General features: G+C 43.1%; 1 protein-coding gene across 1 annotated transcript; it reads right to left on the bottom strand.

Moving 5' to 3' along the window:
* Positions 1-14,140: 14,140 nt before the first annotated feature.
* Positions 14,141-36,116, bottom strand: SPACA1 (sperm acrosome associated 1). Its single transcript, XM_072333857.1, has 7 exons — positions 35,996-36,116; positions 32,152-32,208; positions 28,735-28,836; positions 28,247-28,353; positions 27,331-27,466; positions 14,448-14,595; positions 14,141-14,234 (listed from the first exon to the last, which is right to left on the bottom strand). The coding sequence occupies exons 1-7, from the start codon at positions 36,114-36,116 to the stop codon at positions 14,141-14,143; spliced, it is 765 nt and encodes a 254-aa protein (XP_072189958.1).
* Positions 36,117-72,089: the final 35,973 nt, after the last annotated feature.

Here is a 72,089-nt window from a genome sequence, read left to right as displayed (position 1 = left end):
TGAGCATAACATCACAAGAGGTCTGCAGAAAATTCTGCTTCCCAGGCAGCAAGCTGCTGGCTCACTTGGGTTGAAGGCTGAGGCAGGGGGAAGTGAAGCCCCACTCGTCTCAGAACACTCATGTTTTGAAGGAGATTTTTTTCAAGTCATTTTTACACCATTCTTGGCTGCAGTTGATTGAATTTGACCATGACAGTCAGTAGGAGGATGACCATGAGAGGGTTATGCTCTTTGGTCATGAGCAGGAAGTCACTGACACAGCTGATGTACTCACCCTGTTTTGGGTTTTTCTCCACCACCAGCACCCTGCTCTCTGCCTGCTGCTGAAGGGGCTGTGTGGGTGTCCACACCATGAGTAGTTCAAACAGCAACACTGATCTTCATCACGTTGCCACTCCTCAGCAGCCCCAGCCCCTGCAACCCGGGCTGGCAAGTCTATTTTTATGGGATGCGTTGTGATATGGACTCGTAGCCACTTCCCACAGGAGCATGCCTGGGAGTAGGAAATGTTCCAAATAACACATGAGCTGCTACATACATCCACCGCAGAGCAGAGAGGGTGGAGAGACAGAGCATAGCACTTGGTACCTGGCGCTCACAGCACTTAGCCCTGGTTCCAGTGGCAATGTGCTGCAGGAGCAGGGATGTTATTTAGCTCAAGTCCCCCATCTCTGCCTCCAGGGCTTATTATCAGGATGAATTATTTAATGTGTGTGCACAGCTTTGATGTTGTATGCACCATTTCATATGTACATAAGTGCTAAAGATTATTAGGCGGTTCTGTTGTCGCTAGAGCACCAAACACACATTTCTGGGCTTAATTAGGTGTGTTAAAACAGCTCTACAAGGCCACGCCAGAAAATGTGAGTACTGATGCATTAGTAATTGTGGGGCTATGGTAAAATGGATCTCAGCAAAAGGATTCCTTGCATTAGGGCTTAACCTCTGCCAAAGCCTGCTAAGGTGTTTCTAATGGCCTCCAGGTTCCTAACCCATCCAGAGATGTTCCCATCTAAGTTCTTCTTTGGTTTGCCCAGTGTTTGAGCAGAACAGTGCAATCCTTTCATTAAAAAAAAAATCAGCAGAAACCTGGACAGAAGTCAAAAAGCTCTGCTACAAGACCAGTTCTTGGGCAGGGACTCCTGGGCGCTCTGGGAAGGAAGCTGATGGGACATTTGGAAGCAACGGTAATGGGAGGACGGTTGGACTGGATGATCTTGTAGGTCCTTTCCAACCTTGTGATTCTGTGATTCTATGATTCTATGAGCCACCTGGCCTAAGCATGCATTAAGCCAACCCAAAGCATGTTTTGTGACATCCATACACCTGCTAGCCGCTAGCCTTAGGCTGCCTTGGAGAAATGCTCCGCTTGCAGGACCAACATACTGATGCCAGAGAAACCCTTCCTGCAGGTCAGCAAGCTGTGATTTGCATTTGTGCAATTTACTGCTGCTCTCCACCAGCACAAACAGAAGCTTTGCTGCTACGTGCTTGGGGACAATGCAGACAAAGCCCCATCAGCGGCTGTCACCAGTGGATATAATATGATCAAATCCCCAAACCAAACAAGACCTTAATTTCTCATTGAGTTTTGGGTTTCCTGAAATCTAAACTTGAAAGAGGTTTCATCCCTTGCTCAAGGGGAAAAATCCTCTGGTGAGGAAAGGCAAATAAAGGTTCACAATGTGCAGGCTTTCTGCAAATAAATGGCTAAATATCTCGCCAGCAGAGTCGCCATGATGTAACAGCAACAGCACCTCACCCTCATCTGTGCTGCAGGAGCTTGGGAAATGAGAGTTCAGCTTCTTCTGGTGATCCTGTGTGATTGCAGGAATGTTTTCAGAGTACATTCTTCATATGTTAATAGTTTCGTATGTTATTAAACCGAATCTAATTATATTGGATTTGCTGTGAGCAGCAAATCATATTCACAATTGTGTTTTCATTAAAGAATATATTCTATATAAAGATTTCATTAAGATGTTAATTGCTACCAGAATAATGCGCACATAAATAATAAACAAGACTATCTACACATTATTGGAAAAATAATTTCAGTATATACCCAACTAGTTACTGAAAATTTCTTTAGGTTTTAATGAGAAGTAGTGTGCCTGGCTGGAATTAACAAAAGACCCTCTGTTATAAAATGTGCCTTTATTTTTTCTATGCAGAGCTCCAGTGCCAGGCCGCACTAAAAGGATAGAACAGAAGATGTCCCATCAGTAAAAATACTGGTGATCAGAAATACAGGGCAGGTTTAAGTCCCTGAACAAGCTGACGCAAAGGCCTAACGAGCCTAGGCTATGAGATGAAAGTGAGAGGACAGCAGGAACTGCTCTGCCTGTAAGACACCGTATTTCAAACAATCAAGGTCAAACTATCAGCCTTCACAAAGCCCCAGATGAGGTGGCCACATTCTACACCGGAATCCCATTGAATTTACTAGTCTTCATAGAATCACAGAATGGTTTGGGTTGGGATGGACCTTTAAGACATGTAGTTCCAGCACCCCGCTATAGGCAGGGACATCTCCCTCTAGACCAGGTTGCTCAAAGCCCCATCCAGCCTGTCCTTGAATGCTTCCAAGGAGGGGACATCCACAACCTTGCTAGGCAACCTGTTTCAGTGTCTCATCACCCTCACAGTAAAGAATTCCTTCCTGATATCTAGTCTAAATCTACCCTCTTCCAGCTTAAAGCCATTTCCCCTTGTCCTGTCGCTACATGCCCTTGCAAAAGGTGTCACCCCAGCTTTCCTGTAGGCCCCCTTCAGGTACTATAAGGTTTCTATAAAATCCCTCCAGAGCCTTCTCTTCTCCAAGATGAAGAGCCCCAGCTCTCTCAGACTGTTTTCATAGGGGAGGTGCTCTGTACCCACTCCAACAGCAAAATGTCCTTCTTGTGTTGGGGGTCCCCAGAAGTGGATGTAGTACTCCAGGTGGGGTCTCGCAAGACAGAATGAAGGAGCAGAATCACCTCCCCTGACCTGCTGGTCACGCTCCTTTTGATGCAACCCAAGATACAGTTGGCCTTCTGGGCTGCAAGTGCATGTTGCCAGCTCATGTTGAATCTTTCATTGCCTGACACCCCAAAATCCTTCTCCTCAGAGCTGCTCTCAAGCCATTCTCCAACCAGCCTGTATTTGTGCTTGGAAAAGTGGGGAGACATTGCTGTGAGATGGAGAGTGAACTCCCAGGCCCAAGTGCAACCACCAGCCTACATAGCAAGGACAACAGCAGTGCAGGAAATTTTGGTGGTTTTCCTCCCTTTGCTGGGGTGTCAGAAACTGGAAACAACACTGGTGAACTTGGTCACATCACAGGGAAATACCTCTGCTTCTGGTGATTTGTGCTCTGGTTTGATGACAGGATGGTGTCTATTTCTGGTCTCCAGAAAGAGTATTTTTCGTTCTCACAAAGCATACTGGACATTTAGATCAAATAAGCTCTGTAAGCTCTACTGACATGCTCTGTTGGGCAACAGTCATCTTCAGTGACATGGAGAGAAAAGAGTGAAATGGAAAATGTGAAAGGTCTGGCAGTACCAACAAATTCTGCTTCCTATGCCTTCTCTCCAGCACTGCAGGCTGACTGTGTGGGGGAACAGATAGCTTTCGCTCAGGAAGAAGGTGGAAAGGAGCAGGAGAAATGTAAATGTAGTGTGAATCAGAAGGCACACGCAGAATGACAGAATGACAAGAAGTCTCTGCTTCAAGAGGAGCCACACTAGCAGCCTGAAAGCCTGAGCAATAGGAACTAGGAAATAGAAAAAGGAAATTAAATTTTTAAGACCCTGTATGTTTAGATGGTGTTATCTTCAAGACAACAAACAGCAAGGGCCCAGGAAATTCAAAATTAAATCCAACACTCTCCTTATTTCCTGATTTTCTCTTATTAAGCATAAAAGCATGGCCAGGATCAAGTTAACATTATATTTCCTGCCGCGTGATTCTATTGGCATTGGTTTTGTTGCTATGTATACGTATACTGATCCGCACTGAAATAAAAAAAAATAAAATACATTAATTGCATTGACTTACAGAGAGAAGTAAGCCAGGTATTCCAGTGCTTCATTTCCTGAGAGATGTATCAAGGTGGTCCCACAGCATTTTTTTGTACATGCAAAGTGGATGCCTCATGAACAGAGTTCATATCTGATGGCAGAATTCATTGGTATGACATTTACTAATGAGTGTAAGCTATCTAGCAAGTGTTTACAGCACCAGAAATTAAGTCAAGGAGCTCTCTGGTGCTGCTCCAGTATGGCTGCCTTGTTCCACAGCATGTTTCCTGCTGCCGTGAAACGCAGAACTTCATCAGATTGTGTAGGAAATCCTGGGGCAAAGAAGCAATACTTGTGACTCCAGATAGTAATGCAAAGAAACCTGTGCTACACCTCAGCCTTTCAATAGTTTCACCATTGTCAGGAAACAATTTGGACTCAAATCTTTGTAAGAATGAGGTTTTGACCCCATGAGCTCAGATCTTGTTTTCTTTGGTGATTCACACTGCTTTAGTGGTAACTCTACGACAAGCCCCTTTTTTTGCTGTCTTAAGTGAAATCCAAGAAGGAAGGAAGGAAGGAATCATAGAATCACAAGGCTAGAAAGGACCTATAAGATCATCTAGTCCAACCATCCTCCCATAAGCCACTGAACCATATCTTACAGCTCCTCATCCAGACGCCTCTTGAACACTGCCAGGGACGGCGACTCCACCACCTCCACGGGCAGCCATTCCAGCGAAGGAAGGAAGGAAGGAAGGAAGGAAGGAAGGAAGGAAGGAAGGAAGGAAGGAAGGAAGGAAGGAAGGAAGGAAGGAAGGAAGGAAGGAAGGAAGGAAGGAAGGAAGGAAGGAAGGAAGGAAGGAAGGAAGGAAGGAAGGAAGGAAGGAAGGAAGGAAGGAAGGCTAGGTCAGTTATACCAACATTTACAAGCAACACTTGGAAAGAATGATTCTGCACTGTATTCTGATCCCATTTTGCTTCCTATTTAATGCATTTTCATTCACGTTTGAAAAGTCTAACATTACAGTTTATTTTTCAAGCACCACTGTGAATCAGTCAGTCAGAGACAGACATCTCTTATGAGTGGCAGTGATAGATAATATTCTTTCTCTGCTAAGGTTTGACACGTAACTGGCTGATGAAACAATCTTATCCAACACCAGCTTTTTTTTTAAGACAGCTCTGGAGGATTTGGTAGGTCCTTTCCAGAACTTCTAAGGAAGTTTTACTGCAAAAATTAAAAGTCAGGCAAAAAACACATCAAAGTCAAATGGTGTGGAAATGCTGTGAAAATCTGCAAAAACGTAACACTAAATTTGTCATTTTAACTTTCAAAACTTTAAGGGTTTCCGGGCTTTCCTTTGCCACTCTGAGCTTCAGCAAAAAGATAAGGAAAAGCAAATATGAGAATATCACTGTCATGCACCATTATCCATTTTATTGGTCCTGAAGGAAAAAAGATAGTGAGATGGAGCTATAACTTTTTGCAAAAATCTGGATTTTTCATTACTAAAAATGCTGAAATTTGTATTTCACACTCTTTAGAATGAAAATCAACATGAAGAATCCATCCAGTCTGGACTGGTGCTAGCCCCAGGCAGGGGCAAGGATATGGCCCCAGGTGCATGCTTCTCATGCCATCAGGAAACACCAGAATAACAGAGGTCTCCTACAAAGAGAATGGGCAATGTCTATCTAACAAAACACCCAAAAGCACTTCTAATTGAGTGCAGTTTAATGGACCGTGCTTCTTCTGTTATTTTACTGTATAACCCCCTAACATAAAATGCAGACATAGGCATAGTCTTCAAACTGAAAGAGATTCAAAGTTGTGTTTCTATCAACCTTTTCACATCCAGGTCAAGAAAAACTGAATTCTTCTCCAACAGCTGCTACTGCTGAAATGGGTGTGGTACATGAACATGGATGTAAATGAAGGTGGGACAGACATATGGAACATTCAGGATCATACAGGAACAACTTTTATCTCTGTGTGATTTACCAGGGCCAATTGAGAAGAGCGGTGATGCAGTGGCACAGGCTGCCCAGGAAGGTGGTGGAGTCACCATCCCTAGAGGTATTCAAGAACCATGTGGAGGTGGCACTGAGGGATGTGGTTAGTAGGCATGGTGGGGTGGGCTGAGAGTTGGACTGTATGATCTTAGAGGTCTTTCCCAACATTAATGATCCTGTGTTTCTATGATTCTATGACTCTGTAACACTGAATGAGGAATAGCATTTTATAAATATATGGCTCTGGAAACAATTTAAGATGGAGGGATAGCAAACAGCTGAACATGGATGGACATCAGTGTCACAGGGCATATATGGCTCTTGGATAAACAGAGAATGCTGAAAAAGCAGAAATTGCCTAAAAAGGAGTAAGAAAAAGTACCCAAATACTAGAGGAAAATACTTTTGAGAAGACTTTTAAGAAGTTTAATCATAAAAGAAGACTGATAAGTGATTGGAGTGTTAGTGAAGAAAAATGTTCCATCAAGAAAAAAAAAAAAAGTACTAAAAGACTTGAATTTAGCAGAATCAAAAGTCACCAGCTGAAAGATGGAGGCAGATGTGTTCATATTTTGAAAGAAGAGCATTTGTTATTTAGGAGAGAAAGCAATAAACCTCTAAAACAAATTGCCAAGGGAAGTGTTGGATTTCCAGACTTCCTGTGTCCCCCAGCAATGCTGGGTGCTTTTCCAACAGGTATCACTTAAACACAAACTGTAGTTGAGTTCCTGGGCTCAACATGAGAGCAACAGGGAGATGGAGAAAGCCTCCTGCAGATGCAAAATCAGACCAAGTGATCCAGTGGGTTCTTTTGGATATATGCTCTGAGAACACACATATTCAAGGCCTGTAAAGAAGATCACAAACATCTTTCCCTGAGATTAGCAAGTGCAGCATGTGAGCAGCCTGGATGAAATCAGTTCTGTGACAATAAGAGATTCAATTATGCATTATTTGCTTCCTTGATCTTCAAAGGGAGCTGGCATTTTGACTTCCACTGGCTGAGAACCTGCTGTGAACATCACTTAGACCAAGAAGACTGATGACATTTTGAAAGAACTACATCATTCACTTGATGAACATTTTATGAGACAAGGAATTTACCTTTATTTGTTTATCTATAAAGACTAAAGTCTGCATGCTTTAAAAGTGAAAAACAGGTTAAAAAAAACCTGACTTTCTTTTTGGGACCACTTACAGTGAGATAAACACACACATCTACCACCTTTATTAAGCTTGTCTCTCAGTGTCTTACCACATTAAATTCCCCAGTGGCCCTCTCCTGTTTGGATGAAGCCTGGCCAAACTTCAGGGAATGAAGTGGTGGGAGTCTTTCAAGCTCTGTTTTGCCTTTGAGATGCCTTCCAGCCAATCTGTTTGGGTATATTTACCATCCCTTGGTTTGTTTAGCCAGCCCTGCCAAAGCAAATCTCCTTCCTCATATTCCTCTCAGTTTCCATTTGGCTTTCTATTTCCCCCTCTGTGAAGACTCTGCCCACAGGCATCTCTCTTTTCACAGTATCTGCCCTTTCTCCCCGCTTTCATAAGAATTCTGGGCACAGCCTCATTGTCCCACTAGCCTCCTCAAGACACTGCTGCTCCCTACTTTATTTATGGTCAGGATGGGATTAGAAACTTATTTTTCCACAGAGTAGGTACCTAGAAAAGTAAAACACCAGGCTATATTTCCTGCTTCCTCAGAAAGAAAAGTCGGAGCCTGAGGATCACGTATTCAGCATGGAAAATTTCTGCCTAAAGACTACATTCTGGCGGTTATAAGCAACAGAAAATTAGATCATTGCAAGTATCAAGGGATCTTAATTAACAATTTGCCATTATTCTAGGTGTAATACAACATAATGTGAGATCAAAATAGTAACTGATTCATCTGCATGGCAACTTCATGCCACTGCTTAATTCTTGTGTATTTATAATGTGGTACCCTCAGAGAGGATCATCAAATGTGCTATAAGACTTTGTAGGCACATGTAAAACAAATTCATCTCTCTGGGAAAGGGTTTACCAGACAAAGTGAAAATTTAAAGGCTAAAGCCTTCCTGTTTTGCCCAGTATCTAATTGTAAGAACATGAGGATAGGGAGCAAAACACATGTAGGTTAAGTAATTTTAATCAACCAATTATCCATATCCAGCCATGCTGGATTTGGGGTTTAATTGCTTCAGGCATGCAAGCTTTTTCTCCAGTTATCTTTTCACAGCCCACAAACGCAATTTCCTCCTAAAGTAGCATTGCCCTGAAATTTTGCTATAATGAATTTTCCAATCTGAGCACTCTGACCCAGTTCTAAGCAAAAAGTTTTTCTATAGAGCTAAGAAAAAAATCTTATGAAACCAAATGTGAGCGATATTGGCCTAATATAACAAGTTTCTCATAATGAAGCAGAAGACGAATGCTCAGCTCTCCTGAAAAATCCATCTCTACCCTTCACAGAAACAATTGGAAACTACAGACCTCCATTTCCAAAACTCGTATCAAACACTGTACATCTGGCTTAATGGTTAGCTGTAGCTTTCTGATTCACACATCAATTTATTTGCTCATTTACCCCGGTAATATCTGCACAGTGCCAAAATTTTGCCACCAATCACGGAGCACCAAATCCATTTTGAACCGTCATTTATTTTGCTTTATAGAGCATCAGATAAAAATGACCCATATTCCGGAGGCAATTTCTCTCCTGTATGCATCGCAGCAAAGAAAGAAAAAAAAACCAAACATGAGTACTTACTATTTTGTTAAGTGTGTTCTGCTAAATGAAGTTATAAAGAAATAATGAAAACCTTTGCAACTCACCATAAAAATCTCATTTCCAAACAGAGACAGTAAAGCTGTCAAAGAAAAAAAAAATTCATGTCTATGGCATATACCATTAGACCATACATAAAAGAAACTGCACATACATCAAGACCTAAATAACTATACAAACGCATCCTAAATTTCCTGAGACAGATGGCGGATCCTATGTAGACAAGCTATGCATTCCAACAAGATTTTTCTTTAAGAAGAAAAAGAAAAGGGAGATGAACAGTTGGGAAATGTCTAAAATTCTGTTAAATTAAAACTAATTCCACAAGCTTATGTGGCCGTATTAACTTATGCAAAGCAAGTGAACTGGAGAATCATTAAGTCCACTAAGATCACGTAGTCCAACTGCCAACCCACTGCCACCGTACCCACTAATCATGTCCGTCTAAAAAGCAAGAGCTGGCATCTCATCTTGACCCCGATTCAGGAAATCACACGTGCAATAAATTCTTAATTCAGGGAAGGAAAAAAAGTATCAGCTTACATTTACGTACGATGAGATTTTCACCTTGGCTCTGGGCTGTGTGTGTCGGTAGGAGAGTGTACCAATGAGGGCAAAGCTGTGAGTCCGCGGAGTGCTGGGGTCTCTGTGTAGATCACACTTCATGGAACTAAGCAGGGAGGCTGCCTCAGCTGCATTGGCCAAAGACTCTTTCAGGCAGCGTAAACTCCTGAGATCACACCGATATTTTTATGTGACCTCTGCCCCTTCCCCTACTCTCTGCTCTGTGTTTTCCCTTAGAAGTGCCGCAGATCTTGCTTCAGCACTCCAGTGGCACTGGCTTTAGCAGGAGCTGGGCACACACCTAAGGTCTGAGAATAACACTTTATACCCTGGGGTAAGAAGTAAAGGTAAGGTTTCTACTGTAGCTGGTAAGCTAAAGAAGATAGAAATATTGTGCTTGAATCTGAAGAAAAGGAGAAACTCTCGTACGTTGTTTTAATTAATCCACTGCCAGAAAGTAACAAGGACAATATTCCTTATATTTCTCAAGCACAAGCACTGCAGATAAAAGCATTTGTATAGAGGACTGTTATGTATCCAAGATGGTGAATGCTTTTGTCCGTAGGTATTTCAGCAGATGCTCTTCATCTCTTAAAAAATGCATAAGTTAAAATTTTTATGAGGGCTGCTCTGAAAGTAATGCCTCCTATTTGATTCTTTTGGCCCACTGTGTCAGAGGTGGATGTTAGTGGGATGGCAGCAGAGAACTTTCCCATCGATATTCTGTTAGGTGTTGTTGCTTGTGACAGATGGAAGCAGAGGGGCAGTCTGACACAATGGTGTCTTACATGGAAGTGTGAGTGAAACAAAGGTGTGTCACTGAGTTCCTCTACTTGGAATAAATAACACCCATTGACAATCACTGATGGTTCTATAGAGACCAAACAGTGGATGTGAGCATACTGATGTAGTGGGTGATGTGTTTCAGCAGTGATGACAGCAACATGAATGACAAGCCATGTTCTGGGTGGTCAGGCAGGCTTTTTATGAGCACAGTATGCAAACTTGTTCACTGCTGGCAAAAATGCAAGGTTAATGGCAGTGACTATACTGAAAAATATTGTTTTGTAACTGATAATTTGCTCTATTTAATAATCATAGAACAATAGAATCACAAGGTTGGAAAGGACCTACAAGACCATGTAGTCCAACCATCCTCCCTTTACCATACCTACAGCAAACCACTAACCCATATCTCCTAGTTCCCAGTCCAGACACCTCTTAAACACTGCCAGGGTTGGCGACTCCACCACCTCCCTGGGCAGCCATTCCAGTGCCTGACCACTCACTGAGAGAAAAAGTTCCTTCTTATGTCCAGCCTAAGCCCCATCTGATACAATGTTACTGTACTCTCTATATCTGTTGTATTTTCCACAGAACTGAATAGGAAGGTTAAGTTAAGGTAATTATTTTGCACTTCCCATGAGTTTTATACTGCATCGAGTACAAAGAATAATTTATTTGGGCTTACATTTAGGGCAAGAGAATGATAATATGGTCTGTGTGATGATTTCTTGGCCGGAGTAATCTTAACTTCAGGAATTTCCTCACGTCCTGGAGTTTCTGATTTCAGCTTTGACGACAGAATAGCCTCTTATCTGATGAGCAGCAGGGTGCTCTTCCACATTTTTATAGTTTGGCATCTAATTTATAAGAGGTTTTATTTTTGCATTTCAGGAAGCTTTCAGGAGTTACAAAAGAGTGAAAAGATACAGGCCAATAAACAGCAGAAACTCCTTAATGCTGTAAGGCTTCCCACGTTCACCAGTATGGATTAGCTCAGCCTTTTCTGAATTTCATTTTCTGAATACTCCGACTATGCGTCTGTTACTTGTTGGTGGATTTGCCAGCAAACCACCTTCAAAATATCAACCCAAATAAGACTGGAGATTCTTTGCTAATGCTATTAAAATACGTAGGTTGCTCTGAAAGAGCACAGTAACACTATTGGATAGAGCAAATTCTCAGCCACAAAATAATAATTTTCAACATAGTCACCACCATTAGCCAGTTTTCATGGATGAGTTGATCAAGATGCTCTTCATTTCATGGAGTGACAGCACTGCATGTCCATCCAGAACATGGCTGTCACATTCATGTCACTGTCACCACGGCTGAAACACATCACCCACTGCCTCACTGTGCTCACATCAACTGCTTGGTCTCCATAAACATTCAGCAAGCATCAGTGAGTGTCAATGGGTGTTATTTTTTTCCACATAGAGCAATTCAGTGCCACACCTTTGCTTCACTCACACGTCCATGTCAGATGCCGTTGTGTCAGACTGTCCCTCTGCTGCCATTTATCATAAGGCAACAACACGTAACAGAATACTGATGGGAAGGTTCAACCTCTACTGCCATCCCACTGACATCCACCTCTGACATGGTGGGCCAAAAGAACAAAATAGGAGGCATTACTTTCAGAACAGTCCTCATACAAAATGGTTAGAACAGTACACTTTTGCATCCTTATGCAAAATAGTACCTTAGTTCTCTCTTTTTTCTTTCAGTTGTGGCACACCTAAATTACAGCATGGCAGCAATGAATTCAGAAGTCAATCCCAGAGCTTGTGGTAGGGATTCATATTTATCAAACCATCCATGGGAACACTTCCATGAGTAATAACCACTGGTTAATGCCTATTTTTGAGACTTGCATTTAAGGTCTAATCCCAGCCTCACCATGACAGGCTGTCTTTGATTGCATGGAATCATAAATCCACATGGACTGTGTAATCTAGTTTTGCAAGCTGCAAAATCGTTATTGTCTGTTCTTTCCTTCTCAATGTACTTTCTTCTTAATGTCGCAGAATGTTTACGTTTGTCCACCACATGATGTAAAATGACATGGCTAATGAGAGTGCTACCAAAAATATCATTTCCTTTTTTAAATAAGTTATTTTTGCAGAATTAAGTGCGCATCATTTTTTTTGTATATGATGTTTTATTTGCAAAAATGTAAATGATCTTTTCACTAAACAGCAAACAAAACGATGTATCTCTGACACAATATGATAATGCTTTCTTAAGGATGTGCAGATGGTGCAGTTAGAACATCTGCAGCAATACAGGAACTGAAGAGAATAAGAATTCTTTGAAAGGATGAGTTACTACCTCCAATCTATTTTATTTTGGCTGGTTTTATTATTATTATTATTATTATTATTATTATTATTATTTTATTTATAAAAATATATAAAATATTTATATAATTATACATTATATAAATATAATATATATAATATTTATATATTATATAAATATATATTATTATTTTATTATTTATATATTAAAGAACATTGTTCTTTACTGAGAAGCTTTCCCTAGCCTGAAGTGCTCAATATTTGGCCTTACTTCAGTATGCCTATTATACTCAGGAAAAAAGTTTGCTCATAAAATCTATTAAACATTTTACTCAGTCCACAGTCCATCTTTCAATATCATAAGTTTGTTTTGTTTGTTTGTTTGTTTTCCATTTGTATCAAACAATGTTTATTTACACAAATAGAAAGCACCTTCATAAACACAACAGTAACAAAACTGAGGAAGGTTAGAGAAAGTCAGCAAGGATGGTCAGTGACATGGTAAAGCTTCAGGATGACCAATCACCAAGAAAGCTTAAATTTTTCAGTCTAGAAAATAAATTACCTGGGAATATTCTGGAGACCTAGAAGGCGCCCTTTTCAGGGAGAGGTACAGTACTGACCAACAGTTCACTGCCTTTTAAAGAAGTGAGTTACAACAAATAAAACTAGCAGGAAGCAGGTTGACAATGGGCAGAAGATAAGATTGTGCTGTGTCTTTCCTCATCATAAGATGTTTTATGTGAGAGAAGCTTGCATAAATACAAGGAAACACTGAACAAAGTAATGAAAAAGAAATCCACTCCAGGTTGCTAGCTGCTTAGCAAGTGCATCTTGCTTAGGAAAAAAAAAAAAAACAACAAACAAAATTGTATATGGCTGGAAGCAGGAAGAATACATGAGAAAAACATCATGCAACTTTGACTCATTCCTGTATTCTTCCCTCAATATCCTTTGTCTATTGATTTGACTGACATAGATGAACCCCTGGCCTGAACTAGGATACAGTTCTGTTCACACGTTTCGGTCCCCTTGATGGCAGAAATGATTGTATGTGCAAGTGTGAAGGTAAAAAGTTAATGAAGCTTAAAAAGCAAATTTCATCAACCTACCCTACCATTACACACCCTTCCATACATTTAGAAATGTGATTACAGTGATTAGAGTGATCATAGATGAGGGTCTGTGGTTGAAGATCATCAGAGAGATGAACACTTTGTTTTTGCCTAGTTTTTACCTAGACTGTATGCTTATTTTCATATAGTCTAGAATAACACTGCCATCAATGTAAGAGATGTTGAATATATTCTTTTTAATCTCCTCCCCAAAATTTGGCTTTAATTCTCCAAATCAGTGGTGGGACATACACCTTAAAATAGGATTAAAACAGTTAAAATAGTAATTTAAGACAGTGAATAAGCTGTAAACAGTAATCCTGTCTTTTTTTTTTCTTTTTTTTTTTTTTTAATATATATATTCTTTATATATTGCTTCTGTGTAATCTGACCGTTTTAAAAAAACAAATAAATATGTTTTTTTTCTTTTTTTCTTTTTTTTTAATTAAATCTGTTCATTCAGCAAGTGCTGGAAGGTCTTGTGGCACTTCTTGTATTGTGGCTAATGAAGTTAGTGAGATCACAGTAGATGCAGGCGCAGAACTCCAACACCTTGAAATCCAACACTGACTCTGAGTGGGAGCCTACTTATTCCAGGGTATTCACTGAACTTCTGTCAGTCAGCTTTTTGTATTTATCACCTTGACCATATTTTGATTCCAAACCAGCTTTGACAAGAACCCTGAAATAGAAAAACAACAACAACAAAAACCCCACACAATTAAGTAGGTTTACATAAATTGCTTTGAATTGTCCCCCTCCCATCTGCTATTGGCAGTACAAATGTTAAATTGCATAGAAACTTGAAACAGTTCATCCCAGGTCATTTTAATCACCAATAATATCATATTTTGATCAAGCAACACATAAGTGACATTGTATGTTGTCCACCTACCAGTGAAGAATTATAAGGATTACGATGATGATCACAACAATGGTCAAAAGGACTGCAGTAACCACACTAAAGATCAGAATGGCATCTGCCCTTCCTCTCCTTGGATCATGTTCTTTTACGTTTCCCTTTGCTTTTTTTATTTTCAGTCCTGAAGAAAAATAAATATATAGTCATTATCATGTTCAAATTATCAAAAGAATCCAGCATTTAGTATGAACAACAGTGAGAAGGAATGGTACTTCATTATTTCATCCTGATGTCTTTCATGACCCTCATGCCTTTACAATGCCAGAACAGTAACATTCTATGCTTTCTTTGCAAAGGCAGACCTAACCAAAGCAGCCGCAAAGAAACAGAGATCAAGGTATTTGGAACGGGACGTGGGAGAAGACAGAGAGTGGATCTTATTAATGCTTGTAAGTATCTAGAGGGTGGGAGTTAAGCTGGTGGGGCCAGGCTCTTTTCAGTGATGCTCACCATCAGGACAAGGGGCAATAGGCACAAACTGGAACACAAGAAATTCCACACAAGCATGAGGAAAAACTGCTTTAACTTTGAGGGTGACAGAGTAGTGGGCTGCTCAAAGATGCTGCAGAGTCTCTTTCTCTGGAGATATACAAAATCCACCTGGATGGTTTCCTGTGTAATCTACTCGAGAGCACATATGGGACTGAACTGCAGGCATATACACAAGTTAATAAGCTCAGTGACAGTCACAGCAGGACAGCTGTCAGAATACTACCTCCTAAACACTAACAATGAAAAAAATTAAAGAGAGGGAAACATATATATTTTGGTATGTGTTAAGAATGACTGGAAAGGAGTTGCTTTGCATGGCTCAGAAACAAATAGCAAGGAGCAGCTCCATGAAGATAAGAACTGAAAAATGCAGAAAAGATTTCAAATAAAAAATATACTCTGTAGTGCTGTATACTGTTCAGCCTTGGAATATTTCTAAGGAAATTGAGGTCCCTACCACTGCTTTAGCTTTTAATCAAAGACCAGAGATAACAATTGGAAGATGATTCCAACAAACAAATCAGGAAAAGTGGAAATTGCTGAAGATGACCAACCAATTGCCCCCATCTATTTTTTTGACCCTGGAAATCAAACCTGGTCACCATGTTCTGAAATGTAATTGAACTTCTTTGTTCAGCCACATTCAACCAAACCAATGAACTATGACAAATCTTTCCAGATCTCTCCAGCTTTGATAACAGTAGACAGGCCAACTTTAATTTTTCGTTTATTTTCTCTGATATGAGTTTCTAAAACTATAACGTGATATCTCATTGTTCATTGCTATACAGAACTATTCAAACTGCCACATATTCTCTGTAGCAGAAGGACTGCAGGAAAATCATTTCTGTTTCTACTGCATTTCTATGTCTGCATAAGGTCTTGGGCCATTGTCTTCACTGCAGTATCTAAACAATTTTTTCATCACATCATTTGAGTTTCATTCTCCTGCATCACAGAATCTTTTGGTACTCATAAACCACAGTGTATGGGAGATTGGTAATCACAGCCTGAACCTCTGATTAATCAGCTGAGGCAAGTATGGGGTCAGCTGTGGGAGCACAGGTGAGAGTGATGTAGCTGTGCTCCCGGGAGGGGTGGAGCTTGACTCCATCCCCTCTGAGACCTCATTTAAGGGCTGACTCCCACTGGAGCAGTATCTCTTGGAGATTGCTCACCAGGGAGGACTGCCTCAGCTGCTTCAGTCAAGGCACCACCATTGGTGAGTTTTTCCTTTACTTATTCACTTGTATACCTTCTGTACATTTTGTTTCCATCTGTACATTTAAAACCAATACATTTGGCGAGCCAGCCAGGAGCCTGCAAATATCGGAAAAAAAAATGTCTTTCCTGTGGAATGTGTTTAGCTGGTTTAAGGGGGAGAAGATCACCCCCTTAGGGAAAATCCTCCCTGGACAAATACCAGGGTTTGAGGCGTCCCCATATTTTCAATTAGCGACGATTATCGAACAATGGGGGCCCTTACGGGTAACGGGCAATATGTCCCCTTACCATCTAACTGAATACTTTCAGGGGTTGCAAAAAGATATTTTGACAACCAAAGAAAGGCAAATGGCTGCATCCATGGCTGCTTGGCCTTTATTGAATGCTTTAAATCAGGCAGAGGTTAAATCAAATAAGATTGAACATGAAAATCAATTATTAAAAGCCCGCATTGAAAAATTGGAAGGCGAAATTAATCTATTAACGGGGAAAAATTCATCATTTTTTTCAAACACCCCCCAAATTAGATATATTACGATGGATGATAGTAGGGATCCTGAAACATCGGATCAAACTAAGGTCACTAAATCTGACCTAGAAGAGCCACTTAAGACGGACTTATTAGAAGTCCGTCCTATGGTAACTCAAAAAACAAAAAAAGTCCAGGAGCGACCAGCAGGGGTGCCTCCTGATCAATGGACCCCTGCTGACTCCTATTTACACGTAACAGCACGTCCATACACACCCACCGAACTTATGGATCTAGTACAGCGCTTCAGGCAAAGACCGAGGGAAAGTGTCCCAGCCTGGCTGTTACGATTATGGGACTCGGGAGCAGAAAGTGTAATAGTTAGCGGCTCCGAGGTATCTAAACTAGCAACTATAACAGTCCATCCTGCCCTAAGGCAGAGATTGTACTCAGGGTCCCAGTTCCCTGAAGAGAATCATTCAATCGTAGATTGGATAATGGCTGCCTGCCGTATGGTATGGTCAAATAAAACAGATATGCCAATACATACAGGAATGTGGTCTTCTATGGAAGACCTACAAAATTATATCCGGGAACTAGGCATGCGAGAGGCTGTCTATGAAGATGTATCTGTTAGTCCGGACATGGTGAAGTTTTCCGCGGGAATGAGGGACCTAATCTTACAGCAGGCTCCCTCACATATGTATGGAACATTGGTTTCTATATTGAATCCTTTAGTGGCCGCAGAGGCAGCAGTCCAGCATGCTGCCCAATTAGTAGCGGACCTGGGAGAAACTGAGCGCCTGAGAACCAAGCGCAATATTAGAGTAATTGAAGATTCTGAAGTTTTTCCAATAACCCGAGCCAGGAGATCGGCTCCACGAACCCCTCGGGCGGGACCCATTAGGGTGTCCCGAAAACAAATGTTTAATGATCTACTCCGAGCAGGTGTTCAATTTGCCAAAATTGATGGGCAGCCCAATCACGTTCTGCTTCAGTTGTGGAAACAGCTGAAGGATGAACAAAAATTTCAAAACCGCCCCAAAAGACCGGGGATAAGGCTTATAGAACGACGACCAACAACAGTTTGGAATCTAGAAGACTTTGTCGTGCCAAATAGGAAAAAGAGGCCACCTCAGGTGCCTCGGGTCATAGTACCAGAGGCATCAGAGGTAAAAGACCTGAATCTGGCCCAGTTTATGGCGTGATGAGGGACGTCAGTCACCCTAGGGCCTCTAGACGGGACCGGAGGCCCTATGTGGAATTGACAATATATTGGTCCCGAGAGAATGTGCAGAAGGTTATGGCCCTCGTTGATACTGGGGCGGAAACATCTATAATATATGGAGACCCAACAAAATTCAGAGGGAACAAAGTAATGATTGGAGGCTTTGGGGGACAGACCGTTCCAGTCACCCAAACTTGGGTAAAATTGGGGGTCGGGCGCCTCCCACCACGGGAGTACAAGGTATCTATTGCTCCAATTCCGGAGTACATATTGGGAATTGATATCTTGTGGGGTCTGGCTCTCCACACAACAGTGGGAGAGTTCCGGTTGCGGCAGAGATGCATTAGTATCCGGGCAATTCAGACAATATTGAGAGGCCATGCAAAACATGAGCCTATTTGTCTGCCCAAGCCACGTCGGATTACTAATGTAAAACAATACAGACTCCCAGGTGGGCAGGATGAAATAACAAAAACAGTGCAGGAATTAGAAAGAGTGGGTATTATAAGGCCTGCACATAGCCCGTACAACTCCCCAATATGGCCAGTGCGAAAATCGGATGGAACATGGAGGATGACAGTGGATTACAGGGAATTAAATAAGGTCACGCCGCCCGTTCATGCAGCCGTACCCAATATTGCCTCCCTAATGGACACACTAAGTAGAGAAATTAAAACGTATCACTGTGTCCTAGACTTAGCGAATGCATTCTTCAGTATTCCAATTAGTGAAGAATCACAAGACCAGTTTGCATTCACATGGGAAGGCAGGCAGTGGACTTTTCAGGTTCTGCCGCAAGGGTACGTGCATTCACCTACTTTTTGTCATAATTTGGTGGCGCGTGATCTGGCTAAGTGGCAGAAGCCACATAATGTAAATTTATATCATTATATTGATGACCTCCTGTTAACATCCGATTCATTAGAGGCGGTGAGACAAGCAGCAGATTTATTGATAGCTTATCTGCAGAAGAGAGGGTGGGCTATAAACCCACAGAAGGTGCAAGGTCCGGGGCTATCTGTAAAATTCCTGGGAGTAATTTGGTCCGGAAAAACCAAAGTACTACCCAGTGCAGTAGTGGATAAAGTCCAAGCGTTCCCAGTCCCTACAACATCGAAACAGCTACAAGAGTTCTTAGGTATATTGGGGTATTGGCGCTCCTTTATACCTCACTTAGCTCAGTTGTTGAGGCCATTGTATAAGCTTACCAAGAAGGGTCAATCGTGGAACTGGGGGAAGGTAGAACAAGATGCTTTCCAACAGGCAAAGCTGGCAGTTAAACAAGCCCAGGCATTGGGTATATTTGATCCGACCCTCCCAGCTGAACTAGACGTTCATGTTACCCAGGATGGTTTTGGCTGGGGCCTGTGGCAACGCCAGAGTTCTGTTCGAACCCCCATTGGATTCTGGTCTCAGGTTTGGCACGGAGCAGAAGAAAGATACAGCATGATTGAAAAACAGTTATTGGCTGCCTATTCAGCGTTACAAGCGGTAGAACCAATAACGCAAACAGCAGAGGTTATAGTTAAAACTACATTACCGATCCAGGGGTGGGTAAGAGATCTAACTCACCTTCCTAAGACAGGGGTGGCCCAAGCACAGACGGTAGCACGATGGGTTGCCTATCTAAGTCAAAGAAGCAGCCTGTCTTCGTCTCCACTCAAGGAGGAATTACAGAAGATCCTAGGCCCAGTGACATATCGCAGTGATACGCCGAAAGAACCAATGGTCGCTCCACCAGAGAAGAGCCCTGTTCAGGAAGGAAGATATCCTATTCCTGAAGATGCCTGGTATACGGATGGGTCCAGCAGAGGCAACCCGAGCAAGTGGCGAGCTATAGCATACCATCCCTCTACTGAGACAATCTGGTTTGATGAGGGGGATGGTCAGAGCAGCCAATGGGCAGAATTACGAGCCGTGTGGATGGTTATAACTAAAGAACCTGGTGATGGCATCCTGAACATCTGTACGGATAGTTGGGCCGTGTACCGGGGGCTTACTCTGTGGATTACGCAGTGGGCTACCCAGGAATGGACTATCCACGCCCGACCGATCTGGGGGAAAGACATGTGGGTAGACATTTGGAATACAGTCAAACACAGGACGGTATGTGTCTACCATGTCTCTGGTCATCAACCCCTGCAGTCACCAGGAAACGATGAAGCGGACACACTGGCCCGAGTTCGATGGATTGGGAATTCACAATCCGAAAATATTGCCCGATGGTTACATCAGAAGCTACGGCATGCTGGACAAAAAATAATGTGGGCAGCTGCTAAAGCATGGGGGCTGCCTGTACAGCTATCTGATATTGTCCAAGCATGTCAGGACTGTGACGCTTGCTCGAAGATGAGACCAAGACCGTTGCCTGAAACAACATCCCACATTGCTAGAGGATATAGTCCTCTTCAGAGATGGCAGGTTGATTACATTGGGCCCCTCCCTCGGTCTGAGGGGGCGAGATATGCCCTGACCTGCGTTGATACTGTAAGTGGACTGCTGCAAGCCTATCCCGTACCAAAGGCAAATCAAGCATATACAATTAAGGCACTCACTAAACTGATGTCTGCATATGGGACACCTCAAGTCATCGAGAGCGACCAAGGGACTCACTTTACTGGAGCGATGATACAGCGCTGGGCAGAAGAGAACAACATTGAATGGCGATTCCATCTGCCATATAATCCAACAGGGGCAGGCCTTATTGAACGCTACAATGGTATTCTTAAGGCTGCCCTGAAGACAGACTCCCAGTCCCTGCAGGGGTGGACAAAAAGATTATACGAAACCCTGCGGGACTTGAACGAAAGACCTCGGGATGGCAGACCCAGTGCTCTGAAAATGTTACACACTATATGGGCCTCCCCTCTTAGGATTCAAATTACAGGTGCTGATAATGAGGTAAAACCGCAGGTTGGTAATGACAATAATCTTCTGCTCCCTGCCCCTGAGAATCTAAAACCAGGAATCCATAAGATAAATTGGCCCTGGAAGGTGCAAGTAGGACCCAAGTGGTGTGGCCTACTTGCACCTTGGGGGAGACTATTGGAGGTGGGAGGTTCAGTTACCCCCTCGGTGATAGGTACATGGCCTACTGACATCGTGGTCAATACTCCGGTCTTTATTGCTAAAGGGACACCCATCATGTCCCTATGGCAGATCAGGACTCCTCCTCTGGTGCCAGATATAGTTATACAGCCACAGATATCTGGCCAGAGAGTATGGTATCGGAGGCCGGGACATAATCCGGTGCGAGCAGAAGTATTGACCCAAGACAAGAATACGGCCTGTATCTTGCCCTGGAGGGCAGACCTTCCTCTCCTGGTACCCTTGAAACATCTGTATTACTCTCCCTAAGATTCTAAGCCTCTAGGACCATCAGAGAACAATTTGTGTGGACTGATGAAACGCAAATGGACCTGCACCTCGAGATGGCTTGTCTCCAGTAACATCTATCAAGCACTGGCCCACGGAAGATCGTGAATACCCATCCAATCATCATTTGAATAACATCAGCATTCGGTGCGACGGGAAATTGTATCAGCGTCGCGTTGGGTCTCTGTGATAAGGGAAAACTCACCTAATCATTGGTTCACGCTGTGAAGGGGTGGAGTGTATGGGAGATTGGTAATCACAGCCTGAACCTCTGATTAATCAGCTGAGGCAAGTATGGGGTCAGCTGTGGGAGCACAGGTGAGAGTGATGTAGCTGTGCTCCCGGGAGGGGTGGAGCTTGACTCCATCCCCTCTGAGACCTCATTTAAGGGCTGACTCCCACTGGAGCAGTATCTCTTGGAGATCGCTCACCAGGGAGGACTGCCTCAGCTGCTTCAGTCAAGGCACCACCATTGGTGAGTTTTTCCTTTACTTATTCACTTGTATACCTTCTGTACATTTTGTTTCCATCTGTACATTTAAAACCAATACACACAGCTCATCTATAGGATTCTTCTGATCTTTCTGTGAGATACAAGACGGGGATCATGGTGAACAAGCTGTGAATGTCATACATAGAATATCTGAATACCAGCTTTTCAGACAATGCAGAGTTAATTGCTTTCAGACTAATTCACTTCACTGACTGAACTGTCTTTCCAGAATCACGTGTCAATATGGGGAACGGACATTAATAAAAACTATCTGTCTTTGATTTTGTAATTTCATTAATGCAATATTTTTTTCTTTGTCATATGTCATCATTGACAAGATGTGAATTTAGACATCTAAGAATACCTCATTTTACAGGCTGTAACAGGAACCTGCTAAAAAGCCTTCTGTATCCACAGCTGATCTACTCAAGTTTTCTTCCTAGGCAAGAAGTTCTTCCAGTAGTCAAGATCTAAAACTGCCCTAGAGACAATCTGATAGTACAAAGGGATTTCCTTACAAGTATACACAAATTTAAAATGCAAGCAGGAAAAAAAACAGAAAAGCAGCTTCCCAAGAAGCTGTTTTATGATGAACAAGAACTTCCACATCAGGAGCAGTATCAAGCCCCTGATCATTGATGAAGAAGTTGAACAGCATGGGTCCCAAGGCCAACCCCTGAAGGGCATCACTTCTGACCAGCCTCCACCCTGACACAGAACCATTGATCGCAACCTTTTGGCTGCAGCCAGCCAGCCAATTCCTAATCAATCAAACAGTCAGATTGTCTCCTGCTACTGCATTTTTCAGAATTTTCTAACAAAACAGAAAGTTTGAGATTCTCAATACACCTGTTGGTTACCTACATTTACCATGATTAAAAAAGGAATGTACTTAAATGAAATGCAAGGGTGGATTACTGCACTTAAATTGTAGGCACTATAACTGGATCTCAACTATGAAGATGAGTTTCTTTCCAGCAGGTCGGGCTGAAGGAAAGAAAAGGAAAAGTATAAGCAGTGGGGATGAAGTGGGTTGGGAAGAAAATAAGGATGCTGCCTAGATGTGCAAGGATGGGATCAGGAAAGCCAAGGTGCAGATGGAACTGAGCTTGGAGAACAATGTCAAAAGCAACAAGAAGGGATTCTTAAGGTACACTGTGCAGAACAGACACGCAACTGAGTGTGTTTCCCCTCTGATAAATGGAAGGGGAGGGGTAGCCTCCTGAGACAGGGAGAAAGCTGAGGTACTCAATGAGTTCTTTGTCTCATCTTCATCTCATCCAGTCAGGCTTCTCATGGCTCTCATATCCTTGAACTTCTAAGTAGGGAACAGGGGCATAAATCTATGATAATGATCTATGATAATGTTGTCTGCACAGCAATGTTCCTTCTATAAGCATTTGCTCAAGCAATTGTTTATATGTCCAGTAGCCACTGAGAGTTCTTTCCACCAGTTTCCAGATCCAGAGGCAATGAGATTTTCTGCCTCTGCACACTGTTCTTTCCCTTAATACAATGGTGATGCACAGGTGTTTGTTGTTGTTGTTGTTTGTTTTTTAATTATTCCTTATATTTATTATTCCTAATTTTTAATACATATTAAAAATCCACAGATATATGCAAATGTGAGAACAGGATTGCACACACACACACACAGAGGAGATCCATGTTGTTACACTTTGCACTGGGATCGCTCATTCCTTTTCTGTGCAAATACAAGGACATCATGGCAATGCTGATAATTCACTTGAGCAGTGACGCAGTACAGAGACATGAATTCTGCCTTTAAAGGAAGCTCTGGAACTGAAGTCATCAGCAAGAAACAAACTGTAGCTAAGTGGGAGCTGTAATGGCCTCTGAGACACAAAGCACTATTGCCTCCATCTTCTCCACAGAAGGGGCACTACGCACACAGCCCAACATGCTCTTCCACCCGTGAAATGCGTGGAGCTGGGGCATAGCTGGGATCTCAGGAGGCTGACACTATTCACAGAGCATGGTGATGAGGATTGTTCCCTGCTCTCACACTCCTCCCTTGCAAAGTCCTCCCTCCTCACAGCACTATTATTAGTAATTTTGAACAAACTGTCTTCCAGTCCCAAAGTCTTCACAAAACACCCAACAACATAATGGGTGGGAGTGTGAAACAAGACCCTCTACTGTACTTCAGTGTAATGATTTACTAAGAAGGACACAGAGAAATGTCAGCTATTAAAAGTTGAGATTTTCCTTGGAGAGATCTCAATAATTTTTGATGATAAAATACTTCTTTGTTGTGTTATGTTTCCATTGCTATAAAAGACAGAGACACCAGAGTGAATGGTTATGAAAAAGCACAAAAAACAAAACCCAAAAAAAACCCAAGAAGACAAATTACTAAAAACCACTCCCTCACACAAAAAGGTCATTATCATTGTTCAACAAAAGGTCGCTGAGAAGCACAGCGATCAGAGATAAAGGACACATGGAAGTTCTTTGTGTATAGCATTAAAATTAACTCATGCAGTGTTTTGCCACATGCCATATATAGTCAAATTCATGTAAGGCCTTACTAGTCCTTCTGCAGCATGCCCTCCCATCCTCCCACCTCACGTGTGAAAATCTGAGTGTCACATCACATATTTTCAAATGTTGTCTTTGATGTCAGGTTCTTAGATGGTATTTCCAAATCTGGCCACTGTTTTGCACACAGATAGAACAACAGAACTGGAGATCAAAACAAATACATTTGCCCCTTATTGGCTGCCTTGGTTACTTTTAGCTCTGTTGACCACTTCAAGGTTTTCTCTCCAGAAAAGTGTCAAGAAGTGACTGCCACTAAACAAGTGCGGCTCTGCTTCCTTAGCTCCATCCTGCAGTTCTGGCACTACTGCAAAGGGATGTATCCCTATGGAATAGCACAGGGAGGGATATAGATGATGAGAAAGACAAAACACAGACTAAAGTTTGTGCATCTAAGTGACCTCAGATGCCTCTCAGTTGGAGGAAAGAGTCATTTAGGAAGTAATACATGGGATGTCAAGCTCAGAGCAGGACAGGGAGGAGGTGCTCAAGGCAATGGAGCAGAAATTACCTTGCAGCCCATGGGAGACCACACTGGAGGGGATCTCCACGCTGCAGTCTGTGAAGGAACCCATGCTGGAGCAGGTGGAGATTCCCTTAAGGAAATATGATCCACACAGAGTTCATGTTGGACCAGGTTTATCCTGAGGACCATGGCCCATGGAGAACTCATAGGAGGAAAGCAGTAGGAGGAAAGAGTGGAAAAGAGAAACTGTTATAGACTGACTACAGCCTCCCATTCCCCACCTACCTGCACTGTTCAGAGTTAGGAAAGAGTTAGGAATGAAAGAGTGAAGCTGAGCCTGGGCAAAATGAAGCAGGAGGGAAGGTGTCATAGTTTTTGTCTCTGTTCCTCACCAACCAACCCTATTTTAACTGGCAGTACATTAAATGAATTTTCCCCGAGTCTGTTTTGCCTGTGACTATACCTAGTAAGTGATCTCTCTGTCCTTATCTTGACCCATGAGTTTTCCATCTTATTTTCTACCCCCTGTTCAGTTGAGAAGGGGGAGTGGGAGAGCAGCTCAGCAGGGTCTGGCAGCCAACCAAAGGCAACCCATCACACCTGTCCATCTTATGCTGACTAGAAATCTTTTGGACCAGTTTATGATGCTATGGGGAGGGACGGGGAGGGACGGGGGGGGAGGAAGCCAGTTCAGTTCTATATGTGAAAAATAAGATTTTGTCTTATTTCTGGTGCTGAGTTTGTGATTCTACCCTTCTTTACATTTCATCTTGGAAATTAGATAATGGAACAGAAAAAGGTGTTCTCTGAACAGAAAGACTGGAGTAGGTAGAGAAACTGTCTTGCTTAAATTAAAGCTCAAATTCCCCAGCCCTCATTTCAAAAAATCTTTTAATTAGGAGCTGGAAAAAAAAACAGCATCTTAATGTGGGAAGAAACACTACCCATTTCCAAGCCTGGAACACAGCAAGCTACGCTCTTAGTGAGCGGAGCAACTCTGTAAAACAGAAGACAACAGCTAAGAAAATCTAAAACCAAGCAGATGGAATTTTGCCACACGTGTGGATGCTGCCAGAACGATCTTTGTAACATTCTCCTGATCCTGATCCTACTGGAAAACTAAATGCAGTATTCTGATCTTACAAGATGTGTGACCATCCAAAAGTCATTTTGCTCCCATTGTTAGGGGGTAGCAGAATCCCTCCTGGCATAAGAAAAGAGCAAGTCAGAGACCACCTCGCAAGGCTGAATGTGTACAAGCCTATGAAGCCAGATGACATGTATCACAGGGTCCTTTAGGAACTGCCTTAATGTGGCTGGTAACTAGAAAAAGGGAAATGTCACTCATATTTCCAAGACAAGGTGAAAGGAAGACATCTGACCACTTTTCACCACAACAACTTAACCAGAGTTTAAATACAAGCAAGCATGTTGTCCTACTGATAATTCACCAACTCACATCAAGGGGACTATTCGCATGCTTAAGCCAAAGACAGATTATGTGCTCTGCTAATTCAGGTCTGAAAAAGAAAACTTCCTGTACAAAAAGAAAGGCAGAAACTAAACACTGGAGAAGTTAAAAAAAAAAAAAAAAAAGAAGAAGAAGAAGAAGAAACAAGTAGATGTAACTGAAGATTTGGGCATTTTGTGAATGCCAGATGGATTTAGAAAATAAAATCCTCATTAATGTACAATGGAAGAAAGAACTTCAAGAGAGATACATTTTGCTGAAGGGGAAAGAAAAAAAAAAAAAGGAAGATTAAGAGTGGAGGCAAAAAACACGGAGGGGAGTAACATGGAGATAAGTCTCACAAATGATTTCCTTCATTCTAGTCTGCCATGATTTTTCAGGAAAGAAAATACCTGAACCTATATTATCTTGGGAAAAAGAATGCACAGAGAACTTTTACCCTTTCTCTGATTAAAAAAGCTGGAGTTTTCACATGGCTACTCCCATGATTTGAAAAAATCAGCACACTGTTACCTTTCCTCATGGAGTCAGCAAAAATCCAGCTAGCAGAGGAGGAGAGAAAGATGTCATAGGGAACCATCGTATTAAATATTCTTTTCAAAGTTAAACTTCCCTAAATGTATTGTGCATAAGCAAATTCCAGATGGCAGCTGAAAGAAAAATCTCAAAAGGTTGTTTTACAGCTTCAATACTAAAGTGGAAGGGAGACTTATCTGCAGAACTGTCTGATGTGCTGCTGGTTCTATGTAGCTCAAAGAGACAAAAAGAAGTCTGTTAACCAACCTGGGTGCAGTAACAAATGAGTAGGTAACAGTGGAATCTCCTTACTTTAGCTTGAATTTTTACAGAGGCAAAGAAAAATACTCACTTCTTCCACAGGGAACCCCTTCATACCCATCCTGTCATTCCCTTTTTTATGTCTTTCATCGGCCTGCATTTCATGACAGTTATTGCCACACACAAGCCCCCACCTATAAGTTACTGGTGATAAGCAAACCCCTGAAAATCAAATGCCACACAACAAACAAACACAAGCTCATAACACAGGAAGACTGTAAATGTCTTTACAAGCTTACCAGTTGTTGCATTCACTGCATATTTTACAGAGGCAATTTTACTTCCATTTTCTCGAGTTTCACACTGGTAAGTAACTGAACGCATACCTCTGCGTACTACCACAATAGCTGAATCATCGGAAAGCATGCGTGCTGGCTGTCCATATATAAAAGAAAAAAAGAAATAATGGTTCATCTCTTTTTAAGTTCATCTGCAAAGCAGAGTCACACCATGTCAGATTCACAGAAAAGTGCTTGATTTCTTCCAACAGTTTTCAACATGTCAGGGGAAATTATTTTCATCTCTTCAGCACCTCCTGATCCATGATGGTCCAACCTGATCCATGACCTGGTTTAGGACCAGAGGGAATGGTTTCAAGCTGCGGCAGGGGAGATTCAAGCTGGACATTAAGAAGTATTACTTCTCAGAAAGGGTGGTGAGGCACTGGAATGGACTGCCAAGGCAGGTGGTGGAGTCACCGACCCTGGGGGTGTTCAAGGAACAACTGGATGTTGTGTTGATGGACATGGTTTAATGGGAGCTATTGGTCATAGGTGAACGATTGGACTGGATGACCTTTTAGGTCTTTTCCAACCTTGGTGATTCTATGATTCTGTGATCCTATGAGAACAACAGGGAAGGGCAACGCGACTGTGACCTGATAACATACATTCACTCATCAATCACAACGCCCAACTTCTCTGAAGTAAGAAGAAAGAAACTAAAATTATTGTCTCCCCTACAAAAAGAGGGAACTGAAATTGCATAAAAGTGGAAGGCCATATAAACTAACTTGCTCGTGACAAATCAGAGCTTATTTGCATTGTAACAGCAAAGGAAATAATTAGCACAGATGCCTTAATATTTTGCATGGAGAATGTGGTAAACACATCTATTATGCAGTTTTTCTGCACCAAGTGGGGTTCAATTACTCACCTTGCCTGGAATTAAGATCTTCCAAACATATCTAAATCGATTTTCAGGAGAGATATAAATACAAGACATCATCACGTTTGTAGAGTTCTCAGAAATTGGTCTTCCCCCTACATGAGGGATTTTTAATAGGTACATCATCAACTATATGAAACATCTCTGTATGGATCATCAAGCTCATAATTCTTCAAACCACAGAATGCTACTTGGAAATTATCCTTTCCCTTAAAATTACTTCAAATATTTTTTTGCTTAGTGCAGTATCTGGAACTAAGCACATAGAAGAAAAATGGTGTTTTACAGGGGCTTGAAACCAAATGCACATCAGTCTAAAAATGAGATTGTAAACACTACCAGGTTGCTAAACAGGGTAACTGGAGGGTGGAATATAATGATTGCATTCCACTTCCACAAGACTCACAACAAATACGAGTGTTTCACATGAATTCACTGATTTCCTTTAGATTACTACATTACAGTGTTCCACTCACATCCACAGTTCGCTGGCCCACGGCACTCCTTCACACCAACAATACATTTTTCTTCCTTCCCGGGGCATCCACTTGTTGACTGAACTTCCTGAATACCAATCCCTTTGGGGGAAAAGAAAAGAAAAAGAATTATCCACTGTACCTTCTTCATTTTCTTCGTATCTGTTCTTGCTTGCTTTCTTTATCCTAGAAGTTAATATGATGTATCTACCAAACACTAGGCAAAACAGATCTTCTCAGAGAGCCTGCTAAAGCTACCCCGTATTGGTATCTAAAATTTCAAAGCAACATTCACATCTGTCAGACTCTGCGCTATAGGGAGTTCTGATCCTTAGAATCATCATTTTCCCGCATGTCTGAAGAATTCAACATTAATTCAAAACTGTTCTTTCAGAAAAAGCATTTGAAATGAAGCTACTAATGTATGTTCTGCAAAACAGTTAATTCACTTTAAGTATCAAAGCATTCCGGCTCCTGGCCTTTAAATGCTCAAATCAGATGGCACAGAGAATATCGTGCAGGCTGCCAACTCAGTCTGCCTCCAGTTTTGTGATTACTGGAGTATCTTCAACTCCCACCGAGGTCAACAGAAACTGAAGGCATTGAAACCTTCTGGGACTGGGGCTGAGAAGCCTTAAGGGTAGCTACAGTGAGTGATACAAGAATACCACTACTGACTCCAGAATGAAGCCTGTAGGTGCTCAGAAGCTGGTGATCAGCAATAAAGGGCTTCCTATGAGAAGCTGGTGAAAACAAATCTTGAACACCAAGAACCCTGCAACGTGGTGGTTTCCACTGAAGGCAAAAAATGGGAGATAAGCTACCACAAATGTGTAAAGCTAAGGAAAATTCCTACACAGCACTCAAGCAAGCAAAAAATGTTCACTCTCTTTATCAGGGTTTCAATGGGAACATCCTCATTTTAACAATTATGAGCAAATTCAAAACAAGTGCTCTAATTGTTTTTGCCAAACTGTGTGTACACAGTTCACTGGAATGACATAGCTTGTGGGGGAGGCAGGAATAATATGCTGAAGCCCAGTAAACAGAAAAAGGTTTTGCCATTTTTCCAGAAGCATTTTGTTTACTAACAGGAATGGAAAGAGGAGAGTTACCCCCGCCTTGCAGTATAATAATACATGGGGAAATGGTTTGAAGATTGCGTGTATGATGCATATGCCTTCCTTAAACGTGTATTATATAAACTGATGGCTTTCAGAGATGTCATGCTACTCGTGAAACAGTACTTCAAGTGACAGAGGGAGACAACACCACTTACTGAAAATGACACAAAAAGAGGATCATTCTCCACTCCAGAGAATGTATCATCTCATGGATGCCGAGACAGAGGTGTAAATGGCAGTGAACTGACACTTTTATTAAAGGCATTCCTCTTTCTTCAGGGCCATGTATGCTTTTTTGAGCTAACAAAAATAAGATAGGAAACATACGAAAATCCAAAAGGATGGCTTGATAAAATCTGGGTGCTGGGCTAACTGTAATCACATTCATCAGAGAGAAATCTCGCCATGTCTTATCTACTGCAATATTAAAATCGAGGAAGTGTATCACACTCAAAGGCCTGATGAAAAAAAGCTCTCTTAATGAGATCTGCAAGTTCTCTTAGTTCTCCTCTGCTGCTTCTTTCTGAATAGCTTTCTTTTTTCACTCCCATGTTTCCTTTCCTCATCCCTTTTTAGCAGCTGCCAATGCTGATGAAATTAATCTACTGAGATGCTCTAACGAATGAAGGCTTAACTTCACCAAGTCGTCCAAGTTACCTTAAGAGAAAACTGTCTTGGATGCAGTAAAAATAAATTACCCTAATGAAATTCACCTTGGAAAAACCTAAATTAATAGAACAGGTGAGGCAGGATGGATGACCCACAGAGAACTGAATTCTTAGCAATAGAAGAACAGAGGCTGAGAGAAATATAGAGGTAGTTGCCAAAAGAACTGGACCATGGAGAGACTGATAGACTTGAGGCAGATATGATATAATTAATATATGCTTTAATTGTGCTTGAATGCCTCTATAAACCTGGACTACGAATAGAGAGAACAAGGGATCTGAGCCATGCCATTACTTGGAAAAGAAATAAGAAAGTTGAGTCTGTTCGGAAACCAGTAAATATACAGGGCTAGATAGATGAACATAAGGAATGAGAAAGAACTGGAAGTAGACAAACCACTTTACAGTTGAAGAACTAATATGGTATCTTCCAGCCTTTTGACAGACAAATATGCAAGGCACTGAACAGCCCAGACTAGAATGAAGGCTACAAACACAGTTTGAAGAGCAGGCATGAGGTGATGATCTTTTGTTGTTGCTTTTAGAACTTTAGTTTCTTGATTCTTTAATAAAACTATATACTTTCTAACTTTAGAAGAGTTAAACATTAATTTCAAGGGGCCAAAAAAACTGAAATTTTCCGAAGATAAGCGATATTTGAGAGGTCTTCTAGAGGCATGGGACATAAATAGTAGCTTCTTGTACCCTAAACATGTGCTCCAAAGCAAGTGAGATTACTAAGAGTACATACATGGTATGGCCACACCAAATATAGAACCAGCTTTGAAATTGTGAAGAAAATATTAAAGTACGTAGAGGCAAAAATAATATATTCTAAAACAATAACATCCTAATAGCCAAAGTAGCTTCCCTGAGGTAACCAAGGCAGTTCTATCACTGGAAATATGAAAAAGTGACTGGAGAAATATACAGGTACACTCCAGAAAGCATCAGATTGACAAAGGCAAAAACTCTATTTTCTGTGGTCTCGGAAGAAGCAGAATTTGTTCATAAAAAAAAATAATAATAATAAATTAATAGCATTTCTGACTGAAGCCTGCTTCCTAAGCAGTATAATTACCACCTCACAGCAGTTCCTATCACCACCCTAAACACAGAGATGCCTTCCTAAGGCTCGACTCATTTTTCCTCTCCCCTTCCCACTCCAGAATGATACCTCTTCTCTCCGTTGCAAGATTTATAAATTGTATAAATGTGGAATACAGAACAGGCTACTGCAGGCAAGCAATTTTTTGGCAATATTGTATGTGGGAAGACATCTGTGAGAAGCATCAGAAGATCTTTCATCTTCTGAACATCTCACAGATGTTCACAAATAGCGAAAATTGTTACTTTGGGGAAGGCAGCTCATGTGCCAATAAACGTAGGGAACTGGTTTAAAATAGGAGCTTGCAGGCTGTGAATTTAATAAAACAACAGATCTGACCTAAACTTCTAATGACAATCAGCCTGATTGTTTTTGTTAATTATAGTTATTGGCAATTGAAATCAATGAGAGGTGAATGAGGGCATGCAAATTACAACTGCTAAATTGCTACAGTTAGCACTTTTTTTCCCCCAAAAGCAAATGACAATATGTTTTATTCATCTGCTTTGCTACTTACCACATGTAACTGTGCATTCTCCAAATATTAGTGCTGTGGGCTCAGGGGCATTCAGACCTGAACACAAAGCCTAAAGTTACATCTCCAATACAATGACAGGGGTGGAAATACCCAAGTAACAGTAAAATCATTCCTTCATTTTAGTTAACGTGAGAAATTTGCCAACATTTCTGCACCAGAAAAACAAGACATGTATGAAATATAGTTCATAAATTCTAGCGTGAATAGCATTCATATTTAAACCTTAAGATGATTCGTTAAGAGGGAAAAATGTATTTTTCTTAAGAAGCAGCTTATGATGTTAAATTAGCCTACTGAATGCTCAGGAAAATGCAGTGTCTAGGTTCTATGCAAATTATAGGTCCTCCCTGAACAGGGTTAAGAAAAAAAATCATTAAATTATGTTCAGTCAACTCATTTCCCTGTTGGTTTTTTGGTGTTTTTTTGTTTGTTTGTTTGTTTTTGGTTTGGTGGTTTGGTTTGGTTTTTTTTGGCTACATAAGCCCTCCCACACGATTTTTTTCCCCATCACTCTTCAAGGTCAGGTTTAGACAGCTAGCTCAAAGATGAGTCAACCAGGTACAGCGTTTTAATTAGGTACCGGGCAATATTTAATCACAGTGATTGGGCTCCTTCCATTTTTCACGGTACTTTAAGGTTACAGAATGGGTTTCACAGAATGTACAGAAGCAAAAGGTTCTTGTCTCCATCTGGGATTCAAATCTGGATTATGTATTTTATTCCTAATAGCATGCAATTGGAATGTTTGTTTATAAGGATATTGAGATATAGTGCTTGTTCCATCAAGAAACTAACTTAGTGATGCACCTTTGGAAATTAGTCATTAAATAAGCAGTAGGTCTTCCCAGTTCTTCCAAATGCAGAGAGAACAGACAAGTCACTATGACTGTTTTTACAAGTCTACATTGCCAGTCCAGCCTACTCAGATTATTTTCTTTTTTTCTGATAACAAATACTAATGTAAATTTGCTTTCACTGTCTCTCAGTTTTTTATATTCAAGATTCATGTTTACAAAATGTTACTTCTGTGTAGCAATGCAAGTTTATATATCACTTCTTGCTTTTAAATCTTTGGATAACATTTACATTTTTCCGCACGCTGACTAAAACTTTAAATTTCTCAGGTTGAAAGGAACAGTTTCATTTCTCTTGCAGGCAGTGGTATACAAATATATTTATTCCTCCACTGCAAAGGATTTACAGTACAGCAGCACGTTGAATTCTCCACAGTGATAAACTGATACTGGACTCTTTTTTCCTAACATTACAAATGAGCCATCAAAATCTTATTCTTCTGTTATCTCTAACTGTCCCTATGGCTCTGACATTTATTTCAGCATATAAACTGTGCTCATCAGAACAGTCTCCCAGCTTACGCACAACAATCCTGAAACAATAACTTAACTACTCGGTTGAATGCTGAAGTAAGAGTCCAACCTTAGTCAAAGCATAAGGAAAACAGAAGACTTAAAATCATATAAAAATGGAGATGACCTGTAAAACAGCTTGGGTATCCTCAAACACTATATCTAACGAGCTTCAGAAAATAATCACTTCTTCGGAAGACAGTTGCCCATCTCAGACATCTTATCATTCTTCCCTTAGCTTCTATCAAATTAATGGGACAGTAGCCATGGCAGGGGGTTGTATCTGAAAACAGAAGTTGTCATTTGCCATCTAGACACAAAGTGGGGAAAAAAAAAGAAGATGAAGATGAAGAAAATAATGAAGAATGAATAATGAAGAAAATAATGAAGAAGATGAAGATGAAGAAAATAATCTTTTAAACAAGCAGAGACAGTAAACTTCAGGTATTACTATTAGAAGGCTGAGGGGCTTTGCTGCCAATGAAAGCAAATGTCTTCTGATTATAGAGGAAGATACCAACCACAGTGTCATTCTGGGATGCTTCTGGCTCCAGGAGCACTATAACCGTAACATACAACCATTACTCTTCTGCCAGAGAATGAGAGTGATGAACTAACTGATGGACAATAGCTCTAAATAAAAAGATGCCATACTGTCAGAATAAAAACACTCCCAGTAAACCTCTGCACATATCTAAGCATTAAAAGCTCATCAGTTCCAAATTAACAAGCCAGTCAGAAATCGCTGGTACTGATTTGTGATTCAAGTTCTGATTGCATGGAATCTAAGAAACAACAGAAAGAAACATTATGGGAAACAGGATCAGATTTACTAATCATTTTCAGGATTAGATGGTACTTTTTATCTGAATATTATGAACCTTCCATGCCAGTGTTACAGTGCAAAGTTTATCTACCTTTTCACGTAAAATGAGCCAAAATTTTAAGAAAGCTTCCCATAACTACCCATCCTTCCACTTCTATGTCTGTTTCCAGTTGCATCAAGTTCAGATAAAAATATAGCGTCAGCTCCGTACAGATAATTGTGGATATAGCTGCCATTAGCATTAATCACAGAATCACAGAATCACAGAATTATAGGGGTTGGAAGGGACCTCTAGAGATCATCGAGTCCAACCCCCCTGCCAAAGCAGGCTCCCTACACCACGTCGCACAGGTAGGCGTCCAGGCGAGTCTTGAATATCTCCAGAGAAGGAGACTCCACCACCTCCCTGGGCAGCCTGTTCCAGTGCTCCGTCACCCTCACTGTAAAGAAGTTCTTGCGCACATTCGTGCGGAACTTCCTATGCTGGAGTTTCAGCCCATTGCCCCTAGTCCTGTCCCCACACACTACTGAAAAGAGACCAGCCTCGCCACTATAGCTCCCACACCTCAGGTATTTATAAACCTGGATCAAGTCCCCTCTCAGCCTTCTTTTCTCAAGGCTAAACAGACCCAGTTCCCTAAGTCTCTCCTCGTAGGGGAGATGGTCCAGGCCCTTCACCATCTTTGTGGCCCTCCGCTGGACTCTTTCCAAGAGATCCCTGTCTTTTTTGTACTGGGGAGCCCAGAACTGGACACAGTATTCCAGATGAGGCCTCACCAGGGCAGAGTAGAGGGGGAGGATCACCTCCCTTGACCTGCTGGCTACGCTCTTTTTAATGCACCCCAGAATGCCATTGGCCTTTTTGGCTACAAGGGCACACTGCTGGCTCATGGCCAACCTGTCGTCCACCAGGACGCCCAGGTCCCTCTCAGCAGAGCTCCTCTCCAGCAGGTCTTCCCCCAACCTGTACTGGTGTATGCAATTATTTCTACCGAGATGCAAGACTCTACACTTGCTTATGTTAAACCTCATCCGGTTTCTTACTGCCCAGCTCTCCAGTCTGTCCAGGTCTCTCTGAATGGCTGCACAGCCTTCAGGCGTGTCAGCCAATCCTCCCAGCTTCGTGTCATCAGCAAACTTGCTGAGGGTGGCCACTATCCCCTCATCAAGGTCGTTGATGAAGATGTTGAACAAGACTGGACCCAGCACAGACCCCTGGGGGACACCACTAGTCACAGGCCTAAATAGGAGTTATATATGTAAATCCCACACATGCTGAGATAAGAACGTGCTGAGGAACTGCATTTGCATTCCTGTCAGGGGGCTGCAATTAGCACCAGCACAGCAAAGGCAGCCTGTATTCCTCTCTGCATTTGGAAGCCTTGTAAAACCCATGTCGAACAGAAATCTTCGCCGCAAAGACACCATTTTAATTACAAGCTGCATCACAGAATACAAGCAGGATACTCTGATAAACGCTCCCAAAGCCCACGGAAGCGGGCAGCACCGGGTCGTGGCACTGAGCCTCAAGGGAGAGGGCCCGCCGGGCCTGTTGCCCTCGCTACTTATGGGGTCAGGGCACGGCGAGCAGCACCGCCCGCACCACAGCGGTGCAGCGGCCCCGCCTCACCCGGCTCCGCCTGCTCGCTCTCGTCCCCGGAGCCCAGCGGTGGCTCCATATCCTGCAGGGCCGTGAGCGGCGGTGCGAGCAGGAGAAAGAGAAGAGCCTCGCTGCACAGCCACACTGCCATGGCCGTCCGCTCGGAACTTCCTGAGGCGTCACAGCGAGCCGCGCCCGGGAGCCCTGCCCTGCTCTGCCTGGCTCTTGGGAGCCGCCCGGGGCCGTCAGCTGCGGGGTAATGGAGCTGCTTGTGGCTGCTTGGCTGACTTGTCAGTCCTGACAGAAAAACTGCACCAGCTCGAGCCCCTGTTTCCTAATAGAGTGTTCTGCAGACTTAATAGCGCTCCATCGGGGGTGGCCCTGAAATAACAACGTTCTTCTCCATAAGTCCAGAAAACAAACAAATGAACAAACAAACAAACAAAGCAAAAAGCACAGTTATTTGGGTTTGAATCTTTGCGGCTGGCTTCTGTCACTTAAAGTGCTATCTTAGGTTCTTCACGGTGCCTTTCAGATGATGAAGGCCCGTGATGTACGTGCAGGACAGTGGTATGTGCACAGCGACTGCTGGCAACGAGCAGCCCAGGGCAGGCTGTGCAAGTGATGCTCCTGCCTTGTGCATAGAGCCTGTGATCTCTGGTGATCCAAAAACCTGAGCTATCGGGGGTTGCCCCCTCAACTAGGATAACTTCCAGCAAGATCTCCCAGCAAAACAAAATGCAGTCAGCAGGGATGCTTGCGAGTGCAGGGCTGGACCTGGGCAGTGTGAAATCCACTTTCATAGGAGCTGGAGAGGAGCAAAAGCTTCATTGCACTTCAGCTTGTCCATGTGACTTAGTCATTTCTTCCCATAGAAGATGTGGAAGAAAATTCCTATAATCAATCAATCTGTTTTCCGAAAGGGTAGAAGGGAAAGGTTATTGCTTTTATAAAGTACTTGGTACGCCCTCAGATACTGCACCATTGAACACAGAGGAAGTTGGAGAAGTGTGAAAATGCTGTCTGATGGGAAATGAACCATTGCTCATTCAATAAACTTCATGAAGCTGTCAGAGTCAATGTTGTTAAAATAATAGTGATAATAATAGCTCCTGTTTCTATATCTTTAGGACCCAAAGTCATCCAGAACCGGAAAACAAAGTCAATATTGAATAAAAAGGTCTATCTCTAGGGAAGGGAGAATGACTGAGTGAATAAGTTCAAGTGTGCATCCAATTCTGGTTTTTCTTTCAGTGAAACATTTTCGACATGCTTTTGTAGGTGTGTCTGTATGTGCATTATATGTACCTGTCATACACACTGATGTGTGCATATCTTTGTGGCACTGTAGCTTCTTGTGATGGGATGCAGAAAAAAGCTATCATAAAGGAAAGAGGAATAATTTCCAGGGCCAGCAGGGATACGTGCTTCTCTGGAAGTAACAGATCTTCATTATCTATACAGAATAATCAGGAACTTAGCTTTTCAACAGAGACATAATAAACACCCAGATGACATTTTGTGTATTTTATGTATTAGTACAAATGTCTTTTCCATTCCTTCACATACTTGGTCTTAGTCTCTTTCTAAAGCTGATCTTCTTCCCAGTTTCTCCCTCTTGCCTTCTATCTCCTTGTATTTTTCTGTTCTAAAAAATAAAGGTATAACATTAGCAACAGTAACGGGCAAGATGCACTTGGCTTCTGCTGTGCCATGTCTCTGGAGCAACATTGAGCACCGAGTGGGCAGAGCTGTTACACCTACTTGCATTGCTCTCACAGCTGGCTGTGCCACAGGCTGCCCAGAGAGAAGTCTGGCAAACAAACAGCTTGGAAAGAGTCTGCAGCTGCTTGTTCTTCTCCCCAGCCTCAGGACAGCCATAAAGTGCTGCTGCAGTGGGAGTGTGTATTTGGAAGCTTTCTTCCGGGCTGCTCCTTTTCTCTCCTAGTTTGACACCATCTCCCACACAACCATTTTCCTCAGCCATTTACAGGAAGAACAGTCTGCCTGGACTTGTAGCCAGTGTCACTCCCATCCCCAGGGTTAGGGCAGAGCCACAGTCCTCCTTTACCCATATGTAAAGCAGGGAATGACATATGCAGCTAGGAGCTGCAGACGACTTCTGAGGTGTCACAAACACCTGGAATATGATTAGCTCGCAATTCTGCCTTCAGGCAATATGGGATGTGGACTTTCAATTTAGCCATATAATATGAAATGGTTTCTTGCTGGCTTTATTATTCTAGTTGCTAATTAATAGACCAAATAATGCCATTACCACAACACCAGAAGATTTGTACTTTAGCATGAACTCATTCGCAATAAAAATGTGGCAAAATTAGATGCTCGTTAGTTTTCTGAGTTAATAACTGTACTTGTGAAAGGTTCAAGTGGCATCCAACCACGTGGCATGAATAACACAGTGAGCCAGAGCACTCTTATCTCCTTTATTCACAATGAGAACTCGGCTTGTTAACATTGTAAGGAAGGCGTTTGATACTTTTAGAAAACAGGAGTTCCATGCAGTGCTGTTTTCTGTGTCAGGACTCTTTTACTCAGTGCAGTTGCTTTATTCTCTGTGCATGGGCCAATAAATAATTCTGTAGGTCATATCTCACTGAAAGCTTCTGCAGCAGGAGCTCATGCCCAAAGGTCAGCACTTCTGTAGTGGTCCGGGGGAGGTAGGCAACAGCTCTGAAAAACACCCCCTCTTCTTTTTTTCCTATGCACAGATAATGGCATACTTCTTCCACTGGGTAAGAATTGTTGCCATAGTAATGTTTCTAGCACTCCTTTGGATCAATAGCAGAACAGAGGGTTTTTCAGGTATTCCTGTTGTTTGCAAGCCTGAAGCCTCACCCTGTATGTATTTCTATTCCTTTGTATAAAATAAGTTTGTTCAGACATCTTTCAGCACTGTACGTTTACACAAAGAAGGTAATGAAAACATGGTGTACAGATATTTGAGGTCAGAATGAGACTTTGAAGAGTTGCTTTTGCTTAATCAAAGCCCTGAACTTAGCCCTTGTAGTTCTATTAGCACCTCACCAAATGCAGGAATGAAATTAAGCTGCAGAACTGGTTGCATTTTGTACTGAGGGTCCAGATCTAGTTCTGTTCACAATTCAGTGGCATTTTCATAGTGGATTTAAAGTTCATTACTCAGTTCATGGGCACTTTCTGTACAGACCTAACTTTACCACAGCATAGATTAAAATGACTAGATGCTATGAATTCTAGTATGGGAAAGAAATGGGAATAAGTTAAAGATGGAATCCACGGAAGTATAGATTTAGACATAGTACCGGCACTTTCAGCAAACACATTCAACACGTATAGTATCAGAAGACCTACCCACGTGCTGTCTGGCTATACACATGCCAAATGACTGTGTCTATGTTGAATTACAGGCTACATTCTCCTAGCATATCCCAGCAGTTTGAGCACATCGAAACACTAGCAGTGATCTAGCTGGGATGATTACTGGAAACACTCCCATTCCCAGTAAATAGGATGCCACAGTCATGATGTTTAGGGGTTTTAAGAGTCACTGTGCATGGATCAAGCCAGTTGAGCCCCATACTGGAGAATGACTTCAAGCACAGTTAATGTACAAAGACAAGCACTGGTGGAAGAAGAAGCATTGCCATGTCTAAATGTTTTTGTGACTATGGCATGAAGAGCTGGAGACAAACTTTTCATAAGAAGAAAGTGTTCTTGCCCTATCAATATATATGCAATTAAGAAGAGCACAATTTGCTAGCAATATATTTTGCATCCCTTTAAGAAAAACATCTCAAACTCTGCTTAGATTTCTCCATGGAATAGCTATTTTTTTACTTCAGTATTTTGCATCTAAACTTTACCATTCACCAGCTTATTACGCATTTTCATATGCATAGATTCCTTTAAAAAGAGCAGTATTTACCTACAGATGCTACACAAGGCTTCTTCAGGTATTAGTTATTCATTTCTAATTACAACGGGAACATGCTATCTTCTGCAATTATGCAGTACATTTTTTAAATGGTGGCTAATATTTCATTGCCTGCTGAAAACATCTCCAAATCACAAATACAAGTGGCTTCTGCGGGAACAGTGGTAATCAGCACCATAGACACAACTCAGAGAGATTCATTAGAGTTCCCCAACAGTTCCTACGCGGCTGTCTGCATATATCACAACTGAGTAGAAAAACTAGATGCTGCTTCTCCTATTTCTCTTATGTGGCATTTCTCAGGAGATACAGTTTTCTGTATCTACTTATTCTCACCTGTTTTTTCCTCCAAAACAAAACTGGAGTAACTTTCCTTTATCTCCTGCAACTCCTTCCTCACCAGCAGCAAGGTCTCTTGTCTACGTCTAAACATCTGGCCTTCCAGAAGGGAACACGAGGAGGAAGGAGTAGGAGAGGAGGAGAAGACACAGCCTAAGATACACCTAGGCTGCTGAATACTGGCAAACACTTCGAAGTTCTGTGGCTTATATGGAATTCTTTGTCTTGGTAGCATCAAGAGAAAGACAGGGAATCGAACTGAGATTTCTGCTCGTGCACAACAGCCCGCTGAATTCTGTTAATCACACCGAATAGATGCAGAGCAAAATGTAAAATTTCCTGATTCTGTTCATGTTATTGAGGAGGTACACCTGCTTTCCTGACACTCAGCCTTTTCAACAATACCTGTTAAAGATTTTATGCCAGAAATATCAGAGAACTCACATGTATTCTTAGACTTTCTCACGTAGCCCCATTCATCATCCTAACACTGTGAACAGACTTTAATGAGAAAGGTTAGAGGCATCGGAACTCCATGTGAAGAGAAGGGAGACTGAAAACAGGGAACGACTCCTAAAATGGAACATCTGTACTGACCAGAGGTCACATTTTGGTCTCTCTGTTATCTCCCTTTTGGTTGGAGTCATTGCTCTAATGTTAAGTTGGGCCCAGGTGCAAATCCAGTCAGTTGGAAGCCTACTCATGTGCAGGACAGCACTGAGCATTGAGAGAATCAGGATCCAAACCCTGAGCACTGACAGTACTAAAAATGTTGCAGTTTTGTTTCTGACTTGCCCTCAACACCAGAGAAAATGAAGTCCGGATTGTAAAAGAGTCTTTTTAGGTAAATGGGTAAATTCATGGACAGTTATGTTGGGACCAAAAATGTGGCCTTAGAACAAAGCAGCCAAAGGCATGCCCCTAACCTGTTAGCCACATCTTTCTGTTCCAAATCTAGCTACTGACAAGCTACTACCTTAGACCAGGTCACAAAGCTAATTGCCGCAGTGAGGCCTTACTTTCTGTCTGTTACCGATAATCAGCTCTGTTTGTTCCTTAAGGGAATGCCCCCAAGGCTACCCCTGGCACTTGAGCCTTTCTGTTTACCCACTCTCTCATCCAGAATCCACCCGCCTCCACATGGTGTTCCTTGGCATCCTTGCTAGCACAGAGCTTGCAGTAGCTGTAGCTTTGCTTGTCTCTGCACACAACTGTTTATAAGCCAACACACAAATGCCCTTCCACCTGGCCAGAGGCTGATAGCAAGGCACTGATAAGTAGATGCCAGCGCTCCCACACTGTCCTGCTAGCCTGTTCTTCAGGCAGCTCATCACATTCAGGAATCATGCTGTTTTTGTCTGCTGTCCCCTGCAGTTTGGCAGAAGCATCCTCTGAAGAGACCTAGCAAAAGCTAATGCTTATTAACTCCTCCTCAGATATCCATGGGTCTGGATGCACTGAGATACCATGGTAATGAGAACAGTAAGAACGCCTAGACTGACAGACAGACAGTAGTCCGACAGCTAGGGGGAAAATTTTGCCAGCACATGTTTCATCAAATCAGCTGTTATATATTCTGAACAGAGGGACGTGTGAGTACATGGCCCATGTGTACAGTGTACCTGGTGTCTGTGCTGTGACAGAGTTTTTATAGGACGTTATAGAGCCTCTGGTGAACATGTAATTAATAAAATACTTAAGAAATTAAAATGACAATTAACATTTGACAAGCTGTGTTATTAAAAGGGCTTCTTCAATAGTACAGGGTTTTCCTGGTGGTAACAGGGAGCCAAACCAATCTTCCAGAATAGAGCTTTTAAAAGGAGGGAATTAAATGACTTTAATAGACTGTCTTTTCCATAGCCTACACTTAAAAGTCACCACATCATATTCTGATAAGGATTTAAAAGAGCAAGATACGTTTCTGCCTTCGATGTTGATCAGCTGTGCACTTTTCTCTTATGTGCATTCGCCTTGATAAAAATGAACCTCATCTGGCTCAGGTGCAGAAATTAGGAGCTGCCTTGAACATGTTTTTTTGTTTGCTCTCAGGCATAAATTACGTTTGAACAATAAGGGCCTGGCTCTCCAAAGGGCTGAGCACCTGCAGTTCCCATTCCACTCAGCTGGAGCTATAAATGCCAAGAAGCTCCAAAAGTCCAGGCTTGTAGCTGCTCAGTTGGATGAGATTTATCCAAGTGGTATTGATCTATGACTAAATCTCAGTATAGGGCTGCCTTTGTCATTCCAACTTACTGTGTTTACTTAGAGACTTAGAATCTGTGTAGAACATTCGGAATAATTTTGTTTAATTAAAAGGCTGCAGTGAGTGGAAAGAAAGGCAAAGATGTGCCTTCTTCTGCAGTGCAATAAAAATAAGTAAATACAATTCCAGTTAATTATCCATCACTCAATACAGAGACTTCTACTTAATCTAATCATTGCTTAATTAGATTGTCTGTTTTATTTGATCAAATCTACTGTAACCAAATCATCGACATTTGCATTGTGCTTTGTTTATTTTGATGTTTTTCTGTTCTTAAAAAGGTCGGTGTCAGGTCAATTTAGGCCCATATTTGTTGTTTTGCACAACAGAATTTCACATTACATAAACATCTCTACAGAACTCATTTTGAGACTCATACTTTTAGAGCTATGTATAAACTGAAGAATCTGAAGCCTCCAATTTTCAGGAGAATTAGATGTCTAAGCCTGGTTACAGAGCAGTATCTTTGACAGTCAGGTTTACATCCAATGAGGTATTTTCCATAATCAACAAGTTGTTTCAGTAAAGAATTAAGAACCTACGTGGAAAGCGTGCATGAAGGGGTTCAGGCTCACTCTTTCCAATTTGGAGCTCACTCCGTTTCCTTTGGTGATACCTCATTAGGCCCAGGCCTGCAGCTGAGCTGCTCAGCTGGTGCACGGTGACTTGTTCAACTCAGTTAATTTGTTTGTGTGGCTGATTCTGTAGAGACTAAGACTTGTTTTGGTTTTCATTGAGACTCGCACCTCCTTCAGAGATGTTTTACCTTCCTGCCAGCTAACAGGTATACTTACCAGATGCAGCTCTTTGCACCAGCTGCTGAAGGGGTGCACAGGCTAAAGCTGGCCTAAGAAGCGGGTTATTCCTGTGTGCTTCAGAAGGATCAGAAGGGGAATATTTTTTTCTTTTAACAAATCATGAAGATTATGGGCTACAGTTGAGGGGATTATGGTGCTGTGGTCCTATACTGGTATTAGCCCGATGCAGAGGACTCCCTCAAGCTACTCAATCTGGTATAACTGATAAGCAACCAGACCAGAGCTGGGAAACTGAAGGGTTCAGAGGACTTGAGAACAAGAATAGCAATGACTCCCTACATTTCCCATGTAAATGTGAATACCGTGGTGTTCACTGCTTCTCTCTAAAGTGCTGTTCAAGACCATGGTGACTACATGAGGAAAATTTCCTTATCTTGAATTTGCGAGAGCTGGGGTTGGCGATAAGAACAGGGATAGTATAATAAAGAGTGCTAATCTCATCATAGCAATCCTGCTGCGTGTATTGCTCAGGGCCGGCTCTAGGTATAGGCAAAATAGGCAGTTGCCTATGGCAACAGTCTGCTGGTGAAACCAGAGAGCTCAGCTCTGCAGCCTCCCATCACTGTGAGAGCCTGGAAAGCCAGCCTGGTGCTATTGGAGCAGCCAGAGCCTGTGGGGCCCTGGGTTTGGTGGTGGTGGTGGTGAAGACCTGAGGGCTTCCCCCATACCACTGCCCCAAGCCCTCTGCCACGGCAGAGACAGAAAGCCCAACTCTCCACAGCCCTCTGCCTGGCTTTACTCTTTTGCAGTGAAATTCAATTTTGCCAGCACTTCTGAGATGTCTGGAGCTGACTGGCTCTCATGAGAGTCTTGCAGGCTTATGGTTGCTCAGGGCAGCCCGAGGTTACCCAGACTCTCATCAGCTCCTCCAAGCAGCAGCAACACTGGTGCTGACAGAGAGCTGTCAGGAAGGTGTCACATTGCAGTAGGTGAAACAAGCCAGGCCTTGCAGAAATGTGCAGGCAAAAATCAAACAATTCTTCATGAAATCATGGCAGGGAATTAGGGATGTGTCTGTGCCAGCACAGAGCAGAGCATGGGAAGTGAAGAAGACCTGTTGCTTGGTCGTTTGGGGGCTGAGGCAAAGCCGAGGTCCGTCAGCCAGCAGACACATTTCTATCCTTTCCTGTTGCCACTTGGACCCAAGCATCACTTGTTTTGGAAAGCTGTAACCAGGACTTCCAGCCTTATTGCATTATGAAGCAATTTTTGAAAAGTCCTGGTTTTGTGTTGGCAGGTACACTCCATCACTGGGAAGCATCTGAAGAAGTGCTTCTTCGGAGTATTTTATCCTGAGGCTTGTGTATTGCCTTGAGTGCATTTGTGTTTACAGAGCACTGAACTGTATTTGCCTTGTTGCTTCATTACTAGAAATATTATCTGCTTCCAAAACAATACATGTTTGGGAAGGGATTTGGTGGGAGGGTGAGGTTGCTCAAAGTTTATTTTTTGCTCTCATTGCCAATTACTGCTGATGCCTGCTGTTTAAGCAAGTAGGCTAGTTGCAAAAGGCAGCTCCTTTTTCCATGGCAATGAATGATCCATTGCCATTCAGCAGTGCTGTGTGAAGGTGCAGCGAGGGCACAAAGTTAACAGCTGGGTTCATACTGCCTGCCAGCTCTTCTCCACGGGGAATCCCTGCCTGGGCACAAGCAAGGTATTAGCATCTGAGAATTGCACAGTCTCTGCCTTGCTCAGACATTTTTCTGTAGCTGGGCTGTCTGGGATTCCTCATCATTGTCTTGTCTGGACCAAACCTGCAAATAACTTCCTTTTTTTTTCTTTTTTTCTTTTTCTTTTTTTTTTTTTTTCTTTTAGCTGCAACTTATCTTGAGTTACAGTGTGAAACCAGGGCCAGCAGAAACGAGCAAAGGTAAAACTGGTGGAAACTGAAAGGAGGGTCAGCAGCCAGCCTTCAGAATTCATCCATGCTGGTTACTGCTCCTGCTTACTCACTTCTAAATATTACACTTGGGGAAATAATTAATTTATTTGTGGCAACCCTTTGGAATCAGCAATAGAGTCTTCTCAGCTCAGCTAAGACGACATTATCCCAGAGGTATCTATCTTTTTCCTCCCCATAGGCAGATGTTTTGTTTCCCCAAGGTGATGCCTCATCACTGAAAGCAGAGCTTTTCCATGGTCGCACTCCTGAAAAGGATTTCCAGCCATACTCTCACAGTGTCACTGCAGCACTGGCTGAGGAAATCTGTTCACATTGCTGCTTTTTAATTGCTGCTATCTGTATTCATAGATTCATGGATCGAAGGCTGAAAGGGACCATTGGATCATCTCTTTTGACCTCCACGAGCCCTTAAATGTCATCACTTACCCCTGTATTGAACTCATATTTAGCTGTAGTGCATGTTCCAGCGGGGATGCAGAGCTACCAAGGGACAGAGAATTCAGCACTCTCCTGGTGGTTCATCTCCTCTGCTGTTAGAAATATGTGCTGTATTGTGGCAGTGCCTGAGGGAGCCATCCAAAGGCCTGAGGCCCCATTATGCTGGCCCAGCTATACATAATTTTAAAAGACAGCTATTGCCCCTGAGAACTCACAGACTGTAAAGTATATATGAGGCTTAATGTCAAATAGAATATTATGCGGTTGGTTTCAGGCTGCTTAGTCAAGTGAGGAAAAAATTAAACAATACAGTGGCCTAAAGTAGTTTGGGACTGAGGGCTCAGATGGGAGCCGTACACAAGACATGAGGCTGGCACAAATGTCACAGGCACAAGACAAATGATTCACAGAGAACAGTTGCCCTTGGCGTGGTGGTATAATTTATAAATCAAAATAAATAAATAGAAGGTGGAAAATAAATATAAAATAATAAGAAACAGGGAAAAATTCAATCAGGTCCCTGAGGATTAAAGAGAAAAAATAGCCTTGAGGGAAGCTGGTCTCTCTGATCTTTTTCTGAGCTCTGGGTGCCTGTCTTCTTCAAGCAAAGTGATAAATAATCAAAATAAACAGCAGGCTTAAGGATTTTTGAAATGGTGAATAAAATCAGCAACTCCATATGCAAAATATTAATGGTTCCTGGTGTATGTATTTAATAATCTGATGAGAAAAATAGGCTGGACTGAACAATGTGAATGTGATGATGTCCTTGAATGCATTGTTGAAGGTAATGTAGGGGTTTAATTCTTTTTTCTTTCTTTTTTTTTTCTTTTTTTTTTTTCTTTTTTGTCCTCTAAAGTATCATCTCCATTTCTGAACAGTACTTTTTCCCTCTGGAAACCAGTTCTTCAGCACTGGTTGGGCGGTTTGCATATTTCTTTCTGTTTGCCTCAGGAATCAGGAATAGCTATTGCTGTTTTCAAGGTGGTCTTTTTCCTTCAATCATACAACAGTTAAAATCATAAAATCAACAGGTCTCGTTCTTCATTTGCATTACACGTGTACCTCCCAAATGACCTGAGATTGGTGGACTACCTCCTGCTCAATTCCAGTCTGAGAGGGGAATAAGCTGTTATTTTTCTGACTACCTCAGGTACAGGATAATAACTGTGGGGTCTTGGGAAGAGTCCTGTTTTACCGCTTCGGTTGAGAAACATTCAGCCTTTGATGTTTCCATGCAGAAGAAACATATGCTTCACTGAATTTTATGGTGACCTTGGTTTAGTTAATCAGAGTACCAGAGCTCTTACATTAAGGCGTGAGCCATTTGTAATGCACTCTGGTCATCTAGGGGCTGAGTTAAGATAAAGTGCTGGAAAATATAAGTGTTTGCATTGCACTCTGTGCATCTGGTGCACAGTGCTCCCACCAGCAGCAGCAGCTGCCTACCCCTGTCCACTGCATCCTTCATCACTACAAGTCGTAACACAGATCCCAACTGAGGTAAAAAGCTCACTTAGCTCCTGAAAAGAAGCACTGGAAAGATAAATTCAGTGAAATTAACTGCGAAGTACTACACATGGCAGTGACACGATCATATAGAAAAGATTTCAGCATCCTGGGTTATTTCTGCTTGAATTCAGCCTTCCAGACCAGATCTGATACAGCTCTGTACACTTGAGTTGCTTCATCTATGTTTTCAATGGCTTTACGAGGGATCTTCATGGTCCTATAGCATCCCCAGTCAGGTTGGTACACACCCCAGCTGTCTTTGAGTCTGGCAACAGCAGACTATGGAAAGATTGTGCCACGAGAGAAAGCAGATGCAGGGAAATGGGGAACACTGATACTAAGAGTAGCAGAGGCTGAACTTCATGAGAGCTTCAGCAGAAAACCTCTAGCTAACTGATGAACAAAAGAAATTGTTCTGTAATATTTTGTGCTAGGAGATGACGGTTGTTCAAATGCCTTTGAATGCATCCATTTATATTTGAAGTCAGGAGCAATATTAATGACAGTCCAAAACTGGCAGACACAAAAGGCTCTGGGATCAACTGAAGGAAGCAGCTGATAGACCTGCATAGCCCAGCAGAACTCAGTTCAGAAGACTTATTGCTGTGGAGGGTATATATGAATGGTGCCTCTGAGGAGCTGGAGCAATGGGCTGAGGGAAATGAAGTCTCTAGAATGATGTCCTGCCAGATCACCTATGTGCACTGAGGAGTTCCAGGGACAATTCAGCTCATGGAAAACCAATTTCCTCCATAAATTTACTACTGCATGGGGAGACCAGTTGAGGTCTCAGGAAGCAAAACCGAGATCATTCGGACCATTTTAAGTGACATCAAAGTGACCTGAACAATACTCTCAGAGTCCTCTCCTCCTTCCAGATCACTTTACCCTGGTGTAACTCCAAAGACCTCAGGGGAGCTACACCTTTATTGACAAGGAGAGCAGATCTGAATCTCTTCAGCAACATAATGTAGAGCAATAAGGATTTACTGGTGCCAAAGAGGAAGACAGGTCAGCAGCAGCTATGGGCAGTAATGAGAGTAGGAGGCTCTGATGGTAGTTCTTCTCAGCCCTTCTTCACCAAAAGGGCAGGAGCTTCAAATACGCAGAGAAATTAAGAGTGAAATTGCAGACTCTCAGGGACCTGTCACATTTTAAGAGAAAACCTTGGTCCAAAAAAGTAGGGAAAAAAAAATCTTTTTTTTTTTTTTTTCTTTTTTCTTTTTTTTTTTTTTTCTCAATAGAATTGAAATAAAACAAGTAATGGTATATGTCAGTCCCTCCAGAACTCTTCACATTTCCTTCACTCTCAGAACTCAACTTAATAGGCTCCAAACATAGACTGCTTTAACAGCCAGTATTCTGACATCTCTTGGTGTTATGTAGAAAATGTCAGCAGCTCAAATGCAGGGTAGAAATGTGGCTTCGGTTTTGTTTCAAGCAATTTTATTTTTCTTTTGGCCTTCGACATCCAGTAGCTGCAGGGGTGATGCCTCAGACCCAGAAGTGGCTGCAATTAAGTGAAACGTGATAAAAAGAGTCATCCAAATTCCAAACAGGTTTCCTATGAAGTTTTTGAACATGTAAATTTAGAAACATATATTTAAATTTAAACTAGAGGGAAAAAAATGAGAAGCATTCTGACTGCTCAGAAAATTTAACGCAAGATGTTTTCCTCTTTTTAAGGGCTCATGAGTCTAAAATTCCAAGCAGATGGGAACATTATCAATCTTATATAGGCATATCTCATATAGGCATCTTGGTCAATTTAATTTTGAATAAAATAAAAATTATTGAAGTACAGGGTTTCTATAAATATAGTGCAAGCATAAGCTTTGTTACTAGCTAGATATGGAGCGGTACAATGTCTCAGCATGTATACTACATCTTTTGCTGTCTGGCTTTTCAGACCTCTCTATCGCTTTGCTCTTCACTTTGGGGGTTTTGTGACACAGTTCTTTGCCGATTCTCTGCTTTCTTTCACTTTGTTGTCCTCACCTTGTACTCCAGGCATTTTACAAGAAGAGCCCAATGATGACCTGCTCTTCTGGCCCACCTGTTACAATCCCAAGCTTGCATCCCTATAGCTACTTTGGGCTCAGAAATATCAGCCAGGCTTTGCTGGCTTGCTTTTCCTTTGTGCAAAGCTCTGCCTTCTTCCTGCCTTTGTCCAATGTCATGGATGTGTTCCCTTTGACTTATTCCTCCCATATCATCTGTAGATTATTGCCTTCTCATCATAGTAACACTTATCCAGAAACTCAGTTTCTTTGTCATCAACACTTCCTTTCTTGCTGCCTTTCATTAGTGCAATTTTATCTCCCTGGAGTTCATTTAAAATGTTAACCATTCTGGTTGCATTTCAGACTTGTCCCTGGCCACAATTCACTGCTCTCCAAGTGCATCCTGTGGTTCAGTCAAAATTTCTCACTTCTCAGCATAGAATCTTCTCTTATCTATCCTCACCATCTCTATTTAGACTAATAAATTACGACACTGACTGTGCCATTCATTGCAGTGGTTTCAGCCTATTCTGCTCATCAGCCTACTTTTCCTAAGCTGAGAGATGCATCTTTTCCTCATGAGACCTTTTAGAGTTGGGGAAAATCTCCAAGTTCAGAGAGGTACTAATATTTACCCCTGCTCAGCATATTAAAAACAAACAAACAAGCAAACAACCACTGCTGTCTTGATTTGACTCAATGATAATTTTTCTTTCCTGTTCTCCAATTTACTTTCCCACTCATGCCATTTCTCTTCATTACATCTTTGCCACAAGTCAATAACGGTAACATCAGCAAAACCTGCCAACAAAGAAACCTCCAAATCCTGCACCACTTATAGCCTCATGAAACAGCAGGTTATCCTCTAAATCACATCACAGATGTCTCTACATCTGTGTTTCTACCATACAGCCCCAAATCTGAAAGAAACTGCCATCACAGAATGGTATCACCGTCTGCTACCATAATATAGATGTATTAAAGGCAAATATCATTATTCTTAAACCTGACTTTAAGTAGAGAAAAATGATGTGTGAATTTTAATTCTTTTTAAATTCATTAGAGAAAAGAAAAGGAATGTGAAGACCTAGAAAACTGAGTTCCAGATTTGTACCTCCACAAAACTTGAGTATTAGACACAATGTTAAGAAGCTTCACTACCAGGAGATATGTGAGACTTCCCTAAAAATCCTTCCAGTAAATGCCTAAGTCTGTGGTTACGGTGTTTCGGTTTCTTTTTTTCCCCTGATTCTAACAAGGTTTAAGGTCATTCAGTCTTCCTTCCCCTGTTATAATATTGCGTGGATTACCAAAATGTAATTGACATTTAAATAGCATGCTGTTATTGCCTTGAGTCAAGCAGATATGCAAACAGGGCAGCACGAACGTGTGATAAAGCACATTTTGGAATGGAAACTAATGCTTTCTTTAGCACTCGACTAACTCAGAGGGCATCTTGGGTTCAAATTAATGGACTGTAGGCAGCTGCTTATAAAATTAGGCTCCAAAAGGGTGGTGCAAAGCTGAAACCCTTAATTCCTTGTAAACAGCTGCTAGGAATCTCTTACAACTGCAGTGCCTCATGGAAGTGAAAGAAGGTCTGATTTTTGCTCAGTGAATGTTTACCCGTTCAAACAGTTTTGTCACTATGTTGTATTTTACATTAAAGGACTGTTACGGATGAAAGTAATTGCCCAAGAATAATAACTCGCCATTCTTATATATCCATCAGAGACATGGACTGGCTCACTGATACAAAAAATTGGCCGGAGGACAGAGACAGCTATGAACATCATAATTGGAGAGATCAAGAATAGATTTTATTATTTGTCTCCTTGTTCAGAATGATTGTCTCAGGCTGCATTCGTGTGTGTGTAGAAGCTTTGGCAATGATACAATCTTGGAAAGCTTTTAATCAGCTCAAGGAGCTTCACTTAATGTGAGAAAATGTATCAAAGCAAGCATTCAAGAAGATGGTCTGTCAGTCAGGGAGCAGCTGAAAAGCCAGAGGACAGCATGTGACAGCCATTAGGCAGCACCAGGAGCAACAAATGCCAAGGTAGGGGCTGCAGATAGCCTGGGAGCTCAGAGCTCATGGAAGGCGAGGAGCAGCTGGGGATCTCTCTGCGTTATGCGTCCTGCCCACCATGCTTATGCGCTCAGAGAGTGACTGAGCTAGCTGGCGAGCCACGAGCCGACAGCTAAACCACATTCACACATGACTGAAGGGAACCTTAGCAGTAAGGATGTGACATGTGTAGCTTAAATTTATGACGGTTCATCTGCTGTGTGAGTGGTATCTTGAATGGAGTCCAACAGCTCTTCCGTCAGCTGCATCCATATGCTATGCATGTGTTCCCTGCTAAGCACATCTTTTAAATTTAGTCTTTGTGGGTGCATGTTCTACACTTTCTCCATGTTTGTGGCTCTCTCTTATATGTTCTTGAGAAAAATACTCCTGTTCGTTTCAAACATAGCTGTGAGCTCTTTGGATGCTCCCCACCCTTCCAGCTGTGACCTTGGCAGCATTCTCCAGCACCATTTCCTTGCAGCTCCCTGGGCTGCACCACGAGCTGGGAGCTGCCTGCGGACCTGCTCTTGTGCTCGGAGGTGAGGAACATCCTGCTGGTGCTTGCAACATAGTTCGTCCCACTTCAGATTTATTGGCAGAATAATCTGTGTACAGTGACAACCCTCCCCACTTTTAAGCCTCATCCCGTAGATTTTTTAAGCCAGCATTTAGTTCTAACAACAAATCCCCTGTCACATTTCTGCCATATGGGAAGAGGGGTGAACACTCACATCCTTGAAAGCAATAGTTGCCCTCAGTAGTTCTCTCACAAGTCTCCAGAGTCTCCTTTTCCCATAAGGAGCTGTGAGCCAAGCAGAAATAGGTGTCAAACTACCCACTAGCACAATGGCACACACACACAATAGATTATAAAAGCTTTTTCTCTGGCAGGCATTTGTTCCCAAGTCTTCTTCTGGAACAGAACATACTGCCCTACACATCAGCAAAGGATTTGAGAAAATCAGCAAAACTAAGAAAATCAGAAGAAAGAGAAATGCTGTTCCTGCAGCCAGCAAATGTGGAGGAGTGCTGCTCTGATATGGAAGACTGGCATCATTCTTCAGACTTGAGGGTCCAGATTTATGAAAGAAATGTATAGCGGTTCCCAGAGGAAGTGCAGAAGCTCTCATAACATAAGGAATCTGGACACAAAATGGTGTGTTTGTTTAAAAATGTTATGAAGAGGAAACAGAGCGGCAAAGCGCTCAGAAGCATTGGACATTCATGAATTAAAATGTAAGCTAACATTTGAAAATCAAATAATGGTAAAATTTAAGATGCAGAAGGATTAAGCAATCCACCATAGCTCACATGGTAATCAATGCTAGAAAAAGGTATGACATTTAGATGTCTTCTGGTTTTAGTGATGCACTGTGTTTTCTCTTCCTGTAGATAGCCCTGCTGATGTGCTTGCCTTGCAGAGTTGAATTGAAAAACTTCATATATTCAGATAGTTAGCACATACCCACAGTGGAACTCAAGTTACCTAACTGGAGCAGTTGGAAAGTTGGAAACGGGATTATTCTGCCCAAATTTAGATTCCTGCAGCACACACGTCAACAGCTGAACTAGTCATACTGGCTCCTTTATTGGCAGTGAAGAGAAATAGGCACTTCTGATGTGTAAGCACATCTCATCCTAAGAAATATGCCTAAAAGAGATCCTGCGAGTCACATGTAAAAATGGCTCTTTCTGCATCGACTATAAAGAGCGTTAGCATTATGAGACAGGCATTTAAAGTTAGGTGAGATGCATCTCTCTGGGTGAACTGGTCATTCTGGTTAGGCTGGCAGAGTAACAGCTGCTTGCAGAAGTCTCCATCCTTTCCCTCGCCACCAGTGCCACCAATGGCCTGTGTGACCTGCCCTCCTGAGGTATGTGCTGCTGGAGAGTGAACGCCTTGGGGATTGCTGAGGAGTGTGAGCTGAGAGGAATTAAAGTTATTTGAGCCCTTCCTCATTCCCTTGTGTCTATTTTTGCAGACCTAATATAGAGCCTGTGGAGACATGCAGCACTCAGGAGGGCAGTGCCAGGAGAGGAGGAGAAGGCTCCGAGGGTGAGCAGAATCTGAACGTGACATTTTTGTTTAAGTATCACATGAGCCACTGCTCTCCCTGAAACTTTTTCTCTCTTTCAGCAGCTACAGCTATTGGCATTGGTGAGGAAGGGCAAGGGAAAGGAGGGACAAGGGAAAGGAGGAGAGGCACCATGGTGCATGGGGTATCGAGGTTATAAAGAAGCTGAAATTGGCTCCGCTTTGTTTTCCTCTACTTGTTCCATAGAGTGAGATTACCCCTCAAATCACAGCTGTTCACTCATCATTCACGTGGTGATCCCTGGGGTGTGCAAATGGCAGGCTATGGGTTTTAAGGGTGCATAGTGTCCCCTGCAGAGCTCAGGTTCTGCTGAGGTCTGGCTGCTCACATGTGTGTGTGCATACACACATACCCTCACACCACCCTCAGAAGGTGTGGGAGCAGGAAGTGTGGGGAGGATTCATTTTTCCTCCTTCTGGGCACTTCTGCCTGTTAGAAACACTTGGCCAAATCCATGTTGGACTTAAGTTTGTGCCATCTCTCCAGAGAGCATCTTTGAGAACCTCACACCTCTTTTCCTGTTTAAACATCCGTTAATTGCCTTATGCATGCAAAACGGATCCTCATTAAATAGAATTTATCCTCAAACAGTCCTGATTAAGCAATCGTAATTATTGTTCTCTGCCATTAGGCTCAGTCAGTCCCTGAGGAAGCTTCAGCAGAGCACAAAGATGGGCATCCCTGCATTCACCACTGTGGACTCTGCTCTGTCTCCATGTGAGTCCAGTCCCAAGCCTGAGGACAGGACGTTATAGCAGTTGGGGGCTGCAAATGGGCAAGGTGTTTTTATGCTCTATTCTGTGCTACTACAGCATCCCTTTGGCATTCCCCCTGGCTAGGCTGTTTGGACAGTGCTGGGTGCTGGGGACAGGGGAGCTTCCCCTCCCTCTCTTCCACAGACCTCACTGCCTGCTGTCAGGCAGCAGCTGAGCAGGCAGAAGCAGCTGGAAGGCTTGGGGCAAGGGGGAGGGCATTGCTTCTTTAATTTCTCCAGCTCCTTTTTGGGCTATCCCCATCTGCAGTTCACCCACTGGGCTGAGCTCCTCCGGCACCAATCTGTGTTGACTTCCACAGCAGATCACAGTGCACTGTTACATTTGATATCCACTTCAGAATCTGAATCTGAATTGTGAATGTTACCAATCTGATTCTAAATCCATTAACACACTTGGCCTTCACCATTTCCTATGGCAAGGAAATCCCTTGTTAGTGATGCTCTGTGTGAGATGTGCAGTGGGTGGTAGATAAAAACCTGCTTGTTTCAGGGGAAACCCCAATCCTGTGTTACAAGAAACAGTTAAATTACTCTCTGTTCATCACTGCAGCCCTAGCACCATTTTGGATTTTCTAGGTACAGCTCTTCCCTCAGGTGGAAAAGAACCGGCTTGGTGGCATCATGCAGCTTTTCTCTTTCTGCCAGGCTACACACTGCAGATCCAAAAGTCAAACTTCTTAAGCTAAAGCTCAAACCTTTCTTCTGCCCTGCATCTCTGCCCACTTCATATACACGACTTTGTTACGGCAGCTTCTGTGTCTGCAGAAGGAGCATCTCCCTCTTCCAGTCCATCTCATTTCCTGAGGTGTCTGCCTTTCTGTTCTTCCTGGCTTTTCAAATTCAGTACCTGCAGGTTACAAAGCTGGATGCTTGCTTGTTCTGCTCCTCTGCTTGCAGGACACCTAATAATAGCACTTACCTGGAACATTTAGTTCTCCAGGAATTGCGCAAACTCTGATCACTGCACCAGGCTGGTGAAGAAATTGAATATTCAGCATGGATTCATAAGAAGGAGTGGGAAGGCTGACAGCTCCCCCTTCTGCTCTTTCCTCCCAGCCCCTGCCTTGCCTTCCCACCTGTCCCTCAGATCATAACCTTGGGGCTATGGCACTGTATGTGTTCCCAGGAGCAGGGACTTCTCTGGCTGTAGTCGTGCATCTGACCCACAGCAGACTCAGGAGTTGTTTTTGCCACTTGATCACAGTGTGTGTTCCCAGAATCATCATGTTTAGCTCCAAGGTATTCAAAATGCTGCTAGGAGTATTTATATGGAAAAGCAACATGAAAACTGGGTGAGTGGGCAGTGGCCACATGGGTTCAGGGCTAAGACTGACCTCAGGACCTCTAGGGCATTTCCAAATGATGCATGTCCTTCTGAGCAGGATGCAGACATGTCACGTAAAGCAGCAGATGCTACTTCTGCCTGGGACAGACTCACACAGGACATCACAGCGAGGCATGTCCTACGCAGAATATCTGCATGCAAGCAGATTCCTCCCCCTTCACTCCCCATATCATCCTGCCTCGCATCTCAGCCTTAACAAGTGGGATTTGTGTAATTTGGAAACAGACCGAGTAGTGAAAAATAAATAAAACTGTACTATGTGTCAGCAATGTTTCCTACTATTCCTGGAAGGTAGGTACCAAGCGCTACATAATACTGCTGGCATTAATAATCTCTGCATTCTCCATTATTCCATCAGTGCCACGAGTCTTGCTAAGTCTCACATGAAAAGATCTGAATGTGATGGACTGTGCTGAGTTTGCCCAGAATTCTCAATTTTCGGCTGAAAATAAACTAGAGTCTCGGTGCCAGATCTTCAGTGCTTGATGACTTTGCTTCCATCTCAGGCATAAAGAAAAAAAAAAAAAGCCAGATTTCTCTTTTTCTGCTGGAAGTTAGTCACATAATCCTGTAATCAGTAGAGTGCTGGTCTATCATTTGAAAATCAGAATAGATTTTCAGGAGAGAAAATATAAAAACTGAACATTCATTGCTCATCCACTGTAATTACAGGCGGATTTTGAATAGTCTCCAGAGGAGACTCCACACCCTCTCTGGGCTGCCTGTTCTGATGCTCTGTCACCCTCAAAGTAAAGAAGTTTCTCTCCATGTTCACGTGGAACTTCCTCTATTCCAGTGCATGCCCATTGCCATTTTCTGTCGCTGGGCATCACCAAGAAAGAGTTTGGCCCCATCCACTTGACTCCTGCCCTTTAGATACTTATAAGCATTGATAAAATCCCTTCTCAGTCTTCTCCAGGCTGAACAGTCCCAGGTCTCTCAGCCTTTCCTCACAGAGGAGATGCTCCAGGCCCTTTATCATCTTTGCGGCTCTCCAATGGACTCTCTAGATCTTCCGTCTTTGTTGAACTGTGGAGCCCAGACCTGGGCACAGTACTCCAGATGTGGCTTCATCACGGCAGAGCAGAGGGGGAGGATCACCTCCCTTGACCTGCTGGCTACACTCTTTTTAACACACCCCGGGATACCATTGGCCTTCTCAGCCACAGGGGCACACTGCTGACTCATGGGCAACCTGTTGTCCACCAGAACACCCAGGTCCCTTTCCAGAGAGCTCCTGTCCCACCGGTCATTCCCTAACCTGTACCAAAGTGTGTGGCTATTCCTCCCCCTTGATGAACCTCATCGGGTTCTTCTCTACCCAACTCTCCATCCTGTCCGGGTCTCTGAATGGCAGCACAGCCTTCTGGTTTGTCAGCTTCACATCATCAGGTTTGCTGAGGGTGCACTCTGTTCCTTCATCCAGGTCACTGATGGAAATGTTGAACACGACTGAACCCAGCACTGACCCCTGGGGGATACTGCCAGTTACACGCCTCCAACTAGACTCTGCATTGCTGATCATAACACTCTGAGCTCTGCCAGTCAGTCGGTTCTCAATCCACCCGAGCATGTACTCATCTATCCCATACATCCTAAGCTTACCTCCCCTGGAGGGCACTGAAACAGGCTCCCCAGGGCAGAGCTCATGGCCCCAAGCTGATGGAATCCAAGAAGCATTTATTTTGTGTGGTGCTGTGTGGAGCCAGGAGTTGGACCCAATGATCCTTGTGGGTCCCTTCCAGCTCAGGATATTCCGTGATTCTATAGTTCTGCAATCTTCATCCTTCATTTCTGTCCTCTCACTGCTGCTCGCACATCTCCCCACCTTTGCTTCACCGTCTTTCTGTCTTTCCCCCCCTTTGTGCTCCCTTCTCTGTGGTGTCTCCTTGTGCCTTCTCTGTCCTCTGGCTCATGTTTGACTCACACTTCTCCCAATAGACACAGGACTGCAATGCTGTCAGGCCTGGGTCTGTTGCTGAGTACCCATGTTAGCACTCCTGTCATACTCAGAAGGGCTTCAGATTTCACACATCTTGGAGCCGTTGTTTCTGGCTGCCAGGAGCGGCAGGAGCCTGCACAGCACTGGCTACACTCTGCTCACATTTGGGGGTTAATTTGTAATCAGGAAGCCTGGAAATTCTCTTTTCTTTTTTTTTTTTTTTTTTTTTTTTAATGGCTGCTTAGATTATGCAGAAGCAGAGGATTTGTAAGGGAATGAGAGATATGCTGCTCATTGACATCAGCCAATATGTGCAGTACTGCTGAGGTAAAGCCCTGCTGAAGCCAACACAATCTGTAGCTTTCATGCCTGTTTACGTGTCAAAATTAACAGAATGAGAAGGGAAAAAATCACATCTTGCCCTAGTGGCTTGTTTTAATTCTGCAAACCATCTTCATGTCCTCAGCCACAGCTGGTACATAGCAGGAATGTGGTCTTTTTCCTTAATGAAGGTAAGGTCAATTTATAAAAACACATGAACTGTCCTGACACAGTGAGCCAACAGTCCAGGTGCTTGGCAACTCTACCGTAGATACAACAGTTTGAAGGAATTAGCCTCTCTCAGCTTCATTTATTGAGGGGTTCTTAGGCTGTCCCAGCTCCTGGCTCTCCTGTTACTCAAAATCACTGCCTGAAGGCCTCCAGCTAAAATGGCTGCTGGGAATCTCCGGTTCTTCTTCAACACAACCAGGGCTGGCGTGAGAGTGGGAAAAAAATGAGATATTCCCATCCATCGTAGAACTGGCACTTGTCAGGGAGAGCTTGAGGATCGGGGCTGCATGGGCCACAGCAAGCTGTTGGGAAAATGACCTGGCCCAAGAACAGCTTTGTTGTAAGATGGCAGGAGTGAAGGGGAGCAGGTTGAAGAGGCCGTGCAAGATTGCCACTGCTGTGAGTGACCACAGCTGCTTCCATGATGGCAGCAGACTCTCAGAGATCCACTATTGCAGTCACAGGCACTAGATAAACACAACTGGGAACTGAAGTTCACTTCCAGACCAGGGAGACCACATGGATTTTAAAATAAACATTGCTTAAGGGTGAGGAAAGAAGCAAGGTGACATTTTTTATATGGGCACAGGCTCACTCCTGTAAGACTTGCTCAGACAAAGGGCATCTAGAAGGACCTGTGCAGGGTTTGGGATAAAAAGCTTCTGGAAGCATGGCATGGGCTGATTTCTATCAAGTCTGACTTAGAAGTAATGGTAACCACCCAGCCCAGTTGCAAAAGGAAATTGTCAAAACAATTCAGAGTTCAGGTATTTCACTCAACAGAAAGGTGAAGAGCCACGCTGATGTAGAAGGCACCAGTAAGACCCCTGCTCTCTGTGCCAACCTGGTATCCCACATCTCAAAAGATAAAATCAGCTGGAACAGGCACAGAGACATGCTAGAGGGAATGGGTAGCCTCCTGCGGAAGAAGGAGGAGGAGCTCGCCTTGTTAAAGCCAGCAAAACAAAGGGTCTGATTGCTGCCTATAAACATATTGGGGGTAGACACCGGGGAAGGAAAACAGCTGTTATGCTGAGGGACAGCACTTGCACAAGAACAAAAGGATATGAACAGGCCATGAATACATTTGTGAATATGATTATGGGACACGGTGCTTACAATAGCAAAGGACTTGCCTCAGTGACCAGGACACCCCATTGGTTTTAAGGTCTGTGGTGAGTCCCCTGGCTGTTGTTCCTGATTAATTTTTCTGCTGTTAGCTTTATGCTCATTGCCAGCTAGTCATTTCATATTCCTCAGGGCGTAACATCCCCGTGTATTTGTCATAGAAAGACATATTTAGAGCAAGAGCACCTAACCCCCCACCGCCCACATCCCAAGTCATGCAGGAGATGGGAAAAGCTGTTCCTGATGTCAGTGAGAGAAGGGGAGATAAAAGAGAAGGGACAGCCAAAATCACACCTCATGGAAAGAGCGACGTGAACTTTGAAAACTGGGGCAGTTGTTGGAACTTGCTTACCTGCAGGGGCAGCAGAGTGGATGAAATACATCCCTACAAATGACACAGAAACTGACAGGTGAGGACATGAGGAAAGTTTTTGTGTTTGGGACAGCTGTGATGAAAGCTTGTATTTTGTAACACAGTGCTAGGCAGGCTGGGATCTTCTGGGGCCCTGCTGGGCTAGGAGCCATCTCCCTGACTCGCTGCATCCCAGAGGCTGGGCAGCAGAGGTAGGTTGACCTGGTGGCTACTCCAGCAGAGACAGCTATGCCATTCCCCACTGCTATGTGCCTGAGCCCATCTGTGTGCAGCCAGGGCTCTGGGCAGGCATCGTGCTACTTACTGTGGTTCATTTTCTGGGTACTGACTCCTGCATAAGTGACAAATCATTTTTATTTATTCTGAGAAGAAAAGAATGTGCTTTTTATGTGGGTTTCTTACGGCTCCAGAAACTATAAACGTCTTCATTTTTAAGTGTCAGCCTTGACACGCACAGCTGATTTAGACCTCAGTGATAAATATATCTGCTCGGCTATGTATCAATTTTTGGAAGTTATAATTGAATTAAAATTGTGTACTACGTGGGCAGGCTGTGATAGGTAATTAAGTTTATTGATTATGCTGCAGCTCAGTTTGTCAGATGTACAGCGCACCCTGCACTATAATTGCTGTTATATATACTGGACAGAGCCAGTCTCAGATGGTGCAAACTGGCACGAGGCCATTCCTTCAGCGACGGCTTTCTCCAGTTCGGGACTTTGTGTTACTGCTCTCTGCAAGAGGTTCATAAGCATAACAGATGAACCTCGTCTTGCTTGGGAATGTTGTAAAATTAGACATTTATCTGTCTCAAGAACCACATGGATTGAATGGTCCATAAACCTCCTCTCTAAGCCAGTGGTGATTTATAGGTTCAAGTGGAGGCTGTGCTGAATTTTCACTTTTCAGCCAGAAGCAGAAATTGCATTTGACTGGGGACCACACTGAGCGCTGTCAGACTTTTATTTGAAGCCCTAAACTCAGTGCAGAATTTGCTGGGTTGCAAATTGGGGGAAAAAAAAATAAAACTAAATATTTGCAGAACACTTCTTCTCCAAATGGCGGATTTTATTCAAACCAGCCATAGCTTTTCATGGAGTAAGAAGAATACAGTTTGATACTAGTGCTAAAATGAAACACTGGGAGCAGTGGCAAAAGGAGACTGAGAAAGAGTCCATGTCTGCAGGAGAAGCCTGCAGGGCAGGTGGTAAGTCAGGTGCCCAGCCTGGGGCAGCCCAATCCCAGATTTCCAAGCAGGGGCAGACAAGGCTGTTGTGTTCATGTGCATTGTTGTCTGTGAGCAGAGCAACCCACAGTCAAAAAGGTCAAATGAGTTTGTCTAATACTGCTGCCTTAAGACTTCCTCCCTAGCAGGTTGGGATGGATAGTGATTCCCCATCTCTCTACTCAAAAAAAAAAGAGGGAGCATGCACTGACACTGGCATCTGCATCACAGTAAGGACATGACAGCGTTAATCCAGCAAACCTCGGAAGTCACAGGAGACCTACAGGATTTCTGCTGAAGTCAGTGGGCCTGTTCACAGTTTTAAAGCCATGATTTGCTGAAGGAGATCTCTTGAGTTCAGCTTCCAAGGGACTGAGAAGCTTTTGAATATTGGGTACCGAGCATCCAGTTTTAGTTGGGAATAACGCTATTTCTTCCCTATATAATACACCTGAACTTCAGGAACCAGTCAAATTAACTTGGCTTTCCTGTATTATGCAATATATATTGCCTCCAGATCTTTACCTTGAAGCCAGAACCTATTTCCTAGCCAGAAGACTGAAAAATACTCTGAGAAATGTATCTGAAATCGTTATTTCTGAAATGTGATAATCCAGTTTCAAGGAGAAGAAAGCAGTAAACCTATTTTCAAGTATACTAAGGGATTTTTTTTTTCCTTTATGTCTCTTTTTCTCTATCCAAATCCTTGAGTCTATTTATTGCCTTCTCCTTTGATTGAAATGCTTCATTGCTGAAGGGCTGCTTCTGCTGGGCCCTGGCTGCTGGTGAGCACTTTAGTTTCAAAACATGCACAAAGAAAATGTGCCATTAGGGAAGAAGGTGCTGCCGGAGGGGAAGTCAAGGTTAAGGTTATCTCCTCTGAATATGAGACAAGATGCTAAAGAGGTATCTTTATTTTCCCATATATATATATATATAAATGCTTTTTAAACCTCTTTTTAAACCTCTTAAGCTGATTTCATGTTCAGTGTTCAAAACACATTGGAAAAATAAACAACAATTCACTATTTCACACTACCTCATATTCTGGACAGAGCTGTTACATTAAAGCACTTTTTAAAACAAACAGAAACTGTACCCCTAACCTCTTGCCACTTTGTATGCTGCTGCTGCTATGTGACAGCCTGAGCCAGACAGTGCCTTACATGCTCTGAAGGGCTGAGGCATCCTAAGTTGATCCACTGCACTTCCAGACTATCAGGGTTGACAAGACATTCCCTGACAGCTGTGCCCTTAATGGGACCTAAGTGATACTCCTTGTAGTCAGCCCTTTTCACCTAATGCTGAGCAGCTGAGACAAGAACAGTGGGAGCTGCACTTACTGGGTGTTTGATTGGCAGCTTTTTGGCTGCTTCGCCCCCATATTGAGCTGCTGCTGATTTTACAAATCTCAGAAGTGGGAATAGGCAACCTACCCCTAGTCCATTGGTAGTGACCGTGAAGGCAGCACGTTCCTGTGGTGGTTCCTTCAGGTCACTTCTCCCATGCTCTTCCCTCTGGAGGTGGAACTTTCTCCTCACCTCCCATGTAGAGACAGCATTGGCGACCACCCACTCCTCTGGTGCCAGGAACACCATTTTCCCCACCATGTCCAAGTGCCATAACAGAAAAAAAAAGCTGAGAAGAAGCTTCAGAGAAAACCATTGCCAGGGCACAGCCATCTGCCTTCCATGTGTCTTCTTTCTCAGATTTACTGGAGGATTTTGCAGATAAGCCCTGGTGTTGGGAAGGGGAGTGAGCTGGAGACACCCATATGAATGCAAAGGCAGGACAGCAGGAAGTGAAACGGGGTGGGAAAGGACCACTGGCACTTTCTGGTCTCTGCCCATGGAGCAGTGGCTGGAAAAGGCTGATGTGGCTCTCACCCCTCAGGTCACTCCACCAGCCACCTGCGTTTTGGTGTCCAGGGATTACCTGGATTTGTATTTAACAGCCCTTCATAAGGTATTTTTCTTCTACTAATTCCTTCAATTGTGTCCTATCTCCATCAATGTCAGGAAAATGTGCCCGGGCCCTGCAGCAGTGTCTGGTACAGCTGCAGAAGAATTAACATTTTCTTCCTTGGAAAAGCCTTCAGAGTTGCTCCACTGCTTGCAGCTTGAGCATGGGGCCACAGGAGAGTGGCAGGTAGCCCCAGGTGGGTCCAGTGCAATGCCAAGAGGGTGATGGGCAATGGGAGGAGGCATTCCTGAGCCTGCAGCAGGCTGCATCAGTGTGATACCTGCAGCCCACAAGTACCTTTTAGCAGCCTTCAACTGGGATCATCTCAGCCCTGTCAAACATGTGACTGTGGTTGGCCTTGTCCTAATAGGCCACAGAACCACCACAGCCTGGTTTATGGGAAAAATAAGTTCTGCCTACAGGCTTTTATGGACTGATTTACAGTGCTAAAGTAAGCCTTCCTTTATAAACAATGAATATACCCTCAAAAATAAAAACAAATAACTAGGTTATTTAGGTCTGCTTTGTTGTCTTTTGGAAATGCTGGGGCTTGTGAGGTTTTGATACATCCTGCTCCCCTGGGACTGAGTTTTTTGCTGCTGCCCTCTGCCCACAGGCAGCTAGCTGTGGACTAAATCCTGCTTTCCATGCTGAGACCCCTCAGAGGGACCTCACTGGATCACCAGAGAAATCTCTCCCATAATAAGCTCCAGGAAATCTTCAGTTTCTATTTCCCTGGCAAGCGCCTGTGTTGAGAAGAGGCTGCTGAGCTGACACAGTTGAGCTTATGGGCTGGATCTGCCTGTAATGATAAGGGGATGGGGAAGTGATCTTAGGAGAGAAAGGGTGAATTTCTCATCAGTCTGTTTTAGCAATGAAAGAGAGGATGTCCCTGGAGTGTACTCTACTCCTGTGTGCAGAGATTATGAGAATTTTAAAATGAATAAATGGAGATGTAGCTGGGAGTGAGAGCCAGGGCTTGGATGGGAAGCAGTCCACTCCCAGGGTGCAGAATGGTGGGATCACCCCTCTGGCACTACAGAGATGGTTTCCGGGTCTCTTAGAAACAGATATAGCTGCACCTTCATCTTCTCCTCAACCACATGACCCTCCTGCTGCCTTCCTCCTTGTGAGCTTGAACATCATGTTAAATTGCAGGAGCAGTGGTAAAAAATAAATAAATTCAACCAATTTGCATTGCTTGGATTTGTTGCTCTTTCTTCTCTCCTTTTTAACCTACACACCAGCTCTTGCTTTCCTTTCTTTAACCATTCTACTGTGTCTTAGAGGCGTGGTCATATTTGAGATGCTTGGCAGCCATGGGATGGGACAAGATGGAGCCAACCAAAAGCCGCCACTGTCCCAGGTTGCAACCCATTTTAAGCGTGGAAAACAATCAGTGCAGTGTGAGATCAGATGGGATAGGGCAATGGGAGCGTGATGAATATTCACCTCAGTGGAGGCGATGCCTTCACAAAGTCGGGACAGGATGTATCTGTGCGGATGGCATCAAAAGATAGATGAGTTGTGTAGAGAGAAAGAAATTCTGCTATGGAAATGCAGATTTGAGACTGCTGATAAAGTTATGGCTGAGTGCTTGGGTCAGTCTTATTTTTGTCCTGCAATATTAAGAATAGACAAGTCCTTGAAAGCCATCAGACAGCAAATGGCCTCTTGAGTTCTGGGCAGGACTTTCTGTAGGTTGGAAAAATAGCGACTTTCAACTGTTCTTCATTCTGTTGGGTACATCGCTAGCAAATCCATTGTATTTTAAAATTGGCTTCTTACTACAGAAACTGGAGTTTTCAATTACTTCTTAATGGACCGTGCTTCCAGAACACAACTGCCACAAACTGATTTTTCTAGAAGGAGCACAGGCTCAGTTCCCCTATTCTTTCTGCAGGTTTTTGTGCAGTAAATTTAAATGAATTTCTTGGAGAAAAACAACACCTGCTACCATTTCATGCAATTTGATCTGTTTCTCACTCTTAAAAGAAGACTTCATGCCCCTTATATTTACAGATGATGGTGATAGTATGGAAATTCAATTAATCTCTGATATAAAGTGTTACATTGATTTCAGGAAGGTAAGGGAGTCAGTAAACGTATTTTCAGTGATTCTTGAGTTGGAAATCCTATTCAGCACACTCACAGCAAAGAGATACAGGATCTTTTATGCAACTTCCTATTTTTAATAGTACCTTTAGTAAGGGATTGAATGAAAAATGCATAAACAGAGCACTAAGAGAACACTGCTGTTTTAAAATGTTTCATAAAGACCAGGGAGCCTCGTGCTGAATTATAGAAGATGTAAGCCTTAAACTAAAACAAGCACCACAGCCTGTTAATGTAACAAGCATTACAGCTGTAATACCTTGTTATGGGAACATCAAAGCAAGTTTGAGTCAAACTTCCAGCTATACCAACTCCTGCAGTGGCTGGCTGGCTGTACAGAAACACCAACAAAAGCACCCATTGGGAGGGAAATAATAACTGTCAGAGATGCTTTGCAGAGAGGCAGAAACAGCTGGCTTGCCTTGCTCCCCAGCCCTGGTGTGAGCACAGCACAGGGACCCCATGGTCCTAGCACAATCCTCTGTCACCCTGACCCCTGCTTGGGGATGGATTACCCTTCTGACCATCTTCACCACTGGGTAATTCTCCATCTCTTTCTTCCCATTTCAGCCCATCCATGGGTTGTTCTCTCAGCATACCACCAGGAACGTCCTCCAGCTCTAATGGTCTTCTCCTGAGATCTAGTTAATCTCTGCTGCTCACAGCTTCCCACATCAGCGTGCACTTGCTGCACTTCCAACCTCTGCAGGCAAGTCTGTTATGCTGTTTTTAAAGCCTTTCCTATGAGACCCTCATAAAGAATAAAAAACAACAGCAACAAAAAAGCAGCATTTGCATTTGCAAGCTACTATTTTCCCGAAGTGGAAAGGCATCCTTGTGGCACCTTCCTCTTTTCCCTCCTCCAGGCAGGAAGGAGAAAACAAGCCATTGCCTATTCATGAGCCAGCACCAGTTTTCCAGGGAATGTGACACTCTGGAGGAGAGTACACAGAGAATAGCGGTGATTAGGAAAATGCTAGCTCCAACAATTCAGGCTCCTGGAATGAGCACATGCATAAAGACGTAAATCTCCATTTTTACAAACTATTTTGACATGCATCTCATTTTTTTCTCTTGCTATGCTTGTGTTGGGCTTATGGATAAATTCAGTCTGCTGAAATGAATCCAGAAAATAAGACCTCCATAGCCTTCATCTACTGAAGGCAGTCTGCACTCCTTATGATGTGCAAGTATTGACTCTGGAGACACAGCAATGGAGCAGGAGTAAAAGTGCTCTCTGCAGTTTTGCTGTTGAAAGCATCCTGAGGCTAAACCTAACCACAGTGTTTCATTAAAATTAGCACCGTGCTCTCCAAATACACCAGAACTGTGCTTGGTTCTCCATTGGCACGAAGACAAAGCTCTGCATTTAAATGCTGCAGTCATGCCTTCAGCCCTCACAGGAGCGATAAAGTGGTGCCAGTTTACAGAAAGGGCTGGTGGGCATCAAGGTATACTGTGATGAATATGAAATATCATGCTGTGTACTGTGCGTGGGGATACTGCACTGCGGGAATGGTTGGGGCAGTGTGGGGTTTTAGTTCCATCAGAGCATTTGGGCTGCAGTACAGAGCTCACCTGCAGCATCCACATTTGAATACCACAATCCTTTATCACTAAGCTGCTCCCTCTTGGGCTGCGCTAATAAATCCCTGCAAGCCCAGGATAAACTTGCAGTGGTGAAGGGGCTGAGGATGAGCTCCAGTCTGCCTGGCACAGCAACCCCCTGGGAAGAGCCCATGGAAGTCACCCACCTCACATTGCTCCTTGTGGGGTGGGACACATGGCTTGGTCACACTTGGAGGCTTTTGCTGCTCCTTCATCCTTCAGGGCTGAAATCCTTTGTTGCAGCCTTTGTTCCAGTCACAGAGATTTCCTTTCCCCTCGTCACTCAGAAGATTGAGAATCAGCTCTCCCAAGCTTGGATGTAATTTTTAGTCATTACATGGGTAATCTTTGCCCAGAATACATTTGTCTTGGGGCAGAAACATGTGAGATGTTCTAGGCTCCCTTCCCAGTTATACTTTCTCCAGCAATATGCATAGATTTTAATGCGCTCCTGCCAGTTTACAATGCCTGCAAATGAACTGTTTGTGGATAGTCTTAAATCCTGCCTGTGCGTTGCTGTTTATGCTTGTTTATCCATTAAGAGCTTAAACTGTCTTCATGGCATATGTTGGGCCACAGGGATATTTTAAGAACCCAACAATAAAGGCTATCACCCAGGTAGTAAAGTGGTTTATTTCTTTCTCATTCCTTCCCCCAGCCAGTGCCTGCTCCGGTGCTCCCACCCAATGGAAAGGGATGGTGCTGGAAAGTGGACCTGGCCATGGCATTGCCAACAACTGGCTTTTAAAGGTAGCTGCAAAGGGCTGGAAAAAGGAGAAACTGCGCCTGCACAGCTGTGCCTGCTGGTGCTTTCTTTGTGTTCCCTGAGGAACAGGAGTGCTGAATACTGAGATTCACCGCATTTGCTGTGCTTAGGGCTTGCCTTCCCCAGGGGCAAGAGCCCTCTCAACAGCAGCCTCCAGCAGCAGACCTTCAGGCACTAGCAAAACCAAAAAGCACTCCTATATGCACACACATATTTCTGACCCGAAGAATTTGAACATCCTCTGCCAAAAATGCTTCCCACTCAACTTTATGTCTCATATTTTAGTGTATATGACACTGTGAGCTTTGTGGGGCCCCACTGGGCTCTCAGCACGACAGGGAGGACCCACTGTGTCAGTTTGGGGGCGGTTGGTGAAATGACAGTGCTGCGAAATAGCAAGAGCCACAATCAGTCCCTAATATTTTAGTCCTTCTCTCTACTAGCAGCTCTAATATGAAACCAGAAAGAAATATGACTGAACTACAGCAGTGTATCCTTATGTCCCAGACAAACAAGTTACAAATTAGGTGATAAAATAAGTTCCATTTTGCCGTGAGAGCACTGGCTTGGGCGAGGACCTTGGTGCTAATAATTTTCTATGTTGTTTCCACGTATTTATTTTTATGGATCTCTCCAAAATGCAGCTGCAGATCTGCTATACTGTACTCAGACAGTATACCTTTCTTACCTCCTCACTGCAAACCCCCCAGCGAGGCAGCCTCTGGCATCTGTGCTCTGTGCAAATGCTCCAGAGCAGCCCTTCCAGAATAACCCTTCTCTTACCAAATGCTGTGTGGGCATTTTCATCCCAGAAGAAGAGCTGCTACCCCAAGAGTTATTCCAGAATAACTCTTTTGGTAAATTTCCAATTGCAGGCAAGCCCTAAGCTTTTCAGTCACGACTGGAATGAATCATTCATTGCGTTAGGAGAATGCAACAGTCCTGTATATAGTGTCTGAATCTTTTTGGATCAAAAACCTGCTCAGTCCTGAGCTGAAATGTGAACAACTGCTGCAAATTGATGGTGAACTTTTTCATCTTGGTTGTTCTCACTGCTGCAAATGGTTTTACTGAAGTCAAGGCAACTTGACTTTACTAGCATCTAAAATGTGTGAAACGGAGGCCAGTGAGTCAATTGCATTAGGGATGCCATAGCAGTGAAGGAGGAGGCAGGCAGAGAGGTGAGCTCTCTACTCCTTGAGAGGGAGGCAGATAGACAAATTGTGGTCAGAAAAGCTGCATGGTGGCAGATTTGCTCAGAAGTGACTTTGTCTTCCCCTTTCCTTCCACAACATCACCATGTGTCCAGGGTGATGCATGGTGCCTGTCAGCACAACAGCTCCTGCTGGCCTCGGTCCTCACCCAAGTGTTGTGATTCCCATGTGGAATCATCATAGCTCAGATTGGAAGAGACCTTAAAGACCACTGAGATCCAACCCAACAGCTCATAGTGCCCAGGGCTCCATCCAACCAAGCCTTAAACACCTCCAGGGATGGGTCATCCATGGCTTCTCTGGGCAGCCTGTTCCATCTCACCATGTTTCTCTCCACAGCACTGTCTATCCACAGTTAAGCATCTCTCCAACTTCTTTTTGGACCACCACTGACAAGCCACCTTTATTTTGCGTCCCTTGATGGTACTGATATCCTCCTTCCTCAGAGTTACTGCAGTCAATTATTTCTTCTATTCTCCATTGCCTCCTGGAATTTTCACACTCCGTTTCATTTGCCATAATATTGCCCAGTTATCTCGCTCTCTAAAGATCCTTCTGATGTACCTTGCAATTCACTCCATTTTTGACATGCTGCAGTAATTGTATTTCAAAATATGGCATTTTCTCTATTCTCTTACACTTCATTTGCACCGTATCAGAACACGATCAGGCCTGGATGCCATGGAGAGCCTAAGAAGGGGAAGAAACACGTGCCTCACAAAGCCGAGAGCCCCTTTGATACGAGCTCCCAGGTTTTTTATTTTGGAAAAAAACCCCAGGAAAAGATATTTCATGCAGTAGTTTCTTACGCTATCAGTGCCGAGTTCCTTTTTCCTCAGTGGGTGTCCTTCCACATGACTTCTGATACAATCGTCAGAGTTTTTGTCTGAGAGCCATTTCTGCTTTTATCTCTTGGCTATAATTAAATTGCTTATCTTTTACAGGGGCTGCTGGGTTGGTGCATCCTGTTTTAGGGAAAACATACGCTGCACGGAAAGATCCTGAATAGGAGCTCACTCAGAGTAGCTTGTGGGCATCTTTTCATCTGCAGAGCTTTGGTCTGTCCCAGTGATCCAGGGCAAACACAGAGGAAGCGGTGAGTAAGTCTGGTGCGAGTCATTTTCACACTCCTCTCAGCCATGCAGAAAGAAGCAGCCTGGTCTTAGAGGATTAAAAAGAAAAGAAAGAAACTGGAGAGGGATGAAAGAGATTTGGAGGAGAGTCTGGGTAAAGGGAAAAGCAAAATTACAGACAAAACAGCAGAGAGAATGGGGAAATGATGTTTTACAGTGAACTGATGAGAAAAGTACAGTCCCAACTTAACATTATTAGGACGTGGGCTATCTTTTGACACGCTTTTCCCCGAAAGGAACAAAAGCATGTTTAGATGGATACCTAAATAAATAAAATCTTTCCATTCTTTCTTAATCTCGAATTGTCTTATTAAGAGCTCAGATTCACAAAGAAAATCCTATTAAGCTACATGTACACCCCAGCAGTAATGTTTGCTTTTAAAGATCTCTCTCTCCTACGCATTCCCAAATCACTTAAGAGGCTTTTATTAAATTTCAGAGTTAGATAGCTTTCCTTTGCAGACAGCCCAAGAGTAGGAAATGCCAGATAGTAAAAAACAGGGGAAGGCAGGCTGTACTGAATCAGGAAATAAAAGGAAGAGAACAAAAATAAACCAAACAAAAAGAAGGAAAAGCATGGTTGTTTCCTCTCCTGACCCAGACAACAATATGTTTAAAATTGATAGGAGGTCACTGTTTTGTATGGCAACACTGCTACAAGACAAACCCAAACTGTCCAGCATTGTGAGAAAGGAGTAAGCTCTTATCCCCTGGGTATTGCCCATCCAAGGCTGAGGATAATGCTGTGAAAACAACTGCTCTTCCCTGATGTGTGCGTGCACTGAGAGGGTATGGGCAGTGTTTGCTGCTCATGGACCAAGGCTGGAAGGGCTAATACCTGATAATCAGATTTTGATTTTATTCTGGAGGAAGAAGAGGGAAAGATTTGGCATTGCTTCATTGGAACAGGCTGCCCAGGGAGATGGTGGAGTCACTGTCCCTGGAGGTATTCAAGACCCATGGAGATGTGGCATGGAGAGACATGGTCACAGTGGGCACAGTAGTGATGGGTTGGGGTTGGACTAGGTGACCTTAGAAGTCTTTTCCAATGTTAATGATTCCATGGTTATATGATTGGGGTAAATGCTGATCTCCGTTACTGTAATGCAAGAGCACTGGTGGAGGCTGAGCTCCCCCACCTGTTTTTTGCCTTATGTCCCAGCCAAGCCCACAGCTCCATCCCACCCACCCAGGAGTGCTCTTTTTCACAAGCAGGCTCAGTTAATTTGTTCTGTCATTTTCTTCATCAGTGGCTTATTAACACAGGTGGAAGCCTCAGCTCTGAATGTCCCTGTCCCCTCACCGGGCCAGTGAACAAGGCCTGGAGCAGCTTGCTGGACACATCTCACTGCACACGAGTCCTTGCAGGAGGCAGATGTTGGGCATTGATTGCCTCTTGGTGAGAAGAGGGAGCACTGGCCACAGAAATTACACTTGTGAATAACAGATGAGGAGGAAATAATGAGAGAATTGGTGGAGTAAATGAAGACATAAAAGCGTGTAATACAAAGAAAGAAGCATTTGCTTTGACCCCCGTGACCCACTGTGGTATTAGTGTATAGTTCTAGTCATGTAATGATCATTAAGGCACTGATCTCCATTACTAGGAGCGTGGAAATTTCTCTTCCTTGTACAAGGCTATATGTTTTAGTCTGGTAGTAATGAGAATTGGTTTCACGTATCATTTCGGTTCTCCAGATTAATCATCTTCCAGCGTATTTTGTGTTCAAACGTTGCCATTTCGGTCTGAGCAGTGAGCCAGTCATCCTAACAGGTTGTTTCTTCCAGTATTCCGGTACAATCTCTTTCAGTCTCCAACAGTGCTGTCATCATGGCTGAGGAGTGAGGCTCAGTATTTCTGTCCCAACGTCTGATGATTTGCATTGACATTTTTTCCCTCCCTTCAGATGAATAATACTATTTCTCTAAAGGAGCAAACCTGGGTATGACAGCATGCCATGCAAATACATGAAGAAAGGCAAGTGAGGAATTTTCCATCAAAACCAACTTCTGTCCAAAATCCAAGAGAGTAATAAAACCCACAGAGGCTGCGCACCGTGGTGATGCTGGGATGAGGACAATGTCCCTGGCCTCAGCTGGGGCTTGGATCTACCATGGAGCCCAAGGCTGCAGGGGCTCACTGGGATTGGCAGCTGCTCAGCTCCTGGCTGGGGGAACCTCAGGAGACAGAGGCAGCTGTTCCTCTGTTCTGCACCAGGGGAAATAAAGAATAGGAATGGTTTGATTTTTCCCAGACGTTCTTTTCTCTTTCTCTGCCTCCCCGTAGATTTTCCTTTTGGGGGAGAAGGGAAATTACTCATTTTTTCTGCCAGACCAAACTTTTGGAAATGTCAGGATTTCTTGCGGAATAGATGTCCCGTGTCTGAACCATCTCTCAGCAGAGACATTTATCACCAAGGCATCTGCAGCATGCTCAGTTTCCCTAGTTACGTGCCATATGCATCCAGGTAGAAAGGGCAAGGGTATGACACAGCTAACACAGCTTTTTAGAGCATCTGAGTTCTGCCTTGGCTTTTAGAGTAACACAGAGAGTGTGCCTACAGCCAGGAAGGCAGCAACAAGGATACTTTTGACCTTGC

The sequence above is a fragment of the Excalfactoria chinensis genome, chromosome 3 (assembly GCF_039878825.1).
Source record: "Excalfactoria chinensis isolate bCotChi1 chromosome 3, bCotChi1.hap2, whole genome shotgun sequence".
Lineage (NCBI taxonomy): Eukaryota > Metazoa > Chordata > Aves > Galliformes > Phasianidae > Excalfactoria > Excalfactoria chinensis.
The sequence above is the reverse complement of the archived record's forward strand: the minus strand, read 5'-3'. Positions and strand labels throughout refer to the sequence as shown.

Coding starts and splice junctions, on each gene's coding strand:
- SPACA1 (XM_072333857.1), bottom strand. CDS start 36,116: ATGGCAGTGTGGCTGTGCAGCGAGGCTCTTCTCTTTCTCCTGCTCGCA. Junction 28,837..32,151: donor AGAATGCACAGTTACATGTG/GTAAGTAGCAAA, acceptor TTTCCCCCAAAG/GGATTGGTATTCAGGAAGTT. Junction 27,467..28,246: donor AGATCTTAATTCCAGGCAAG/GTGAGTAATTGA, acceptor ATATATGGACAG/CCAGCACGCATGCTTTCCGA.